Below are 71,659 nucleotides of genomic sequence, written 5' to 3'. Positions count from 1 at the left end.
TCATTTGTTAGTTGTCTTCACTGGGCATCTTCTAGTTAGTCCTGTCTGCAGAAAAACTCTTTTGCAAGACAAACCTGGAGGTTCTGCAGGACAGGACAAATGCAGGTTTGTAAATTTGTGTGAGGCTTGTCTTCAGTGGGCAGAGGAGATGTAAAACACACCTATTAAGGGAATATTTTCAAATTGTTGCTGTTCAGATTAGGATGATATTCATTTGTATGGCTATGAGGAACCAGTGGGAACAATTCTCAAGTGTTCTTTCAGTCCCCTGAGGACTGGCAGAGACATTCTGAAGTATTTTGCTTTGTAGCTGGGGTGCACCAGCCAAGCAGTGCAATGGAGCAGCCAGAGCTTTTATGTGTGTGTGGGTCAGGGCAGGTTAAACCCTCAGTCTGCTTTTGAACTGCATCATTACTTAGAGCACCAAGTGGCACTGAGTGGGGGTGGAATTGCTGCTGGATCTGGGATTAATGGCAGCAGCTAAAGTTGCCAGTTTGTCAGGCAGACGTTAATGGCTTGGTGGGATCATATTTAAAACTGTATTTGTGGATAAAAAAAATGCTGCTCTGCTTGTTATGCAATTTTCCAACAGCCTGGAGGGACTGGACTGTGCTGCTCCCCAAACAGGGGGGAATGACAGGGACAAAACACAAAACTTAAATTGCTTAACCTGCTTAAACTGTAGCTTAGTACATTGTCATTACTTAAATAGGGTATAGTGTGGGGAAAAAATGAGCCTGCATGTATATTTTGCCCTTTGCAGACAAGTAAATAAAATGCCTTCTTGCAAGTATTTTTTGGTTCTCTTAGAATGAAAAAAGGGGTAAAATCAAGTCCAACATCTGCTTGGTTTGCTCAGCCAAGAACTTGCCTTTAAAGCACAATTTCAGGAAAAAGCCCAAGTGCTAAGGTCAGCAAGCAGCAGAGGCATCACTTCCCAGTAGATGTGTAGGTGTGCTGGCATTTTCAGAATATCCCTGCATACATCTCTGTGTGAGGTCTCTTTGCTTCTGTCACATACCAAGATTGTTGAAATGATGAAACTGTTCTGCTTTTCCATTGCAGTAATCATTGGAATCTGTGTTTTCCTTGCCTGGGGGACCTTCTCATGGCAGGGTACCAGGCTGGGGAAGCTCTCCCTGGGCTCAGCTCTCTGTGGGCACTGCTCAGGACGAGGCAGAGGCAAACAGGCTTGGCCATAGGAATGAGGGGCTGTGGAATTCCCCTTTCAATTAAAACTTGGCTGTTCATTGTTCTCCATCAAGGCCAGCCTGTTCTGGTCCACGTGCTGGGTACTGCCTGGTGGATTTCTGGAAAGCCAAACCACCGTGGTTCCTGAAGCTTATTGCTGCACAGGGGTGACAGTGGTGTGAAACCGTGGTACACGGGGACATTTCACCCTCAGAGCCATCCCCTGTGTGCTGATGGAACCCTCTGGGGGCAGTTCAGGTCGTGCCCACATTTGTGTTGGAAGCCCCTCAGGTCCAGTGCGAGCCCACACTGCTGGGGACTGAGCTCCCTTTGCTCCCCAGCAGCTGGGACAGCCCCTGCCAGCTGTGCTGTGTAAGAGCTGACATCAGGGATGTGGGGCTCCAGGGGCTCTCCAAAATGCAGTTTATTCCATCCAAGGTGTTACAGCAGCCCAGGGCTGTGGGTGACAGAGCTGTGCTCACAGCTGTCAGCTCCAGCTGCAGGCAGGCCTGGAGACCCTTTGGTTTTGGTTACAATGCATTATTTACTTTCCTTTGCTGAGCATCTTCATACAGCAGAACCAATCTATCCCTTAACTTTTACCTACAGCCTATCACAACTACTCTAATTCCCATATTCATGTTACCATTCTCCAATCACTCACAGCCAGTACATTGCAGTTTAAGCTAGAAGTTGTTTTTCAGTTTTCTTGCAGTGGAAAATTCTGAGACCTTTTTTCTACTTGCACCATTTGCTGCCTTGTTTGCCTGTGTTCTCTTTCTGCTTGGTAAAAACATCTTCTTGTTTGGGTGGGTTTATCCATTGCTCTGAGCCATAAAACCCCTTCTATCTAACACACCCTTTGCCTCCTTGGTTATCCAGTCAGGCTGGCTCAGCAATTCTTTTCTTCTGTATCAAAACTTGCTTCCATCTCTATTCCTTCTTCAGACTCCACATTCAAAAATCTCTCTGCCAAGCACACACATATCTGTGGGACTTTCTTGTCAAACTTTCATCCTTCCCAGCAGTGCTGCCCCTGGGCAGGGCTGGCCCAGGTCCCCCTGCAGCTGCTGCAGCTGGGGCTGCCCTGGAGCAATCTGCTGTGCACAGCTCCACACCTCCCAGTGCTTGTGGGGGGAAGCTCCTGCCCGGTGCTGCTGATTTTGCTGAATTTTGGCAAAAGGAATCCACCATGGAAGAGGCTCAGAGCTCAGCCTCCCTCTCCGGGCTGATGCCCATGAGCTCAGCCTTGAGGGTATTTCCAGGCAGGGATATCAATAAGAGGCCCCAGGGCTGTGGGGACCTTCCCTCTCTGCTGTGACCTGCCCTGGGGCAGCCTCAGCCTCCTCTGGGCTCAGAAATGCAGTGCAAGCACCACTGTACCTGCAGCCCACCCTTGGAGCTCAGTGCTGCACTCGGTTTAGGGAGGCACTGGTGACAGAGGGAGCACTGAGAAGGAGGGATGGCAGCCCCAGAGTGACCAGGACACCATTTATATCAACAAAATAACTATTAATAGCACATTGCCCCATCAGAATAATTTATGAATTTATTTAGCTTTTCTTAAATTTTAATTTCCCACACAAGAATCTAGATTATACATGTTTAATAAAGGGCTAATGTTGATAAATCATGTAGCTGTATTTATTTTAGGAAGTTGTGAGGACTTGATTTTAAAACAAAACTGTCTCTTCATAAAATACTATCTTGATAACCCATGCAAATATGAGGAAATTCTCATTGGGGAAGAAAACAGACAGGTGGATCTTAGGACTGAAAAAATGCTTTATGAAAATGGCCTGAAATCTGCAATATCATATTTCAAGTGAATTGCAAACTTTGCTTGTGAGAAAAACCTGAGGGTTTTTTAAGTCTGCACCAAAATAATTCATACTGAGCACACACACACAAACACACAAAAAAAACCAGTTCTGGGCACTCAACCCTAGAACTTGCATTTTTCTCCAAATTTTAATAATGATCAAGTTCAAACAGTTTATTTTGCCTAAGTCTTCTAGCTCAAGTCTTTTTAAAAGGCTAAAAAAATTAAACAAAATCTCATAATCAATCCTGTGGGAGACCTTTCTTCACACAGCCCTCCCAGGAGCCTAAAATAGGAAGAAGAGGCCATTAAACATGTTAGCTGATATAAAAAATAGAGGCTGGAAAGGGTAGAGGACGGAGATATTGAGAATAAACTCTAGAAGCTACAAAGAGAGAGGACATTTTTGTACTTTTGGTGACACATTTTGCCTGAACAAACAGGGCCAGCATGGACAGGAGCCAGGCCCTGGGGAGCTGCTGCAGAGCACAGAAACGTGGCCACAAAGGCAGCTTGTGCAGGCCAGGGAGCGTGCTTGGGTGTGCTCTGTGTGTGTGTGTGTGTGTGTTTGGGGGTGTGTGTGTGTGTGCTTGGTGTGAGTGAGTTATGTGTGGTGTGGCTGGGGTGTGTGTTTGTGTGCTGGTGGTGGTGTGTGTTTTGGGGGGGTGTGTGTGTGGTTGTGTGTGTTGGGTGTGTGTGCTGGGTGTGGTGAGTGTGTGTGTTGTTGTGTGTGTTTGGGGGGTGTGTGAGGTGCGTGGGGGGGGGGGGGGGAGGTGTGTGTGTGTTGTCTTGGTGTCCCTGCTTGTTTTGGGGGTGTGTGTGTGTTGTGCTGGGTGTGTGGTGAGTGTGTGTGTGTGATGTGTTTGGAGGGTGTGTTCGTGTTTGTTTGGGTTGTGGTGTGGTTGTGTGCTGGGTGTGTGGTTTTTGTTTGGGGGTGTGTGAGTGGTGTGTGTGTTTGGGGTGTGTGTGTGTGTGTGTGTTTGGGGTTGGTTTGTGTGTGGTTGTGGGTGTGGGTTGTTTGTTTGTTTTGTGTGTGCTTGGTGTGTGTTAGTGTGTGTGTGTGTGTGTTGTTTTGGTTGGGGTGGTGTGTTGTGTGTATGTGTGTGTTGTGTGTTGGTGTGTGTGTGGTTTGGGTGAGTGTTTTTGTTTGTTTGTGGTGTGTGTTCTGTTTGTTTATGTTTGTGTGTCGTGTGTTTGGGGGTGTAGTCGTGTGTGTTTGGGTGTGTGTGTTTTGGGTTGTGTGTTTCTGTGTTGTAATGTGTGTGTGTGTGTTTGGGGTGTGTGTGTCTGTGTGTGTATGTGTGTGTGTGTGTGTGTTTGGGGTGTGTGTGTGTTTGGGTGCTCTCAGTGTGTGGGTGCACCCTGGGTGCTGCCTGGTGCTGTTTTTGGGGTTCATTCCCCAAAGCCCCCCTGAACTCAGCTGCCCATCCCCAGCAATGCCCTGGACACCTGGTTTTCATCTCAGGGGGTGAAATGCCCTGGAACTGCCCTGGAACTGCCCTGGAAGTGCCAGGAGTGGGCTGAGCAGTCAGGAAAGAGCCCTGTTTATCATGCCAGAAGTGGGTAATTCCATCCCTGACTTCCTGCTGCCTCTCCATTTGCTGCAGCCTGTTGGTGCCTAAGTGGTGAACACTTGAGGCAGTACATTAAGACTTGAAAGGAACAATAAATTTTACAATTAGGTTAGCAAACACCAGCAATGGTATTTCTCCCTGTTGATAATTACAAATCAATTATCTCATATATTTTAAAAAATGATAACTCCCATGGTGGTGTTGCACAGCAAATGTTCTCAGAAAGATGTGAGAACTTCAGGGCCGAGTGCTAGAACATGTGCAGTGGTTAGCAACAGAAGGGTTTGAACCCTGAAGCAATCCTTCTCTGAAAAATGTATTAAATTAAGGTCAGCTGGAGCAAACTGCTGCTGAACATGGTTAGTGAAAAAGAAAGAGAATCTTCAAGGAGGGAGATAATGGGACTGAATTTTTATGTCTAATGAACTGAAGATCCAGGCTCTGATGCAATGTTTTACAATCTGTTTATTGTACTGTAGGGGTTTTGTTCAATTCCATGAGCAACATTGCAAGTATGAAATAAAGTCTTTCATAATAAACTAATGACTACACGAGTCTGATTTCAGCAAATCAGTATTTCTGTTACAAGCAATGGTTGAGTTGGTTATTTGTTCTAAAAAGGCTGCAATTATTTACTTTAGCACTATATGTAGGCTGTTAGAATTAACTGACAAATAATCAGAGTAAATCCATGCTCTAATATTGCATATCTAACTGTAATAATGGAGAGATGAGCAAAGATGAATAGTTTTTGAATAATAATTGCATTTTTAAAGAAAAGTTGTATGAAAGGAGTGGAGGGGCTCCTGGCAGTAGGGCAGGGCTGGGTGGGTGTGTGGGGTGGGCTTTGGTCACTGCCCCAGGCCCTGCCTTGCGGTGACCATCAGAGACTTGGATGTGTCCCTGGGAGTTTCCCACTCCTGTTCCATCTCCCCCATGTCTGAGATGGCCTTTGCACCTGCAGCTCTGGGCTGTGGCTCTCTCGCTCTGCATCTCCCTTGTCCTTCCAGGTTGCTGTGGGGGCTCCTGAGGAGGTGACACATGGCTCTGTGCTGGCACTAATCCAGATGTGGGGCTGCCCTGGCAGTTGCAGAGACACAGACGATGTGCCAGAACCCAAACAAACAGCCCCCACACACCAGCTCAATTCCTGTATGCAAATGTTGTGCTTGCAGGTGCAGAGGGGATAATTGTGCATGGAAATAATCACAGCCCATTTGCATGGGTAATTTGTGTACACAGGGATGGCATATGCACATCTACTGGGGCAAAACCTGCTCTAGAATCCAGAGTTACTGTGGCACTGCCTCAGCCCTGGGAGCAGCTTCCCTTTTTCAGCCCCCACGGAGGTTGCAGAGAATAGAACAGTGGATGTGTGATGTCCTTCCATGAACAGAGCAGGGAAAGGTTATGTCATAAAATCATAAAATCTCTTTAATTTTCAGAGAAAGGAATATATATGTGTGTGTGTGTGTGTGTGTGTGTGTGTGTGTGTGTGTGTGTGTGTGTGTGTGTGTGTGTGTGTGTGTGTGTGTGTGTGTGTGTGTGTGTGTGTGTGTGTGTGTGTGTGTCTTTGAGAAAGCACCATTCCCAAATTCCCTCCTGCTTTCCTTGGGAAGTGAAAACAAAGAGGAAGGAAAAAGAAGCTCTGAAATGGAAGAGAAGAGCCCAGGCTGAGAGGAAAAGGGGCTCTCAGTGAAGCTGCATCCCATTTCATGATGTAAGCTGCTGACATTGCAGCTTCATGGCCTTTCCCAACACACCTGACAGGCTTTACAGCAGCTCTAAATTAGAGTGTGGAGGAAAGGACAAGTGGTTAGAAAGTGAGTGCGGCAGGCAATTGCTGCAGGGTTTGTTGTCACTTTTAGTTCTAGTGAAGCCTAAATACTATATTGTCTGTTTTGTTGACAGCACCTGCAAAAGTAAAATGAAAAACAAAAGTCTTTGACACTGAAGGGTTATCTGTGTTAATTTTCCATGTTTTGCTCTGAAGGAGTGACATTTGTACTTTTAGACTTTTGTACTGCAGCTTTCCACTGTGCTCTTATTGTATAGAGTTTGGGATTGAAATGAGTTTAAAAATGTACCAAAGTGCTGCTTTGGCTCCTGCTGTCTGTGTGCAAGAGGACTGTGAGTAATTTCATCATTTCTGCTGATTAATAATTTTAGATGTGTTTTGTGCATGTGTCTGAGAGTTGGCAGCACACATCTTTAGTACCTAATAACATTATGTCTTACACATGAAATATAACAGGATATATTAAGTGGGTCTTATACTAAAGACATTTATTCTCATAAGTTCTGCTGCATGGCAATCCAGGGTTTGTGATTATTTTCTGGTTAGGAATGAAATTCTGGTGTAATTCAGGAGCATTTGCAGCCAACTGTGGTGACCTGACACCCAGCATTTGGATTGAAGGGATCAGCACAGCACCTGCCCCCACCAGCGCTGAGCTGGAACCACCACAAAAGCAGCTGGGGCTTTACACTGGGAGCAGCAGAGGAATTGGTGTCCATAATGCTGGAATAACGAGAGCCTGGGTATAGTTCTCAGAATGCTCTTTAAAACAAGTCCTCCACTGAAGCCAGCCCATTGCTTTTGTTGTTACTTTAAATCAAGAGTTTTACACCCATTTTTAATTGCAGAAAGGGCTCACTTTGGGTCCTGTGCTTCTGGAAGATTATTTGTGATGTCCAGAATCAATAGTTAATCCCTTTAAAGTGTTCTTTTTTTGGCATCTGCCAGTCCTGTGGCATCTTCCATGTGCTGTGGAAAGCAGGAAGAATCTGCCAGAGATCTGAATCTTGGTGGGGAATCCTTTCCCTGTAGAGTCAGACTTGACTTTTTCAAGAGCCTAAAAATATATTTTAGGGCCATGTGTGGTGTGTGCTGCTTTCTTTTAGGGAGTTTTTGAATTTCAGTTGTTTTGGGAGATCTGGGTGTTCCTGGGCATGTTAACACTTTTCTGCTGCTTTGAGTGTGGGCGAGTTCACACTGAGAAAGGTCTCTTTACATAATTTCCTTTATTTATTTCTCTCTATTAATAGGTTGCTGTGCCTACTACAGTTTATTGGCTACATAAAGTACAAAATCTGGTGAACTTTATGGTCCAGCACAGAGTCAGCTGTGTCAGATCCATGAAATGAGTGCAGCTGATTTGTGCAGGGACTCAGAGCACGCAGTGGGGCTGATAACAAACCTGAAAGAACCATTGACCTTCAAACATCTTTCCATCAGAGTATGGGAAAATCTAGAGAGCTTGACCCTCGGAGGGATTTCCTTATGATTCCCTCTTTCTGTGACAGCTGGCTCACAGGCTCCCACCACAGCCCTGCTGTGGCAGCTGAAGTTTCAGTGTGAGGAGCTCAGGCACCTGGAGGGATGAGTGGTGTGAGAAGCCAGGGCTCTTGCAGGTGCAGGTGCTGTGGGGAGGATTTCTGCAGCCTGTGTTCCGTCCACTTGGAATTCTCTCTGGCTGGAGCCAATTTATTAATAGGTTACTCATCATTTATGGGCAAATGTTTGCAGATCCCCAGGAGTTTCCATTCAGGAAGCACAGCAAACATCCAAAATAATCCAGCTGGGCAGCTTTGCTATTCATCTTTTCCTGCATGCCTTCAGCTGAACACAAGTGATGAGTTGTCCACAAAATAAAATGTCAGTTTTTATTAATGTCAGTCTGGGTGGTAAAAAGGCACTTTCAGTGCTAGAACCGACCCCTCATTTTTCAGCCATGAGTCCCTGGGGACTGCAGGCTGAGGAGGGGATGGGCTGGGGTGCAGAGCTCTCCCTGCAGGGCTCCCAGCAGTGCTGGGTGGAGGGAAGCCCTGCCTGGCACCCTGGCACAGGCAAAGCACAAGGAGATCAACGTGGGCAGCTCACACTGATGCCAGGCACAAAGCTGATTATGGGCTCTGCTAATTCTCTGGATTCAGATCAAAATATCATAGAAGCCAGAACTCCTGCTGGGTCTAACAGTATGGATTACACTGCAGATTATTTCCAGCTGTAATATATGTATATATAGAGAGTCAGGACCTGTTCTATGGAAGCTCCCTTGGTCACTCCTGGAGAACTGTTCTTGGGGGTCTCGGGTGCTGAGATGACCCCGAGATCTGTCAGAGAGTCTCTTTTCCCAGCCCAGCAGTCAAAGGAGTCAGGATTCTTCTGTTCTCTTTCTCAAGGTTGTTTGTTTTTCCTTATCTATTCCATTCTCTCTCTGCCCTGCTGAGGTCTGTCCAGCAGGTTGGGTTGTGGCTCAATCCCTGACCTTGGGCTGGTGTTGGCTTTTTATACTAAGAACTACCTGTACTTTATTTACAATAATTTCCCAGTACCTGTCACCTGTGTCAGACAGTCTGTGTCTGCTCTAAACCAATCCAGAGGTGCCACCATCCCAGCAGAAGATGGAGGACAAGAAGAAGGAGAAGAAGGAGGACAGGACACACCCAGATTCCTCCATCTTGCCTCCTGAACCCCCATTCTAAACCCCCAAAATTCTACTTTTTCACCCTGTGATAAATTCACTGTCATTCTACTCAAACTCTTGTGGTTTGTAACTCCTCACACAAAGTTGGGAATTGTTTCCATGGGCTAAAATCAAAGGCACAGGTGTTTCTGACTCTGTGTCAAGGTCTTTGAGCCCCCTGCTGGGGTCTGGAGTCCCCCAGGGCAGCCAGAGGGATGTCCTGGGTCCCAACAAACTCCCAGCTGACTGTGGGAAGGATCCCCTTGTGAACCTGCTCAGCCTGACAGGAGCAGCACTAGCAGGGTGTGTGCTGTGGCTGGCTGGGTGTTTCCTTCCAGCTGCCTGTGAGAGGCACAGAAATCCCCTCCAGGGTGAGCAGGGCAGGGCAGCAGCAGGGGCACAGCCCTGGGCACAGGCACCTGGGGAGGGCTGGAAGGAGTTACCCAAGAGACATGAACAAAGCTGTTCTTGACCAAGAGCTGGGTAATCAGTAGAGTTTGCTGATTTGGCTGGCCAAGGTGGGTTTAAAACTGGAATAGTTTTTGTGGGGAGCAAAAGGGTTCCTGAGAGCTGCTCCTGCAACTTCTCATGAACTCTCCCAAGGCCACTCCTTGCTGTGTTTCTGTGCTCTTCACTGACACCCATTCCTTTGCACTCAGAAAGACCCTTGAAAATACAAGTTAGATGAGCTCTGCTGACTCCCAGCCATATTAAATTGCATGTTTTTTACCAGAGGAATTCATTACCCTTATTGTTAAGATACAATGAATAACTGGCAGCTTTTTGGAATTAGACAGCAGCCTGATGCTCTATCTCAGATGGCACTTTGACCATACTTTATATGCTTTGACATTTTATTTCATTTAATATTGCAGGATGCCCCAAGGTGCTTTAACCTGGAGGCTGCTGTGAAAATAAAGCTGAAATGCATCCCAGGAGCATTTTGGGAAAGCTGGCTGTTGGGTCATTGGTACATGGAGCCAACAGTTAAAATACACAGTAAAAGAGTTCCAATAACCCACTAAAAATGCATCATTTATTCCAGCTTATCCATCCCAGTGTGCAAAGAGAGCTCTGGAAACCATTGCAGCTCCTCTTCCTAAAACTGCACATGGAGCCATTCTGCCTTCCAGAGACACAGAGTGAATTTGTGTGAGGGAAGGTTAAAAGAAGGGAGCTGTGATTCCTCCACAGCCAAAAACTGTCCTCTTTAAACTTTAATTTTCATGCATAAACTGGGGCAAGTAATGAGCTGAAGCAGCAGTAGTGGAGGGATCTGTAGGAAAGCCTAAATGATGCTGTAAATCCTGAGTATCTTTTTCAAGCTGTTTTGCTGAATTTCTCTCTCCCAGCTGCACCCAGAGCAGTTCTCCAGGTGACTTGGGAAGGGCCCATCTCGTCCCCTGTGTTTCTGAAAGATTTGGAGTTGGAGTCTGTACAGAGCCCTGCAGCCCAGGGGTGCCCTTGGACACTCACTGGGAAGGGCACTGGCTTTAACTTTCACCTTCAAGGGAATGTTCCCAGGTAGGGTGAAGGGCAGGTATTCTGGTGAGATAGGTCTTTTAAATAATTTCTGTAACTCTGAATAAAACAGATTATTCTGATTCCTACAGTCATCTGTAAGAAAGAGCATAGTCCAGCCCCACAGACCCCAGCTCTAGAGAGAGACTGAGATTGCTCTATTGTAGTTTTACAATTAAGATAATAGTCTATGATTTCCTCCTTGTTATCTTAAGGAAAAATAAGCATTCATGCAAACCCTGGTTATTAAGAATCCTAACTGCTGTCATTGTTGTATAGCTTTTCATGGCCTCAAAAAAAAAGCTGGGAGATGGAGCACTTGTGAGTGCTTTAATAGCTGGTTGTCACTTGCCAAAGAATGGACACCAAGGATATCAGCAATTCACACACAGAGCCACTCAGAGGCTGAAGAGTGTAGAGTTATTAATTTCACAGTAAAGAGCTGAGTTTAGTGACTGGTAAAGAAACCAGCTTTGTGCTTTGCAGGAATCAGGGGTTTTCTGTGGGATGCAAGGTCTCAGCTCTGGGTAAATCCTCTGAGGCAGAAATACACTCTGGCCTCTTACAAAAAGTCTCTCCTCTGTTCCATGCTGGGTCACGTGGTGGTGCAGGAGGAGATAAAGAATATTTCTTAAACCCAAAGGTTACTTCATTCAAAGAAACTCACTGAGTCACAATACCAACTGACTTCTGGGAAAGGAATTCTAAAATCAATTTGGTAGCATCATCTCAAAAAAAATCACTTATTTCTACACTTTCATTTTTTGCTTATGTATACACAATTCCATATACCTGCACATGTAGAAATAACTATTAGCATTGTGTTATCATCTAATAAAAACCTCCTGAATGCTTAAAAAATTGATATGGCTATTCATGTCTCATGGCAAAGCATTTGTCTCTTGCATACCTGAATGCTGAAAGTTTCATTACCAGTATGTGAATTTGCTCCTTTAGATCCTTCTTTAAAATTAAAAAAAAAAAAAAAAAATCAACAATGTTGAAGTCTCTGGAACAAGCTTTATTTTGTTTTACAGTGTTGCTAGTGTATTGAGAAATATCACATCATATTAACTTATTTTTTTCTGGCTCACTCACTTAAAGGTAACAGGACAAAATGCATTGCAGGCTGAATTTTAAGTGCATTAATTAGTTTAAAATCTTTTCTTCCCCTATGAATAGTAGCTGCCACCAATGACAGTGATGCAGTGATTAATTTGGGATTCTCCAGGGATGGCTGGCAGTGATTGGTGTCCTGCATTCCTATCCCAACATCACAACCTGATTCACAGCTGATTCCATCACAACTGTGCCACGGGCAGAGATCAGTCTGTTTGTGGGGCTGGGGTAGGAGAGCATGGCCAGGATCTGTTTGTGGGGCTGGGATAGGAGAGCATGGCCAGGGTCTGTTTGTGGGGCTGGGGTAGGAGAGCATGGGGAGGGTCTGTTTGTGGGGCTGGGTGGGGAGGATCACAGTCTGGAGCTCACTGTGACCCCTTTATTCAGCTTGCCCTGAGGGAGCTGGTGAAACAAGGGACAGGAACCATGGCTCTGCCCAGAAAATAAAAACTTTAATAACCAAAATAAACGTAGAAACTTCAGAGTACAGGGGCAAGATCCTGAGCCAGGGCTGTGGTGAACATAACAAGGCACGGGGGTATTCTGAGGGCAGGGCTCCAATCACAAACACAAACTTGGAACACGACCTTATTTGTATCAGGTTCTGAACCAGCTGAGAACAAGAACCAGAACCCTGAGCAATACAGGACAGCTCCATTAAGTACTGGCTCCCATGAGCACACCCTTCTCACCATCACCTGCTAGGTGTCACTTTTTCAGCGTCCTGTTTCCCATTGATCCTTAGGTGTTAAGTTCTGTTCTGTTTTGGTGTGCAGCTTTTAGCTTCATATTCAGTGTTACTAGGATCTTTTCACAGGGTGGTGGAGACAGAACAATCCTGTTCTAGCTGGAGACTCAAGGACAATCTCTTCAAACCTTGGGCCCAAAGCACAAACAATGTGAAAAGAGGAGGGTGGGCAAGCAAGCAAGGAGGATGAAACTGCATCATTTGAAGCTGTTACTTGAGCAGTTAACTCCTGTATGCAAATGGACTGAAACTTACAAAAATGTGAGATCTCATGACCAAGGCCTCTTTTGCTCCCATCTTGGAGCCATCCAGGCAGAGCCATGACTGGGAGTGGCCTTTGAAGGCACTTCAGTAAATATCCACTTTGTTCCTCTTAACTCCATCTAGCCCCTGATCCAGCTCCTTGGGGATCACCATGCTCTCAGGCTGATGCCTCCTGGATCTGTTACTGAGGCTAAGCCACCATTTATCACAGCTGGACATGTTTCCATAGGGAAGGGTCTGTTTGTGGGGCAGGGATAGGGCAGTGTGGCAGGATCTGTTTGTGGGGCTGGGATAGGGCAGTGTGGCAGGATCTGTTTGTGGGGCTGGGATAGGGCAGCATGGCCAGGGTCTCTTTGTGGGGCTGGGGTAGGTGAGCATGGCCAGGATCTGTTTGTGGGGCTGGGATAGGGCAGTGTGGCAGGATCTGTTTGTGGGGCTGGGATAGGGCAGTGTGGCAGGATCTGTTTGTGGGGCTGGGATAGGGCAGCATGGCCAGGATCTGTTTGTGGGGCTGGGATAGGGCAGCATGGCCAGGATCTGTTTGTGGGGCTGGGATAGGGCAGCATGGCAGGATCTGTTTGTGGGGCTGGGATAGGGCAGCATGGCCAGGGTCTCTTTGTGGGGCTGGGATAGGTGAGCATGGCCAGGATCTGTTTGTGGGGCTGGGATAGGTGAGCATGGCCAGGATCTGTTTGTGGGGCTGGGATAGGTGAGCATGGCCAGGATCTGTTTGTGGGGCTGGGATAGGGCATGGTGGGGAGGGTCTGTTTGTGGGGCTGGGATAGGGCAGCATGGCCAGGATCTGTTTGTGGGGCTGGGATAGGGCAGCATGGCCAGGATCTGTTTGTGGGGCTGGGATAGGGCAGCATGGCCAGGATCTGTTTGCAGCTGCCTGGCCAGTGATCCAGAAACAGAGCAAGGCCTGGAAAACCCTAAATGGCTCTTGCTGGTTCTTACAACACAGGATCAGATCCAGAGATGTTGGGAATTGCTGGAAAGTACCTGCAAACCCTATCAGGCAGAAATACATGCAATTGATTTCTGCTGTTTTCTGCTCTCACAGTGTGGAGGGGTGTGAGGTTTAATATCTCTATGCAGGGCATTCCCTGATGAGATTTTTGGAGCCCTTACTCTGGAATCTGCAGCCCTGGTTGTACTTTTAGCTACAATATTGATTGAAACTCACCTGCACTGAGCAAAACTGCAGAATTTTGGGGGCAATAGGTGTCAGTCCCTTGGGAGAGCTGGGAAGGATGGAGAATTAGCAGATGCAGTTGCTCATAATCAAGCTCCCACCCTTGAATTCTCCCTGACTTGCACAATGAAGGTGAAATATCATGGGGGAGACTGTCACTGCCAGGTGCTGGGAAAGATGGGAAATGTGCTGCAAAGGAGATGCAGATTTGCACACTGCCCTTGTAATTCCAAGTTTTCCAGGTCTCCTCTCAGTTGCTCTCTCACATTCAACCAGGAAGAACAGGAGTCTCCAAAAGCACCTGGAGACAAAGGAGCCTTGGTGTGAGGATGCAGCACTGAGGGAATATTTTAGAGGGACACTTTGCTGCCTCTTTCTCTGTTCCAGTCAAAGGCTCTGCAGTCTCTCCATATTTATTGCTTGTTTTAATATGCAGTATTTAGAGTTTTCCCTGACCTTCATCCCTGGCTCTGAACCACATTGCTTAATTTTGTGCAGATGGACACAAGCGCTTCCCCTGCAAATGTAAAATTGGCTCTGAGATTTTCTGGGGGTGAGTGCTCAGGTACTGGGGAGGGAAGGGCCCACAGACCTTTCATGTTGCAAAGGCTTTGGAAGGATCTCCCAAAGCTGACCTGGACATCTCCACTCTGCCGCTGGAAGTTCATGGATTAAACACAGATCTGAACAGAGATGTGCCATCACTCATCAAGTGATCAAGAGTATTTCCCTGTTTGAATGTCTGCCCCACCCCAGTTTGGGAAGAAACATTCCCAACCTCCTCTTTTTGGGTTATTCCTCAGCTTTTTGTGTCTGGAGTTCATTAAGTCTGTTCCATGCACCCCATGTGAATCCAGCTGCAGCAGTGTGAGGTAGATGGGGCCCTCAAATCTCAGGAAAATCCCTCTGTCCACTCACCCTGGGCCAGTGCAGCTTTTTATTTTTAATGCAGGGAAAACTGAAGCTTAATGTTTCACCTCCTTGAAGGAAGCATCTGAATTCCTCAAAGGGTGCTGTGTTTGAGGCATTATAGTCTGCAGCTATCATGATTATTTTTTATTTCCCTTTTAAGCTGAAGGTGGGGATTAGGGGTGCTGCAGTCTTTGAGTGGAAGATAGTTGAATTTTGGCTTTCTGCAGTGTGGAACAGAGGAATTCTGTGACAGCCATTTATACAAATGGGCCAAGACATATCAGAGGCTGCTGTAAGTGCTGCCAGTGCCTGAGTCTTGTCAGGTTTGTGCCTCCTGATCTTCACTACAAAGAAACCATGCAAACATGTCACTTTATCACTGTGAGGAGTTAATTTGTCATCTAGGATGGTTTTAATCTCCGAGAGCACAACCATTTCTGAATTGTTTGTTTTATAACTCTGCTCTGAGAGATGTTGCTTGCTTTGATGTGCCTGTTGCTCTTGCCAGAGGCAACGAGAAAACATCAGAGAGCAAAATATTCCCAGTGCAGAGGGTTCTGCTGCCCATGCAGCTGGGGAAGGGCAGGGGCACACAGTGACCAGGGCAGTGACCACAGCCTGCTCAGGACAGCTGTCACTCTGTGACAGAGCAGTGGTCATGCTCTAGCCACAGCAGTGGTCACACTTCAGCCAGGGCAGGGGCACACAGTGACCAGGGCAGTTCTGACCCCTTGGCTGGAGCAGGCAGTGGTCACTCTGTGGCCAGGACAGTGGTCACTCCATGGCTGGAGCAGTCAGTGGTCACTCCATGGCCAGGGCAGTGGTCACTCCATGGCTGGAGCAGTGGTCACTCTGTGCCCAGGACAGTGGTCACTCCATGGCTGGAGCAGTCAGTGGTCACTCCATGGCCAGGGCAGTGGTCACTCCATGGCTGGAGCAGTGGTCACTCTGTGCCCAGGGCAGTGGTCACTCCATGGCTGGAGCAGTGGTCACTCTGTGCCCAGGACAGTGGTCACTCCATGGCTGGAGCAGTGGTCACTCTGTGCCCAGGACAGTGGTCACTCCATGGCCCCTCCCGTGTGTCCCCCCAGCCCCATGTCCCTCAGGGATTCCCAGGCCCTGCCTGGGTTGGGTTCTGAGGTGAAAATGGTGGATTTTGGCTCTTGTGCAGTCCTGCCCCTCCCCAGGTGAGCTCAGAGAGCTCTGACAGCTGAAGCCATTCATTTCTTTTTGATGGAGAGTGTTCTGTGGGTTTTTGGCAGTTCCTGATCTGTGCTCTCCTTGTCCTGCCAGGGAAGGAGGCAGGGACACAGCACTGCTGGGGCTTGGTCTCTGTCACTGTGGGAATTATCACTCACGTCAGTAATTTAGGAATCATTCTCTTCTTCATTTTCTGTCCAAAACTAAATTCCAACTGAAAAATTGCTGTCATTTTTCTCCTCAGAGTGTGAGCACTTATTGCTTAAGGAATTCAAATGCAAAGAGCCTGATGGCTCCATTCTCTTGGCACCAGTTCCATCCAGGTATTCTGTGGATCCTGATTTCACCAGTACCTTGAGCAATTGTTTTTTTAAAAACTTTTTTCCTCTTTTTCTTCTCTTTTTTCCTTTTCTTTCCCTTTCAAAAAAAATTTTAGTTGGTCTGGAGATGCCCAGGAGCCACTGCATATTTAATGTGACAGAAAACTTTAAAAGTAATTTCTGTTTTTAACTCTCTGTATTTTGGTATACATGCATAGAAGTATAAATAGAACACTCCTGTTAACTTATTTATGAGGGATGGAATATTGGGATCATCAATACCAAACTGCAATAGTTAAAGGTTTCATCAAGTTAAAAATTTAAAGGGAAAACCAGCTTTGGACACAGCTTGGTTATTGCAGTAATAAAAGTACTAAATTGCAAGTGATGGAGGTCAGAAGCATAAGTCAGAGAGTGACAAGGAAAAAAGGCAAACATGGCAACATAAGGGTATTTATTCTATGGGCACTGGGAAGAAGGGTGGGTGGGAAGGAGACTGTGAAATATCCATGTTTTAGTACAAAGCCTGTATAGAGGAACCTGGAAGTAGAGGCAGTTTGAAACTGCATTTTACTTGGTTTGCTGGTGAATCATTTGGAACAGCTGGGTGGCATTCCACCCCAGCAGCTGCAGCAGCTGCCCTGAGAGGTGCTGGTGGGCAAAGGGAATTTGCCTGGGAGGAATGAGCTGCCTTGGTTCCCCAGTGAGGCTCAGCAGCTCTGGAAGGTTTCCCAAAGCACAGGACTCCTCCCTTGACATCACCAGGAGACTCTGGAGCTCTTGGGACAGGATGGAACAGCACAGAGCAAAGTTCTTCCTTTGCATCTTTGATTTCTGAAGCTGTGCTGACAGTCTGTCACTGCCTGCCTGTGCTTGCTGCCTGTGCAAACAACCCAGACCACAAACCTCAGACCCAAAGTGCTGAAAGAGAAGGAAACTGCAGCATTTTCTACCTAAGGAACCCTAGGAATAAGTCAAACCCAGTATTTTTCCTACCTGAAATGTGACAGTAGCATATCATGAAATATATATGCGAACACAAACTGTTCATATCTATATGAAAATCAGGCTACAGTGCTCAGCTTGAGAAACAAAGCTCAGGGATGTGGTTTCCAACACTGAGTTCTGGGCATTACTGACTCTTACAGAGCTGGAAGTCTTTGCTTTTTTGTGTGGGGTAATCAGCTGGGCTTTTCTCCCCCTCCCTGCCAGCTGCTGGTGGGGTGTCCTGTCCCCTGGAGCCCCTGAGAGCTCTGTGTGCAGCTCTGTGTGCTGCACCCTGGGCAGGCCAGCACAGGCTGTCCCCTCCCAGGAGAGCTGTTCCCGTGGCTGGGATTTGGGGCAGGATGCCCAGCTGGGCAGCCCTGAGTGGCTCTGAAGCCAATTTTTGGCTGGATTGGCATGGGATCCTGCAGAGTGGCACAGCAGTGAGGAAAGAATGGGTTTGCCTGTGCACAAGTGAAAGCCCTGGGAGCAAAGAGCCAGTTTGTATCTCCATGTCCCTCCAGGAGCACGGACAGCTGGAATTCTGTGGGCAGCTCTCTGCTGGAGCATCCCTGCCCAGGTGGAACCCTGCCACTGGAACTCCCCTGCTGAGGAGGAAGGCACACTGCTTCAGGCCCCTTGTCAGGAGCAGCTATTTGGTGAGGGTCCTTTTGTTATATTCCTGATTGCTGGCTCTGAGAGCTGAGGCTTAATTCCGTGGCTGTGGACATGAAAAAACCTCTCTATGATAACCACTCTGTTTGTCCTGATTGAATTTGTGATGTGCTGTGGTCATCATTCAGTGGAAATCAAGAGCTGGGAGTAGTGGCTTCACATCAATTCAGTCAAATCACTGCTTAAAACTGGAGTTATAATCCTTTAAATTTAATTTTGTGGACAAATTGCATTGCCAGCTCCTCAATTTGACTCGTTCCAAAAACATAAGAAATTGAAAATGCCAGGAGGCTTCAGTCCTGTAAATATATTAGTGCCATCTGGAGTGGAGTGACCTTGGACATCGTGCTTGGCCTCAGTATCTTATTGTTGAAAGTAATTCAGCCATTAATACTTGATTGAGTTTGTGCCTCTGACTACACAGAACTCGATTTTTACCTCTCACTCAAAGAGCAGGTGACATCTAATTAAATAAGGTATTAAATGTGCATTATAATAATTTGTTGGTTTTCTTACAGAAAAAGATCAAGTAAATAAATATAGATTGCTTTGAAATCCTCTGTGTGTGCAGTACAGGAAAGAGAACAAGATTCCTGGGCTTTGTGACAGCCTCAGTGAAGCACAACAATTAATTTCAGAGCTACCTGCCTTTGAGCTATTTTTTACGAGGTTTCAAAAAAAATCTGCTTGTACCTTAAATCATTATCAAGCTTCTGGGAAACAATTTCCAGATTAAAATTACTTCAGGACTGGTGAAATGTCACACTGTTGATACAGGGCCCAGTGAAAATACTGGGAGGAATTCTATTGATTTGAAGTGAGTTAAAATTTCAGGGGCTTCAAGAGGTAATTGACATCAGTGAGGTGAAGGGAAGCCAGCCTGTGGCTCACTGGAGGTTAAGTGTGGCCCAAAGCTCAGTGCACCCCACCTGCAGCTGCTTTAGCCCTGGGTGTTCAGGGAGGGGCTCATTAACATCACTCATGTAATGTGACATCAGGAGGGGCTTGTCAGGGAAAATGAGCAGCTCTCACAGCAGCTGCCTTCTTGCCAACAGAGTTGATCATTTCACTAGCAGCAGTGTTTTACAGAACTCTGCACACAAAGCAGATGGATAGCTGGAAACACAGAAATCTGAAGTAGATTTGTAATGGGCAGAATCGTGGTGTTGGCTGGTCTCTGGCAAGGTCTGAGGTGCCACCAATCTTGGAAAGATTGCTTAATTATGGTTGGAGTCTGTCTCAAGGTGTGTACATTTCATGTGGTTGTTGGGAAAGCCTTTAAAACAAAGAATGTTTCTCCAAAGCAGTGAGATATCCATGAATGTTTCAAATATGAAATGCACGCTCAGAGGGAAGTTAACTGAAGGCTTTGGAGCTCTCTAGGGTTCAGCTCCCATCCAGTCAGCATAAAAGCAACATTTTTTTGGTGTAATATCCTTGCCTGGCCTTGTTGATAAACTGAAATAAGCCTGTTTTGACACGAGGCTAATGTGCAAGTCCTTGGGAAGGTGACAGCCTGGTCTGCTGCCCTGTGCAGCCCAGAGCCTGTGCTGGGCCACTGGGGCCAGAAAATACAACCAGTACCTAAAACCAGCAGAAAGCAAAGAGTGAAATGTGAAGAAACAATTATTTCATAAACATGATTTGCTCCAAGTGTGAAATAACTGAGAAACAGGGTCCTGGCAGATTGCTGCAGCTGAACCATGAACTGCCCTGATGGAAGAAGGGCTGGAGGATGGCCCTGGGTGGGGCAGCCTCTTTTGGGTTGAGGAAGGGTCAGGGGTTCCCCTGAGCTGAGTGGCAGTTCTTCCATCAGACTGTCCCCACAGCCTGAGCTGAATGTCACCTGTCAGAGTTACTTGGGCTCTAACAACATCTCTAATGAATAAACAGACAGGATCTGATTGTTTTGGAGCAAGGGCTAAACTCAAAGCCTTACCTTTCAAAGCCTTACCTCACTATTGCTTATGAAGCATTTCAGTCAAACAAATCCATATGAGCCAAAAATGCAACTAAGGAAATTGTCCATGTCTCAGCAGTGACATTAAAGCTAAATATGACCAAAGGCTGTTGTGCCAGGCTGGTCACTTGAAAAGAGACAGTGCTCACCTGGGGATTCCCAGGGAACCACCAAACTCTTTGTATTGCAGGTTCATGAACCTTAAAAGAGCCAGAGAAGAGAGCAGTTTCTTTAGTGTAACTAATTGTAGTTAATAGAAGTACAGATAAAACTGAATCATTAGGTGGCTTTCTTAAGAAGCATCATGAAAATAGGCAGTAACAGGAATGGCTCTTTCTCCAGTCTCAGCTGGTTCTGAACAGAGGGGATCACACAAGCATAACTTTATTTGTCATTTAGAGGACTGTTAAAGTCCAAAGGATCTGAGACCCAAGCAGATCTGCTAGTGCTTTCTTAAAAGTTTCCCTTAGCCACGTGTTATGTGTCTTGTGTTGGATTAAATCTTCTCTGTAAGGAAAAATGGGTTTCAAACTGAACTTTGAATTATCAGATGATCAAATTTAATTGCAAATTTCCTGTAATTTTGCAAAGAGCTGTTCTAAATCCTGATGTTTCACACACCATATTTTAACAAGTGCTTGCACTTGCATTATCAAAAGCCACAAAAGAAGTATCAGCTACCACACTTTAAGGGGCTTTAAGTTTTCCTGCTTCCCCTCCACTAGGATGTAGAGGAGGAGAATTTTGGCAGAGCTGTGGAATTCTGGGGTCTGTTATCTGGTGAGTCTTGCTGATATTCCTTACAAAATACACATTGAGAGTCATCCATTCTGGGTAAGCAGTGGGAATAACCAGTATGGAAACTGGCAGGGTTTGCATTCAGTTTTCTGCTTTCATCTGGCCCATGGAAACTGAATGCTTGGAACCACAGAGTGATTCCAAAATCATTGGCTTTTTGCATTACTGAGAGAAATATGCATCAAAAAGATATAAAAATGATCTTCCCCTTGCCAGGCCAGCCCTTCCCCTTGTGAGGATTTCTCTCCCAGTGTCCTTGCTGCTTCCATCCCAGTGGGACAAAAGGGTGTCCTTGGCTTGGCAGGGGTGGTGTTTGGCAGCAGGGCTGGGGTGGTGCCTCCCCCACTCCTTGGGGATTTAGAACAGCCCCTGCAGGGGCTTTGGGTCTTGCTCTCCCCCTGGTTCTCTAAGCCAAGCTTAACACGCTGGGGAAGGCTGGACATGAGCTCCAGGGGGATGTGGGCACTGCTGGCACCATGGGGCTGGGGGGTGATGGCCACAGGCACTGCTCAGAGACCCAGTGTTGGAACCCAGGACCTCTCTCTGACTGTCCTGGATGGCTCCAGCTCCTGGCAAGGGGCTCTGAGACCCTGGCATGGAGCCAAAGGCACTTCTGACTTTGATTTTGACCCATGGAAAAAAGTTACTAACCTTATATGAGGAACTACAAGCCACAAAAGTTTAAGAAGAATGATAGTTAGTTTATCACAGAGTGAAAAGAAGAATTTTGGGGTTTTTAGAATGGAGGTTTGGGGTCCCAAAATGGAGGAATTTGGGTGTGCCCTGTCCTTCTTTTTTCTCCCTCCTAGCCTCCATGTTCTGTGTGATGCTGGCACTTTGGGCTTGGTTTAGAGCAGGAACAGACTGTCTAACATAGGTGATAGGTATTGGAAAATAATTGTAAATACAACACACATAATTTTTAGTATAAAATGTTGACACCAGCCCAAGGGTGGGTAGTGTGCCTCAGACTGACCTGCTGAACAGAGCTCAGGAGGCCAGGGAAAGAATGTTCTAGCTAACAAAACAGCAGCTGAAGAATCCTGACTCCTTCTTCGACTGCCAGGCTGGGAAAAGAGACTTTCTAACACATCTCGGGGTCATTCTGACCAGCAGAGATTCCGAGAACTCAGCACCCACAGCTGGGCCACAGCTGGGCCACAGCTGGGACACTGCTCAGTCACAGCTGGGCCACAGGGGAACCACAGGTGATCCACAGGTGATCCACAGCTCAGTCCCAGCTGATCCCCAGGTGATCCACAGCTCAGTCCCAGGTGATCCACAGGTGATCCCCACGTTATCCATAGCTCAGTCCCAGCTGATCCACAGCTGATCCCCAGGTGATCCACAGGTGATCCACAGCTCAGTCCCAGCTGATCCCCAGGTGATCCACAGCTCAGTCCCAGCTGATCCCCAGGTGATCCCCAGGTGATCCATAGCTCAGTCCCAGCTGATCCACAGCTGATCCCCAGGTGATCCCCAGGTGATCCCCAGCTCAGTCCCAGCTGATCCCCAGTTCAGTCCCAGGTGATCCCCAGGTGATCCACAGCTCAGTCCCAGCTGATCCCCAGGTGATCCCCAGGTGATCCCCAGCTCAGTCCCAGCTGATCCCCAGTTCAGTCCCAGGTGATCCCCAGGTGATCCACAGCTCAGTCCCAGCTGAACCACAGGTGATCCAAGCCGATCCACAGCTGGGCCAGGTCCGGCTCCCATGGGGCAGGCATTGCTGAGCTGCCTGCCTTGCCTCCTGTGTTTGTGTTTTCAGAACTGAACTCTGCTGTCCCAGTCTGTGCCTGGATGGGAGAGTTGATGTTTTCACTCTCTAAGTGCTTGCTGAAATGGCACAAATAGTGAGGCACAAAGACTCTCACACTGCTGGAGCTGGGGAACAGCAGCACAAACTTCCACTTGTGAGACACTTCAGAAACGCGAGTCTGGGGCCTCAGATGGAGACAGACAGAAATGGCTGAAAAGTCACTGCCAAACCACAAGCACTCCATTGAAGGAAGAGGAATAGACCTGGCAGACGAAACAAACAATGCCAAGGGGGCTGGAAAGCCCAGCGCTTTGCTTTTCATTTTTTCAACTCAGCTGGAACACCGAGGAGTGATTTTTAGAAAGGCTCTGCAGCTCTCACAGCCATTCCTAAAGCCACCTTTTCCCCCAGCCTGCTTTCTCCAAGTTGTTTTATCTGCTGCTGGTTTTCACTGGGCTGGCACTTTGCAGAAGTGTGGAAGTTCTTTTGGAACATTTTTGGTTAACTCTTTAAGCCCTGTCCATGCAGCAAAGTTGTTTCCCTTGTATACCTCTCCTTCTAGAAAATGTATTCCAGAATAAAAGTGATTCATCCAGACTGGAGTTAATTATCTTGGGGAAAAAAACACTGAAATTCTTTTTGTGTGCTATGTTTATGCTGGGACTTAGAGCAGAGCAGAAGTGGCAGGACAGAGTTCTGAGTGTGGGAAGCTTTCCTGGCCCAGCTGCCAGGTTTACAGAGCACGGTTCCCAGGCACTGCCAAGTCCCACAAACCCCCAAATCCGAGGCTTCCCCGGCCTCAACAGGGATTTTCCTAAAGAAACCATCTCCTCTGCCAGGCTTTCTGCTGAAGAGGCACCTGTGGGGAGCAGGGCAGGGCTGGGCTGGTTTTTGTGTTTTCCAGAGGCATCAGAGTCTGAGTTTTGGCTCCTCAGACTCGGGGAGGAAGAAGTTCTTTTGCAGGATCTCAGGTAAAGAGCAGTGCAGCAGAGCTCGTTACATTGATGGTCCTTTACTCTGACATTTTGATTTAGTTTAAAATTCTGTTTAAACTTTACTTCTAGATAGTAGTGCTTAAATTTTTTATTGGCAGGCTGCTTGGAACTAGTCCATCCAATTTGTTTTCTTTCTGTGGATTGGCTGACAAAAACACAAAAGCAAACAGTAGCTTGGAAATCAGCTCTGAAAGTTTAATGAACCTGGGGACTGACAGAGGATGGGGCTCTCTGGGAGAATTCAGCTTTGGTAGTTCCACACCTCCTTTCTTGCTTGGAAGTGGAGTCAACCAACCAAAACCATGCAGATTAAGTGTCCTGGATTTAGGTAACCTTTTTAGGGTCTGAAAAGTCCAATCAAAATGCTACACTTTGGTAAATGTCTTTTTGCTGGTGGCCTTTTAAAACAACGTCTTACATGTGCACTGTAGCTGAAAATCAAAGTATCTGACAAACTTTGAAGGTGGTTTCAGTAATTCTTGTACTTATCACAAGTTTAGCTGTACTCTGTTGAATATTGAAGACAAGAGTGTTATTTCTGCCTAAGTTAAAGATGTTAGAATTCCACTATTAGGTCAGTTTTGTGCTTGTAAGGAATGGCAGTGGGGTTTAACTTAGTCCTTACTAAATTGCAAAGGATGGACTTTTCTCCTGAGGTATGTGCTGTGTAATCAGATATTCAGGTTGTTTTGTAATTTGTTCAAAACTTTTGAAGCCTAAGAATGGAACCCTCAAATCTGATATAGGGACAATTTCACAAATGCACTCTGAATTGAGGGTTGTTATTGTAGAGAAGAAAGAATTATCTGCTGAAAGAAATTGTACTGATCTTCAGAAGTTTGTGTTTTGTTTATCTGAAGAGTTATTACCTTGAAATTAATTTTGTTAAGTAGTCGTTTTAGTGCTTCACATTTACACTGATAAAAATGCATAATTTTTAAACCTACAAAATGCAAACCTGCTTTAAGCATAAGTCTCTCCTGAGCTGCTCTGTAATCCTATAGGCAGGGAATTTCTAAAACAAATACCTGGGAAGGAGCAGCCCTTTTTGACAGGCATATTTGCAAGGCACCAAGGCAGTTCTTTGAGAAATTTCCTCTGAATTAAGTTCAGCTGTTCTCACTCCAGGGAGATTTCATTATTCATTTAACTCTTTTGGGAACAAAGGTACAGATCTAAAAATCCTTACCCTGAAAGATGCTGAACTGCCTCAACTGTCTTTGCTTATTATGTATTCCTAGATCAGCCCTACAACTTCAACACAGAGGACCAAATCTGTGCCACGTGTGAGCCTTTCAAATTCAGGGAAGCTGAGCTGAGGGTGAGCTTGGCTATCAACAACTCCTCAGATCTAAATATCAGGGTCATTGCTTAGATCCTTTGGTCCTTGATGTAGGTGTCTCACAGCTCATGAAAGGAGCGGGGCTATTTAAATATTCAGGGAACAAGCAGTGCCTGTGAGAGCAGCAAGAGGCTTCTTCCTTTCAATGGTAAAGGGCCCATAAATTCCAAATGTAGGAAAGGGAAAGAGAAGAAAAACCTGCTGTGGAAGAGGTAAAAAATGGCAAAATGCAAAGACAGATATTTCAGGAGGACAAAAAGGAAAAATATCAAAAGTATCTAGTACTTAAAATCTAGAAAATTACTTTTTTTCCTAAGCAGCAAATTGTAAAATGGTGCAGTAATTCAAAGCTTTACCTCATCACCATGGCCCCATTTCTGGTTAGAAGGAGCCAGAACTCATTTTCATACTGTTCAAACCTGGGCTGGTTTTTAGCTTTTTTCCCCTTCCCCTTCTCCTCAAAGAATACTTCAAGTTATGGATTTAGTTTTACTATTTACACTTAGTATGAGAAAAAGAGAGAATCAAGGTCATGTCCTTCCTTTCATTATGAAATGATCATTCCTGTGGCTTTCCACACCTTTGGCTGAGCAGGAGGAGTGTCCTAGCCTGCCCTGGCTGTGCTTCCTGCTAATCCATCCTGCTGTGTGGGAGGGAGCAAGTGGCTGTGACCAAAAGGAATTCCAGCCTGAATACATGGACAAATAAAATGGATTTACAGTTCCCTTCATAAGGATATATTTGAGGAAGGCTTTGTGCTTTTAAGGAGTGAGCATCTCCCTTTGTAGCAAGGCAACTTTAGTCTACTCAAGGAACTTCCTTAATTTTTGTTCTGTTTTGTTCTGTTTTGTTTTGTTTAAAATGCAGCTGTTGAGCCCTAGAGGCTGCAGCATTTAGTTCACGTTCTACCTGTTTCAGAAAGTATGGTAGAGCTGTTTGTCTCCTGGGCAGAGACAAATGGGGGTGGCTCTGGCAATGTCACACTGCAGGACACCTTTGTGGCAGGGCTGGGCACTCAGCTGAGGGATTCTCTGGGTTTGGATCCATTATAAAGCAGGTCTGGGGATTTTTTTGCTCATTTCTTTATGTTAAATATGTAATTTCCTGCCATGAAGGCATTTATGGCATTTTTTATTGAAACATTTAAAGGGAAACTTTTAAAAGTGCATCATTGAAACTGTCAGGCCTGAAGAGCCCCAGGGAGAACTTTTCCTTCAGCAAACACTTCCCTCCTGCTGGGAACTGCTAGGAGGTGTAATCTATTTGTCAGATTACCCTGTTTCCCTCAGGGTTCTCCTGGCAGCAGCCATGGGGCTCCTCAGGACGTGCAGAAAGGCAGTGAAATGTTTGGGAAAGCTCAGCACCAGCTCTGGGTTGGACAGGCAGCTGCACAAATTGTGACCCCATCCATTGGGTGCTCTGAGCTCCTGGATTTGCTCTTCCTCAAAGCTGACATCCTTTGCTTGCCTCAGAGCTGGCAAATGCCACAGAATGTGTGTTTGGAGGCAGCTTACAGGTGCCTGGGAATTGCCTGAGCTTCACTGACCAGTTTGTCATCCTGGTCCTGACTCACCAGGCTGGGCTTTTGGAAAGACTGAATTACTTCCCCTTACAATGCATCTATAAATGCTCTTAGAATTTAAGACTGGAAAGTCATCAAATTGTTCAAGTCCATTTTGGTTACTATTAAATACATTGTTTGCACTCTTTGTAAAAGTCTCCAGAATTGCCTCATCTTTCACAAGGACATTTATGGAGTGCTCTGCTGTATTTGAAAGTGCAGAGCTTTCTGAATTCTGCCAAAGCAACCATCACCCTCTGACCAGACTTAGCACCTACCAGAACCATTGAAATAGAAAGAAAACAGTATTATAATCCTGTAAAACCTGTTGTGAGTATCATAAAGTCCCCAGCAATGACACTGTAAGCAGATGTACAGACAACGACTGTTCTGTGGCCAGCAAGGCCCTCTCTGTGCATTAGGAGGCAGAACACTGAGCTGTGCTCTTGACCTCTGAATAAATCTGCTCCTTCTGCAGACAGCATCCCTTTCCAACCACATCAGGAAAAGTTCCCCAAAGTATTTTCTTCTGAATTCAGTTTCTGCTGACTACAGCTCTGTCACACTTTACACACAAAACACATGTTAGTGCATTCCAGGTTTTAGCCTGGAAACCCTTATGGAGCAGGATTTTAGGCTGTTGGTTTGTTTTATAAAGTCAGCCATCCCTCCAGACAGAAATAGGAATTTTTCCAGCGAGTTGTGTTGGCAGGTGAGCTGTGCAGCCTGTGCAGTTTGTGTTGTCCCATGACAGTCTGCATGCAGCACAATTATGAAACGTGCATATTATGCTGGAAAGTGGAGGGAAAGGAGGATTTTATGTGTGTAAGTTACGGAACATGTAAAGCATGTGGTGCACACAGATCTGCCTGGTGACTAGGCAACAAGCTGCTCCAGATCAGTTTCCCCTGCAGGGAAAGAGCCCAGAGGACTTGGGTGCCCAGATCCTAAGAAATCCAAAGGGGGTAAATTTCCTGCCTTGTTAATGGACTTTCAACAGGCCTAAAGTGTTAAACCAGAACTCTACCAAACTGGGTAAACCAGGCTCTTATGTCAGCAGGAGAAAACCAGGCATTTTTTGTAAGAGGAACTGGATTTCTGACTCCCTAAGCTCCTTCCTCTTGTTGCTTTTATGGAAAAGTCCACCGTGGTCCTGGGGGAAGTTTGTGATCTGTGGAGTTTTTCCAGTGCAATATCTGGATATGAGAGAGAGGAGACTGAACTTGTGCTTTTCTTTAGCCAGGGCTGTGGTGAGAATCAGATGAAAAGTAATTCGTGAGGGCAACCCCAACAGACTGTTTTCTAGAAGGACAAAGCCTGGCTTTCACAGGCATTGCACTTATCTAGTGCTTTAAACATCTAATCTTGTCTATTTTCTTTTCCTTGGTTCTTGAAAATAGAGATGATATTTTGGAGTTGCCTGCTGTACAGCTCATTCAACGTTTTCCTTTCAGTAGGATTGCTTTGGAGAACAAGTAAATACAGAATTTGTCTGGGAGGGGATGAACTCCCCACGTCTGCGCAGGCAGCCTGATGTGGTTGTCCCTGGGACTGACACCAGCAGCCTGGACCTCCTCAAAAAGAGTTTTCCTGCTCTTGGCAGCACTCATCTGATTTCCAGTGGAGAGCACTGAGGAGCATGAAGGGCTCTGTGTCCCTGCTCTGCTTGTGGGCTCTTTTTCTCCTCTGGGCACTCACAGAGGTGGAATGAGCTGGTCTGGCCTGCCCAGCCTTTGCAGCTCAGCTGAGAAAGCCCAGAGTTATTGCTCCTTGGGACAGACTCCTTGGGATGTCAGCACCTGCCCACCACTGCTCTGGGCTGGTTGAACTTTTGCCAGATGGCAGAATTTTCTCTCACTCCGAGCTTCCTTTGAATGTAAATGAACAGTCCAGAGGCTGCAAGCTCATGTCAGAAATATTGGGCCATTTCAAAGGTTGTTTTCTAGCGAGGTATTTTCATATTTCAAATGGCAGTGTCTGCTTCTGGCAGCACAGGCCATCAGGATGCAGCCTAGCACTGCTAGCTGCTATTGTGGGGAAAAATTGCCATCTTCAGCTGGGGATTTAAGGGAAAAGAAACAGGGAGAGAGAGCTGGAAAAATCAGATTTAGCAGGATTAGACTTGCCTGTGTGTACATGCTGAATATCAGGATTTAAACAGTGTACGGTGTTTTACCTTGGAAGCACCAATGAAATGTGAGTTTTGGTAAATAATGAATTGAAAGCAGTGTTTTGTAAAGGCAGTTACCTTTTAACACACTTTAAGCCTACCTAGCACAGGTGGGCATTTCATGAGCTGCTGCTAGAGCCCTGTATCAGAAGCAGTTGGCAGAGACAAGGGCAGTGATACAAACCCCTCTGCTGCTCACTCATCCCTGCAGAGCTCCAGGCCACTTCAGGCAATGCTGTTGAGGAATTCCAGCTGGCTTTGACATTTTCCCTGGACCAGGATGGAGCACTGTCCTTAAGTGTCAGCTGGGGCTATTTAGCCCTTAGGGGGTCTGGGATGGAGCACAGTGTTGGTAGAACTGAACCACCTTCTCTGTACGGCTGCAAACAGAACTCAGGTGAGCCACTGGGCTCCCCTGTGCTGGGCACTGGGAGCAGCACAGGGAAATGCAAACCCAGAGCTTTCAGGAGAGTGTTCCAGACCCTGCTGAATCCATGGTGAGACATTCCCTGCCCACGTGTGGCCTGAAGCAAGCTCGAGGGGTGGCCTGCCAGCCAGGGGAGGGCTGGGCACTGCAGGGCTGGGGGCACCAGGAAATGGGCAGGGCTGGTGTGCCCTAGAAATGGGCAGGGTTGGTGTGCCCCAGAAATGGGCAGAGTTTGTTTGCCATAGAAATGGGCAGGGTTGGTGTGCCTGAGAAATGGGCAGGGTTTGTTTGCCACAGACATGACCTGTGGAAGCTGTGCATGGCAGTTGCTGCAAACTGACTTCTTGGGGGATCTGTATGGGCTGCTTGCACCTCTTCTTTCCACCAAGAGTATGTTTTGGGTGTATTTAAGCTTTCTCCTGCGTTTTAAAGTCAGAGAGATTTTCCATCCACTGATTTCAAAGCGTGTCGCTTTTACACTGCCAAAATGTGGAGCTTGAAGCAGAGTGAGGAAGTCACTTAGAGCAGCCTTTCTGACAGCCTTTAACAGCTTGCAGGTCTCCTAAATCCCAAGCCAAAGCTCTGTCTGCTAGGCTAGTCTGCATTCTGAGATTTTGTACAGATACAGCAGTACATATTAAAAAGCTGCAGCAGAACACAGGATTAAAGGGCGATATGTGAAGTACAATATCCTCCAAGTATTTGAAGGGAGGGAAGCAGTTGGAGGGTGACAGTCTGTTCCCTGGCAACTTCTGACATTTGTGTTAATTCTCTGCTGGAATGAAAAATAAGCCTTCTGAACTCTTGGTGTAAATGGAACTGGTGAAAAACCTGTTTTCAGACTGAAAGCAGAGCGCAGGAGCAGCTGGGTTTGTGGAGGATGGTGCCATTTGTCCTGGATCAGATGGTTGTGCTGGGGCTCTGGAACATGGGTTATTTCATCCAGGCTTCTCCTTGATTTAATTCTCATAAGAAGGGAGTAAGTTCTTTAAGCATTCTCTGGCTGTTCTCCAGCCACAAGCCAGTGTGCAGAGCTGTTACTACAGGGTCAAGGTTTGTTAGGAGGCAGTGCCATTTGTGGGCTTTATGTTTAAGGAGTATTTCCAGCATTCATCTCTCTTTGACATCCTTTTTCCAGCCAAGGAATAAGAAGCTGCATAACCTTTGCTCCTGTTCTTTATACTGCTTGGCAATAAACCTCATCATCCCAGTGACTTGGGCCTTGATCCGGCCAGGCATTTATAACTAAATAGGTATAAATTTCAATTCAAAATTGGGAGGAATTCAGTCTGTTCATAGGCTTAGAGTAAAGGATGAGTTAAGTACCCGGCTGGATTGAAGCTCAGACTGGTTGATTTCATAGGTGAAAGCTGTCATATTGCAGGTCATGTCCCCTGAGAGGAGAATCAGAAGGGCTTTCTTCCCTTTGTTTTTTCCTCCTCCACTCATTTCCAGTGCTCCACAACCTTTCAAAGCCTGCAGGTCCTGCCTGTGTTGCAGCCTCTCTTCCTGGAGGCAGAGCCCGACGAGCCATTGTGTGATGCTGAGATGTCTCAGTTTGTTTTCAAAGAGCACACACCTGGCTGAGGCAGAATAACATGTATTGATTTTTGGGCTGTTTGTAGAAAGTCTCCTTGGTCTGGAGCACATGAAAGCAGCAATGAGGTATTGTGTGGAGTTAAAAGCAGAACGCATTCTTTCCGAAAGCAGGAACTGCTGAGATCTCCGGATGGTGTGCCAGAAAAGTTTTATTAGCCCTCCATAGGCTTTTCACTTTTTCCAGATCCCTGCAAAACGCAGAGGCCTCTCCCTCTGATTTTTATGTCAAGTCCAAATACGAATCTACTCTTTATCCACATTGCACTGGCTTTAACACATTATTTACATTGCCTGGATTCCTTTTGTCTGGCACCTCAGATTTTGTCCGTGTTGAGGTAGAGTCAGGCATAGCTGGAGAAGGACATTTGTTAAAACTTGCATTTTAGGAATTAATTCTTTCAGGAACAGCAGGTAGGAGGATCTGATCCTGTTACATGACATCTGTGGACAAAAAAAAAAACCAAACCCAAAACAAAAACAAAAAAAACAAAAAAAAAAAAAAAAAAAAAAAACAAAAAAAAAAACAAAAAAGAGAAAAGTAAAAATGCTTCTTCCTTAATTTGATCAGTTTAAGTGCTATTTTGGATCATTTGATCACCACTTCTTGTGCCAGGTGACAGCTGTCTTAAGAGAACAACTCAATTTTCTTGTTTATTATGTACAGGTCCTTTCCCAAGGGTGAGTTTTTAACCATTGGAGAAAAGATAATGGATAGCAAGTTGAAAGAGGTTATATGACAGTAATTGAAGCAATATGTTGGCATGGTTTATTTAACTGTGAGATTTTAGCTGCATATTGATTTAAAAGAAACTTGAGAGAAGGAGTAGAAATTGAAGTTGTTTATCGATTTAATTCTTCTTTTCCTTAAGTCTAAGGACTAGAGCATTAATGGAAGAAGGGATATTATTTCTGGTATTTGCATCTCAAAAGATGACATTTTGCAAGAGAGTCTTTAGAATATGCTGGTGGTTTCAATTCCCTTTGCCACATGTGAAATGAGAGGGTTGTGCCGAGCTGCCTCATGAACTATTCAGGGAGCAGTAATTTCTCCAATGGGCCTGTAAAATGTTGTGTTTGCTCAGGACCCAGCAGCCATTGCCAGGTTGAAGGTGTGCTGATCTCCAAGGCTGGGAGCACTGGAGTTTTGCTTTTAACTTTTAACACTCTTCCCATAGCTTGAAAATTGTAGATAAATGAAAAGTCATCTCTCCCCAGCTCCTGAAGGAGCCCACTGGAGCTGAAGCAGGGCCTTTCTTATCACTGTTGCTTTCAACTCTGTTGGGGTTTTTTATCCCATAAAATATTTAGGATTCATTTTAGTATAGCAAGAGAAAAAGTGGTTTACCCCCAATTCACTATAAAAATCAGTATATATCCTTGAGATTTCTTCTGACTTGCATACAATGTGAATCTTTGAATCTGTCAATTTAAACATTGCAGGGAAAAGCTGATATAAAACCTTAGAGATGTGAATCCAAGAAAGCTGCAAAAATTCTCTTAATTGATTTTCATTTTTCTGTGCCCATTTTGGAAAACGAGACTGTAAATTTATCCTCACTTCCTGAGCCATAAAAACCTCAAACTGTTTCAGACAGAAATGAACAAATGACTTTGGTTTTAGCATCTTGTACAATGCAGCTTTTCCCAAGCCCAAGTGAAGTTCCATACTGTTCTTTTTTTATTAATATTTAGAAGGATGTAAAGGGCCTCTGTCATGCTGTGTACTGTAGAGACTCAGAATAAAGAAATAGCCTGGCTTTTTGAAACCAGTGGTTGAAGCATTGCTGCCAAATCACTTGGAGAAGAAAGGCAGGACACGATCCAGTGAATGGCACAGAGAAAAAAAAATCCCTGGAAAAGGGAAAAAAGGAAATCTTTTCAAAGGGATGGAGGTGGAATATTTATGCTTGCCATAGCAATAGCAGCAGGCCATTGCTCTGTGTGACATTGAGGTGACACAGAGTGCCTCAATGGGCTGAGGTGTGGCAGCCCTGTGTCAGGCAGATGTGTGGGATTATTCCTCCTCCTCCTCCTCCCCAGGACTGCTGGATCCCACACGTGCCCAGCCTGTGCTCCTTGAACACCTTGAGCAGGCACTGAAGGCTCTGTGCTGAGCTGCCTGTGCCATTTCCAGGCAGGAGATGTCCCTGCAGGGGCTGTGGTGTCCCCTGAGCACAGCACAGCAGTGCTGGGAGCTGGGGGCTCCCACACTCTCCACACTGGAAGCTCCTGAGTTACACAACCAGACAATGATTCCTGCTCTAAGCAAAGGAAACAGACTCTGTTCTCAACTAAAAAAATCACCAGAACCTTACATAATTAGCAAAGTAGGAGAAGGTAATCCTTTCAGGGGAGTGACTGTCTCCAAAAATACAGGGCTGCTTCCATGTGGAAAGGAAATGCCTGCAAACCACCCCTCCTTTGTTCTCTTCCCATCCTGAAGAACATTAAGTATGTCCTTGCAGCACTTGTGCTTCCTCTTTCAGCTCTCCAGCATCATCTTGCAAAGACAATGATTTCTCCTGGTCCATCCCAGTCCCACTCAGCTCTGGGGTGTTGCTCTCCTCTCCCTGAAGAGCAGTTCCAGGATTTTCTTGTTTGCTGATTGAGATGCAGAAATTCACTGTGCAGGCAGAGCTAATTACCCCTCATTATACATTCCTGGAAAGCCAAACAACTCCCCCTAAATTAACTATGTTTCTCCTCCATGCATTTTTTCCCCCCTGCCTCTCCCTCCTTCTCTCCAGTTACATCCATCCCTCCTTTGGCATCCGTTCCCTGATTTTTGATGTGCCCTTGGCCCAGCTCACTTTCAACATCCCACAAGCCTTGTTTTCCCTGCCCTGCCTCCAGCTCCTTCTCAAACTGAGGAATAGGTTCCCAGAGGTGACCTTCAGCATCAGCACTTTGATCTCCAGGGAGCTGCCCAAGCCCAGGTCTGACCCTTTCATCTCTGACAGCACCGGAGGCGAGGGAAGGAGCAGGAGGCTGAGCCAAGTGCAGCAGTGCATTAAACAGCTCCCTGGCAGTGGCAGGATGAGCTCCTTTTGTTCTGCTGGAAGATAAACAGCTGTCTTGGTGTAATTAATAACCCTCATGGTTTGTTCCAAAAAATGGAATAATCATAGGATTGAGTAATCAAAACTATTGATTAATGTAGAAGGCCCCTGGAAAAGATTTAGCACAAAATGTTTCATCCTTCTGGGCATGTTTCCATTCGAGGGTGTAGTGATGATTGAACAATAGGATTATTGTACAAAGTCATTGTTTCCAGAATGGAAAAAAAAATTAGTGCCTTTTTTTTTCTTCCTTTAGCAATTCATTCATCAAATAAAATATGCATTTGTGAACAGTGGCATTTCAGCCACCATTCTTTTTTTTCAGCTGGGCTCAGGACTCACACACAAATCCCATTGGCATCACTGGTGTTTCCGTGGTGCCAATTAAAGGAAAATTGTGCTCTTAAAAGTAAAATCCTGGAGTCTTCATTTGTTTTATATGCAAAGAAAAGTGCTGATGATTTCAGGAGAAGTCCTTACTACCCCCACCACTTTTGTGCTTGAATACTTTTTCTTTGCTTTGCAAAATGGAAATCTTGGAGCAGGAGGTGTGAAGGGAGGGAATAATTTCCTTGGAATTTAAAACAATTCTAATAAAAATTCTGTAACATGTAACTCCTAGTCCTAATAGTCTCTACAACAAATAATACTTTAGGGAACACTAAATTGTGTAATGATAGTTCTGCTCATATTGGCTAAATCATTATGTATTGCAAAATGTCAGCCACTGAAGAAATCGTAACTAAGCATGCTGTGAGCCTGCAATCTTGTAAAAGCCTGAGATCATAAAAGGAAAAGTGGGACTAAAAATATTTCAAAGATGCCAGAATGAAAAGGCTAACAACTGTCTTTTTCACATTTTAAAATTTACCTGTTTTCCCCAGGAGAGCAGGAAGACATAATCAATCAAAGTGGGGCTTTTGTAGCTCCTCCTGTGATTAATCTAATTATTTTGGAGAGATCAGATGAATTGCAGTTGATATAAACAGCAGTTTGATTGAAGTATCAAAGGTAGATCAATAGGCCCAGAATGTGGATCAAAACATCCTAAGCTAGGGAGCTTAGAATCAATATTTTCATGAGGAGCGTCAACAACTGGGACTGCTGTGCTTCAGCTCATGGAATAAATGTACTATTTTCAGAAGTCACTTGTCACCAAACCTGCACTGCTGTGTCTGAGGCATTTGCTGCACATGAGCCTCTCACAACACCCAAGGAAACTTTCTAAAGCCAGAGAGTGGCAGTGGAGCCCTGCAGGGCTGAGGTTTGGGGATTGCTCCTGGCACTGGAAAGCTGGCAAGGGCTGCCCAAAGGGTGGCAAGGGCAGGGGGAAAAGCTCTGAGAGCTCAGCGGAGCACTCGTGGGGCTGGGGCAGGCTCCCACCACCTCCTGCAGACATCCCTGACCTGGGTACAGCAGGAATATCTTGGCTTGGAGGTAGGAAAGCAGCTCAGGGAGCAGGGCCTGATTGCAGGGGAATGAGAAGTTTCCTTCCCAAAGCTCCCAGAGACTGAAGGGAGGAGATGATCAGGGCCCATTTTCTGTAATTCTGCTTTTATTCTGCCCCAGTTTAGGCTCCAATGCCTGCATTGGTCTCCCCTCAGCACACACAGTTAAAAGGATTTTGGGCAAGGATGCCATAGAGAGGTTGTCCATGGGAAAAGATTCCTCTCAAACTTCCCTGGAGCTGGAGACCTGAGCCCTCTCTCTCCCTTCTCCTCCATTAGTGTGAGTTGTCCTGATGAAAGATGCAGTGTTTGGCTGCAGCTCTTTCCAGAGGGAAAGGTGAGCAGGGAATGCTGACAGGAGGCACTCCTGGTCATAAATCCTGTGCTGACCCTGTGTGTGGCCCTGAAACTGATACAGATGATATGGCAAGAGAAAAATCTTCCCATAAGCCAGACCCAAATTCAGCAAAAAGCACTTCTACACTTCTTTTTCAGAGTTCAACTTAAAAACCGTAACACTTGTAGCAATTTTCTTTTGATTTTCGAGGAGATTGCGAAGAACTTATTGCTTTAAAAAATAGTTTTAACCTCTCTGACACTTCAGTTTTTAAAAATCTTAGAAAGAGATTGAGAACACAAACAAGAACTCGCCAGCTCTGTAGGTGAACAGTGTCAGCTTTTGGCCTCTGTGCACAGAATAATTTCTTTTCCAGGTTCTTTGTGGATGCAAACATGTACAAATGACTCAGAGTAAGGAATACATCTCAAGAAGGTCATTGAAACATAATCTGTGTTTCTTTCAGAAACTTTACAGTAGCTTTCTAGTATTTTTTTTTTTAATTTTATCTCCCTCAGCAGGTTTCAGGGTTGCATTCCAAGGTGCAAGGATCCTCCACATGCACTGACAGCACAGGTGAGCACACCAAGTGCTGTTAAGGTTTTCTTACTGTTCTGTAGCATAAAAACTCTTTGGAGATAATCAGGTTGCTAAACTTTCTCAGGGCTCCTTTTGTTCACAGGGTGGTGCGGTCCATAAAAGCCAGATTTTTGGGGTGCAGGTAGGACTAGGGGTGCCTGGGGAAGTTAAGGAGTGTTCCACCTTGGCACTTTGGTGTTGAGATGTTGGAAAAAGCCCTCAATGCCTGTCTGCAGCACAGAGCATGGAAATACCAGGAATCTGCCTCAGTTCCAAAATAAAAGGTGATAATTTTAGCTGCTTTTCACCTTGCATTTTAAATGTGTGCCTTGAACTCTTTCTCCACCAGACATGCAGCAGAATTCTGGCTGGGTCTAGCAGCACTTTTGCTGTGGTCTGACCTTTCCCATGATGTGCATAGTTTGAAGTTCATTAGTATTTTATCTAACTTGTGCTGGTTGGGAAACAGCACCAAATCTTAAGCAAAATCAGTTTGAAAATCAGTTTGTGAACTGCTACCTGATAGCAGCCATGTATTTCTGAAAGCAGAGCAAGAAGCAGTTTTGTATATTGGACTAGGTCACTGATTAGTTTTCACCTGAGGGCAGCACAGCTCCTGGCAGGGACATCTCTGTGCCACTCCAAGGGGTTCCACAGACCTCAGTGAAGCCTGGTTGTCATTACCCTGTGCAGGGACCTTCACTCAGGGCATTCTGAGAGCAAGGGATCACTTTGGTCTGGGGAAATGCCATGGCAACCACGGTAGCTTATCTCCATGACACTCGCTGTGGGGTTTTATCCAACCTCACTGTGAACTGGGGCTGGCACGAACCAACTCAAGCTTATGATTGGAATTTTCCATATGAAAGGATGCTCAGGAGTTAAATCTGGAAATCAGGCAGCGCCTTTTAGTTTGGATTTCCCTTAAGCCCCAGAAGCAGAGAGTTGATGGGAGCTGCTTGCCTTTACAGGGAAGGAGGGATAAAACCCCAGAGGTCCATTAGGCACCACCTCACAATCTGTCTGAACTGTGAGGAAAAGTGCAGGGTTTGAGTTTGGAGAGAGAAAGGGGCTTAATCACTTGTTACTGCTCTGGTTCTACACTTAGGGAACAACTCCAGCAACAGCTCTGAATCTTCTTTACCTGAATGCAGACATGTGGGGATTCCTCCATGCTGTGAGCCAGGGACTTAGAGCTCCTCTTTGTTAGAACAGCACTGGAAAACACTAAAGCAAAGCTGAATTTATTTGTAAACACACACAGTTCGACACAAACACCATCTGGTTCTCACCACTGGTTTCTGTTCAGCAGTCCCATCTCTTGACAGGGGTGAGCTCCCATTTTGGGGGGAGCCACTGTTCTGTTCTGAGGTTTCCTGGTGGCATTCCTCAGCAGATGCTGCAGGGCACACACAGGTAGGAGTGAGGTGTTGGGAGTGGCTTTGTGTTAGGCTTCAAATAATAAAAAATATTTTCCCAGGAGTTCAGCAAAGCCAACATCAAGAACCCCTCCTCACCTACTTAGAACACTCCTTTCCTTGTGTTCCCCATAAAATTCAGTAAATCATTGCTATGATGTGTAAACTTCTCATTTCAAGCACTGTTAGATACTGGTTCCAACTGTAGTTACTGGTTCTAATCTAAAGCATGAATTTTTTTTGTGCTGAAGAAAAAAAAAATCATGGTATGTTCTCAGTGCTTTCAGCACTGAATGGTTGGAAATTTTGGCAGGAACTAAAACCTTCCTAGCCTTTTCTTGTTCCCTTGCCCCAGTGAGTGTTTCTTGTCCAACTTAGCCCAGGTAAATTCTTGAAAATGTCTCCTTTGAACATTTATTCAACAGCCAAAAAAATAAGAGAAACAGTATACATTTAATATGGTAAATGCACTTGCTGAAACACCCAAATTTCCAGAGTAGACAGTTAACCAGAGTTTTACATGACTTCCTCTTGACTTCAGTGAGCTGTGGATCACACCCACAAATATGCTACTCAGGGAAACTTTGTAATTCCATTTAGCAGATGCTTTCAAACACAATGGGAGGTTTTCAGAAATATCTTTGTCTGGAAGTGTTCATCTGCAGACAGAAAAACAGCCTTGATAACATTAGAGGGAAGATAACAATGTCTATCTCTGTAATGCTATCACCTTATCTTTAATTAATGTAGAGTACTGTAAGATGTTTTTCTGAGATATGAACCTCTTACTTGGGTAAGATTCTTCCTGAAACAAAGTGTTTGAGCCAGTGTAGCTGTTCTAAACAAAGGTTTAATGGAACTTGTTCACCAGTTTTGGAGGCAGCCAGAGCAGCTCTGGTTGTTTCCTTTAAGGCAGGAAAAATAATAAGGAAAAATAATAAGGCTTCTGACAGAAACATGAAGCTATCTATTGCTAATATTGCAGTGATTTGATTAGAAACTGCCTTAGTCCATGGAATCATGTGACCTCAGCTGTGTGTTTTAACTGGAAATGAGCCTAAATAAATCCTCTGGATCTGAGCTTGGAGTAGTTTCAAATTTGCTGTCAAAATTCAGATACCTCAGACAGCTCTTACATCTGTAATCACCCCACATCAACAATAATTATGTCACAAAGGTCTTACAAGTTTGTATGAGGTCCCATCCTCAAAATATAGGAAGTACCAGCAATGGAGTTTCCTGCAGAGTCTGAACCCCTCCTTTAACCAAACAATCTGATTTGCAGTTAAGGAATGCTCAGCATTTATTTCTTCCATTTCCAGTGGGGCCTCCAGTTTTGTTTTGCTTCCATCTTTTGATTGCTGGTCTGAGCAGCAGTGAGAGTCTTACATGTCCAGCATGCTCTCCTCCTCTTTGTTCCCTCGTCTCCTTCCTACAGCATTTTCCTCATCCTGGCTGCCTGAGTTCCCATTCCAGAGGAGGTCCTGGGCAGACCAGGATTGCTCACCCAGCTCTTGACCACGTATCCACGGTCCACAGAGCAATTGGGAAGTTTAGTTGTCTCTAATATGTTTTATATGTGTAATTTCTTGTGGAACTAATCAATCAAACATCACAGCTGTTAAGAGTTCTCCACACTTCTAAAAATTCACCCACTTGGCTAAATGTTTATGGCTGATAGAGATTTTTGAGTACCAAAGAACAGCCAGTTCTTGCTGGAAGAAGGTACAGTTGTGAGATTGCCACTGAAATGCTGAGGATGGAGAAGCACAGACCCAAAGCCAGGACATTCCTAAATATTCTTCCCCAGAAAGTAATCTGCAATATCAGGGTTGATTCTCTGCCTCTTCGAGGTAGTCCTGGCTCCCAGTGCTGGACTTGTTCTGTTTTGTGCATCCTGTGCTGCTGCAGAACTGTTTCTAGACCTAGTGAACAGTGCTGCAAACAGGCTCCAGGGTACTTTGGAGTGAAGGGCTCTGGGTGTGATCATTCCACTCTCCCTGAGCTGGAGAAGTAGATGTTGGGAGGTGCTGGGCAATATCTTTCCAGTCTGTAACATACTGTACTCTCTGTCATGCAAATACAGAATGACTTTCTTCTACCTGAAATGATCTCTGCTTCAGACAACCAGATTGCCATGAAAGTAAGAGGGGAAAAAAAAAAACAACCCACTGTTCTCTCTGCTTAAACAACAGATTTGTCTCTGAGTTGCCAAAATTGTGAGTGTCAGGGTAGCTGAGCACACTTTTGTGTGTACAATTGTCTGTGCATATGTCTGGTACTCCTTGTTTTGGAAGGGCTGTAGAAGGTTTGTATGGAGCCAGTCCATCTGTTCAGTGATTCAGTAATCTGAAAACAGTCAAACTTGTCACTCTGCCCCCCTTGCTGTCATCCTTTCAGACTCTGTCACCAACCTCAGATTTTAATGCCATTTTTTAAATATTGGCATCCTGCTGCATCCTGTGTTTGACCAGTCCTGTCCATGCAGGCTCAGTGCCACACCAGAGCTCCCTGCCCAGAGAAATGAGTTCTGTTTGCAGAAGGGAAAGTTTCTCTGCCCTTTCCATGTGCATGTAAAACTCTCTCCTCCAGAGATGAGCACAGATTTGTATCAAAGAAACTGCTTCTATCAGAGACTGAGAAATGGAAGGAATTAAAGGCAGCTCCACCCCTCTGAAGGGGAGGGGCATTTGCTGCCAGTGCTTTCTGTTGGTGAGGATTTGCAGTGTTTAGGGATGAGGGCTTTCTGGGGTGCTGTGCACAGGCAACGTGGAGCTGCAAAGTGATCACAATGTCATGTTCAGATGAGCCAGTTTGTTCCAGGAGAGTAAACTGCCAGGGAATGCAGTGCTGTGGAGAGTGTGCCTGGTGGGTCAGGGCATGCTGGGGCTGTGTGAATACTCAACAATACTGTGACAGGCTGTGGTGTGCTGATTTCTTCCAGAAGTAAGAGGCTGGCTGAAAAATCCAGGCCGGGCTTCAGATATGGAAAATACCCAAACTAAATCTGCCCTGGATTTTGCAATGCTGCCTACTGGAAATGCCACCTGCAGCTTCAGGTGAGCATGGAGTGTCTTGCCCTGGTGCTGCTGTGACCTCTGAGCTGCTGGTGCTTCCAACACAGGGGACATTTCTTCCATGGGTGGGATTTGGGCACAACTGCAGAGTCCATGTAGAGTTTTGGGAGGCATTTGCATGAGAGGGACACATTACAGTAAAAATTGCAGGTGTAAATGCAAAGTGATCCCACACAGGATCCACGGGCCAAGGGAACTGGGAACAGTGGTACCTGTTCACACAGCTCTCTGCCAGAAAGATTTATCCCCTGCCTTTATCAAGGACCTGATGCAGAAGGAGGATTGTAGATTCTCTGTGATTTATCCTTGCCCATATTTGCCCCTCCATCAGGCACATCTCCATTTCATGGACAGCTTTATGCTCATTTTCTGTGAAATGCAGAAAATGCTACAGAGTGCAGGGTCTCTAACACTTCCTGGGAAACAGAAGCTGCAGTGAGGACACCAGCATGGTACAAGTCTTAACAGCCAGAGACTGAAGAATCTCCTCCCTGAGGATCTAGAATTAAAATAAAGGACTGAGCACGGCATGGGAAGAAAAAGGACCAAACTTGTCTATCCAAAGGCATATCACAGGTGAGTGGCAAACCCATGAATAGACAGGTGCTCCCTGAGTCCCTCTCTGGTACCCTGCCCTGGCTGGATCTCTCCTGTTGTGAAATTGGGCAGTGAGATGTTCAGAGGGGAGAGACTCCAAAGGCTTTCACAGAAGTATCTCCTCAGGACACTGCTGTTTTGTGCACACACATGCTCTCATATATAAATGTGGGGGGAGAGAAGGGAGAACATCCTGTGGGATTTCTTTTGCCATCTGCCGAGTGCTGAATGCCATCTGCAAAGTAAAAGCATTTATGTTGTTTAGCCTTTGTTCAAAATGTATTTTTTGTCACAGTGGCTTTTGGCATTATCATGCACGATTAGAAGAAATATTCAACAGTTTGGAGCAAGCAGAACAAAACACTGACAGCTCAGAACTCTGAAACATCCAGTTTGCAGCGTAATTGGACTGAAGGGTTTGACACTGTGCCCACTGTACTCTCCACTCAGGAGCTGAGATGTGACCTTTCAGGTTCACAGGACACAGACAGCAGCTTGTGTGGAGAGGAGAGGCTTATCCAGCAGAACATGGGGGAGCTCCAGGCAAGGAGAATCACAATCACCCACGCCATTACTCTGCTCCTCAGAAGTGCCTTGGTTAGAGGGCTCCAAGCAGCCAGGACAACAGGAAATTCCTCTGGCTGCCCTGGAGGGCTCGAGCCCCTGCCTGGGGGGCTCAGAGACCTCGGCACAGAGCCCAAGACCCCTGTGCCTTTGATCTTGACCCATGGAAAAACAATTACTAACCTTTATATGAAGAATTACCAGTCAAAAGAGTTTAAGTAGAATAATAGTTAGTTTGTCACAGAGTGAAAAACAGAGTGAAAAACAGATTTTTGAGGTTTTTAGAATGGGGGCTTGGGGTCCCAAGATGGAGGAGTTTGGGCATGTCCTGTCCTTTTTCCTTCTTCTTCCTAGCCTCCATCTTCTGGGTGATGGCATTTTTAGATTGGTTTAGAGTAGAAACTCACTGTCTAACATAGGTGATAGGTATTGGGAAGTTATGGTAAATAATGTACACGTAATTTTTAGTATAAAAAGATAACACCACCCTGGGGGTGGCCAGAGTGCCTCTGACTGTCCCGCTGAGCTGAAGGGCTCTGACTCCTTCTTCGACTGCCAGGCTGGGAAAAGAGACTCTCTAAGGTATCTGGAGGTCACTCTGAGCAGCGGAGATGGTGAGAGACAAGGAGATCTGGGAGGTGGTGCTCCACCCCTGCCCCTCTGCACAGCCCCTGGCATGCCCTGGGCTCACTGCTGCCCTGGGGCCGGGCAGTAACAGCGCTGAGCACCGCCTGTGCCACGGGGAGCAGCCAAACACAGGCAGCACAAAGAGGGGAAAATCAGAGCCCCATTCCCTCTTTTGGCATTTGTAGCACAGATGTGGCTGCTTGCCAGCTGGAGCCGTGAGTCTGCACTTAGATTTGTTTGTGGCCAAAAAAATAGTCGGTTTAAGAAAGAACAAAGAGAACTCTGTAATGGCCCATCATGATCTAGGAAGATAAGAAGAGGAAGAGAAGCTGTCCTTTACCTAACATAGGATCATGTTACAGGAATCTTGATGGTTTGGGTGACTTTTGCAGATGGAATTTATGTGAGGAGGCTCATCCAGCTGCTGGAATACAAATTGTTTTCAGCTTCACAGCCATATTATGAAGGACAATCCTATTATGTGCCATAAATTAAAAGAAAAAAATATGGGAGTTTGTAATTTTTATGTTTCCAAATGCAGCCTGATTTCCTGAAGCACATGTATGAAGAAAAAATTGATGCTGCAAGTTGTGTTCCAGAGACATTTCTAACTCAGAGAGAGCTATCATGTAGACTTGTAAGCAGGATTATTTCAAATTATTTGAAGTACCTTGAAATTTATGGCTTTGCTTTATGTTACCTGTTCCTGGAGCCCCACTGATTGTTGAATCCTATTGCTTTCTCAGAGAGTTGGAGGATGAACATTCAATGGACTGGAAGTTAGATGGGAGTTACAATTAATCTTTAAAAGTATCGGAGGTGTGTGAGCTCAATTTACTGCTGTATTCTGTGGGTTTGTGGAGCTGGAACCAGGATTAATATGACCTAATGGTTTCTTTGCTCTCTCAGTGAGGGGATGAGACCTGTGGGGAGTTTTTCATAGTTGGGGTGAGATGTGGGGCTGGGGAATACACTCCCCATGGACCAAGTTACTGCTAATTCCTGCTGGCTCTGCAGGCTCGGAGAGCTGACAGATGTGGGCACAGTGCTGTTTATTGTTTTATTTTAAATACATCAATTGTCCAAGAGGAGCTGAATTTGGCATTGGATTTAAGTTTAATGTTTGGCAATCCTACGGTTTACCTGCACCTTGGTTTGGTTTTCTGTGGGGATCCTTTCCACACTGTGAACAGGGCCCTTTGTGGGATAGGGCAAAAGTTGAGGATGAACCCCACACAGTTATCACAGCATTTTTGGATCCAAGTCCTTCCCCAGACAGGTGGGAGTAGCTGAAAAAGCTTTGCCTCTGTCTGACCAAGGTAATTCATCAGCAGGCTCCATCCTGAGTCCTTCCTTCCTGGCACGTGGCCTGACAGCATATCAGGGAAATAAAGCTCTTGGAAGCTTTAGCCTAACTGCCTTCTTTATGGTGAGAACACTGCACTAGAAGAGCTAAAATTATGGTTATTGTTACTATTATTGTTATGTCTCATGGATACAGGCCTGGGCTCATTGTTCTAGCCTTGAGGGCTGCCTCAGCCAAGTGCACAATGAGTTGGGTCAGACCACCCCAGAGCAGGACATGGGCCAGTTCCATGGGTCTGGCTGGAATATCCATGTTCTTCCCTGGTTCTTCCCTAAGACAGCCCAAACACAGCATCTGAGGGCTTCAGCTGCACTGGGAATCCTACAGGATTAAGACATGAAAACAAAGAGCCCCAATCTCTACTGCTCCCTTGGCAGGGATCACCTGAGGAAGGGGGGTCAGGCTCCCCTCAGCTGGGATTTATGGGTGTCAGGGGCCAGCTGGGCCACAAGAGCAGCCCAGGGGACTGAGCCTGCTCCCTCAACCAGGATGAAAAATAACAGCAGAGAGAAAAAAGCCTGTAAAATAGTCAAGGAGTCAGAGAAATTATCACCCAATAAAAGTGCAGTAGAACGGAAATATGAAAAATCTTGAATGAATAAAGGAGGATACGTCTTAAACCGTGCTGTCAAACAGTGGATTCTGGCACTGTCTGAGCCAAGAAACCTGGGTTCAAGGTATGGTTATTTCTCTATGAACAACAAGGTTTGTGCATGATGGGACACTAATAAAATCACACTGGAGAAGAGGAAAGTCTGCATGTCTTAGTGATTAAGCAGAGTGACCTTTTGTGGGCTGAATTACATTTGTGTATTACGTATTTCTATATTTCTTTCCACATGAACATCTGGTGCTGGCTCATCCTGGAGACAGGTTTCTGGACTGGGCTGGCTGTGGGTCCAATCCAGGCAGGCAGTTCCCGTGCAGCAATTTCTCCTTTGATGCAAATTTTCTCCAAAATTACCGTTAGCAGATTAACCAGAAATCTTGTGTTCTGAGGAGCTGCATTTGCTGCAGGAACAGCTGTGAAATTTGATAAAATCACCATGGTGTGTTTAAATGGTTTTATAGCAGTAGCCCTTCGGTTAACCCTGGATCATTTAACAGCTGGATAAGTCTTTCAAGAGTAATTAAAATGATGTTCTCAGAGAATTTAATATTTTATACATGGCTTTTTCAAAGAGGAGCAGTGAAGACAGAGATGCCAAAACTGAAAGCCTGGCACTGGACACTCAGTTTTGCTCCCTGGTGCATAAATTTGCATACATATTTGGAAAGGAGCAATGCCTGCCTTAAAAAAGCAGTTTCCTTCTAACCCCACCTCCTTGATGATGAACCTTGGAAATAATAAAATGTACAGACTATGGAAACTATTGACTAGTTTTAACAGTCAATTAAAACTTCTCCAGTTACTGTGCTACAAATGCACTATGAAAAATTGCAGAAAAACATGTCACTCTAACTCAAGTCCATCTGACTCTGGAATAATTTACCTCCCCAAAGCCTATTCCCTTAAACAGGTTCACAGTTTGGCTATCTACCTTTTTCTGCTGTTAGAACACATTGTTATTATAATTCATTAAGCCTGTTTATATGATTGCCAATACTTTTAAGTATGGATAATTGTGAGTGTTTGAATAACTGACATTATGTACATCAGCTATAGAATTAATTGCCATTACCTGATGTATTATACATCCCATTTCTTTCAACACCTTACATGGTATTTTGTCATTTTATTATTTTTATTATTATTATATGCTGTATCTCTTCTTTTGACAAGTTAATAATAAAAAGGCAAAACAAAGCATTATGTGTTGTTGAAGTAAATGCATCTTCATTATACAACAAATAAATTCTTCAACAAAACCTGCCAGGTGCCAGGAAGAGATTGAAATTGCAGTGGACACATAAGTCAGTGTAAGTGGGCATTCAGAGGGGACACAGGTCCAGCCCTGCTCCCCTCTGTCTCCCAAAGGAATGAGCTCCTTGTTATCCAGTCCATGGCAGTGCAACCACTCCTCTAGCTGGAGCTGCAGCCTTGGCTTCACCCTCCTGTCCATCTCCTTTCAGTCCCTATTCCACTGAGGCTGAAAGGACTTGGTTCCCAACACTCTGTGCTCCCGTCACTATTCAGGACTCAGCCAAGATCTAAGCAAGGGCCAGTAGAATCTTATAATTTTGTCAAATACAACAGGTGAAAACCTCACTTTCAGAGTTTTCAGCCCAATAAAAAGAGCATCAGACAGCAGTGTTCTTGAAATAAAAAAAATTAAAAAAAAAAAAAAAGAAAGCTGGAAGCATTAATAGCAAAATCGGATTGTTCACATTCTTTGTGTGCTAAAAAAAAAAAAAATGAACCAAAAACCCCCCAAGCCTGGGGCCATGTCAATAATACTGTTCAGAGGTTAACGCATATTTTCTGTAGCTCTGACCATATATATTGGCCAAGTGTGTATCAACATGTCTCATAGTGTAATATCTAATCATAAAATTTGGTATTGAGAGAAGAAATAAAAACATTATTTTATTTTCCTATCTGCAACTCTGATTTGGTAAAGACTAATAAAATAAAATGTAATAAAAATTCCCTGTTAAATGCCTGGTTTGTGATCCTTATAGTCCTTCCAGAAATCACAATCCTCACGTTTCCACAGCATAAATAATATCTCGTAAACAGAATTATGGTTTCATTCGGTGTTGTCCCATCATGCTGTAGTTTACAACAAGTGCAATTGTATTTCTTTTGGAACAGATTAAGAGCAGTGTGGAAGGCGCATTCCCTGAGGGCACTGGAGTAGTGGATAATAAACTCCATGTCCATTATGTGCCAATGAGACTACAGAAATGAAATCTCTGCATTCAGAGCAACAGGATATTTATTTTAGAAGTGCTCTGTTAAGAGATTTGTTTGGGGATATGTTTAAAGAAGACATTTTATGCACTGAATAGACATAAGTACCCAATGGCTTGACTGTGTCATCATAAACTGTGAGCATAACTCAGGTGTTTATAGCACGGCAGACCAAAAGAATCATTGCAGCCTTTCAAAGTTCATTGTTTGTGCTTAAATATAAGGGCTTGGTTGCTTTTGTCTGTCTTTGGTTTGTTTTGGGTTGGGGTTTTTCCTCTCCTCCCCCATTCTCAAAAATTGCAAGTGGATTTCTTGGGATCTGGGGTCAGCACAGCTGGACAAAGGCCAAGAGGTCATTTTCTTTCTGACTACTATGAGATGTTCTGGTAGGTAAGCAGGGTGTGTAACCCATATTTATTATTTCTTTTAAAAAGACCAGTGAATCGAAATGATCATATTTTTTATGCAACAACTGAAAACAGGCAAATCCTCAAAGGTTGCCTTCCCCACCCTTGGCCCCTTACCTAATGCTGCTGCAACCCGTGTTCCACCTTTCACCTCCCACAAATGCCTCAGTCCCTCTGCAGTATCTGCTAGATTTACTTGGGTTTCTTTTCCTGAGGTGCTCCTTTTACTGCTTCTCTCATTTTTATTCTCCAGATGTGTGGACATCTCTCCATGTAGACATGGCTGAGAGAGCCAGTATTTACAGTGGGCGTGGGGAAGGGCCTTTGCCAACTTCAGCACAGCCTGGGTGTGTAATTCCCTTCAGGTCCATCACAAAATCCAACCTGGATTTTGTTGTTTCTTTGTAAAACATTGATGTGGAAAGGTTTGCTATTGTAAATATCTTTGTGAATGCAGAAGGAACAATCACCTTACCCTTGTTGTAATGATCATTGCAGTGTGCTCTCATGTCTTTGTTACACAGCAGTGAAGTAACCTCATCCTCTTGCAGGATTTCCAGCTGAGAAATTACCTTTTTGTCCATCATGGGGCAAGGGATCTACAAAAAATAAATAGCACACATTCAAAATACTGTGCCAATGGAGAGCAGTTGGATCTTTGTCATGGTTGCAGGGTATTTATGAGGCCCAGATCAGACCTGAAGTGGTTCACAGCCTGGAAACCAGCAAGCCCTGACTCACCTCCACCCACTTGAGAAAAGTAAAGAGAGAATCTGCAAATTGCATGTGTGCAAAATGGTATCACAGCCTCTGGTGGTGGCTGCAGTGGGGAACCTCCAATTGCCAGGTGAAATGCAGATTTCAGCACTGGGAAGGTTGCACAGGTCAGAGAAAATGGCAGGGGGATGGACCTGAAGTTTGTTTAAAAGGCAGAGAGGGCAGAATTTTAAACTATGTGCTCTGAAAGAGCTGTACTTTTCCCACTCTTCATCTCCACAGGCACCTGTCAGGGAGATCCCCTGATTACCTGTGCAGGGTCAAACATCTGCACAGATGCTGGGAGTTTTGACTATTTGTTTGTTCTGCCTGTTACTGACAGCACACAGAGAGAGAAGAAGCTTTGGACTGGGGAATGATGTGCAGAGAAACCACTGCAGAAACAAGAGAACGGAGCCCAGCCCTGGTCCTTGATGGTCTTTGCAGTTTGCTCAGCCTGTTTTTGCTCTTGTCAGGAAATGCAGAATGCTCAGAGCAGCAAAGACTTTTCAGTCTCCTTGAAGCTGGCCCTGCTTGGAAGGCTGAGTTTGATAAAGTCAAAAGATTCCTTGCATCAAGAAAGGTGTAAATAGTGGCACAGTCTTACAGGGCTACAGGTGCCAGGCCTTGCCTTTCCTAACTTGCCATTCCTATAGCAGAGGGTGTCCTCTATTTTAAGCTAATTTTAGCTGAAATTTTACTAAACTTTGTTTGAATCCAGCCCACCTAGAGCTGTAGGTGTTTGCTGATAATATGACAATAATTTCTGGGTTTTGGCACTAATTCTGCCTGGGAGTGCTCTGAACTACCAGAACTTTTGGAGTGGAGAAGAGTGCATGCACTTTTGCTTGTTTTAAGCATTCCAAGAGGAAACTCAGTGAGAATTTTCTGATGGTGAAAATTGTGAAACCTCTACAGCAGTGGAAGGAGGAGCTACTGTGGGATTATTGGGATGAGCTTGTACTGCAGTGTAATGGACATGGCTCTTGGTCTCTTTTAAGGTTGAAAAACCTCTGTCTGATAATAGCACAGTTCTTTTAGGCTGCATAAAGACTGGGACTGAGGGGTTGTTTGGGCATCAGTGACCATGGCTAATTTAACTCAGCATTATGAACAATAAAATACATTCTCAGGCATCAGATCTGAACTCAGGAATAGTTTTTTTGTTTCTTACTATTGAGATTATAGATGTAAACCCATAAAGATTGTGAAAGTAATTTTCTGGAATTTGATTTTACGATGTTTTATTATTAAAACAAGAAATATGGTTTCCTATCTTAGGAAGAAGTAGAAACAACATAAATAAGCGTCAGAGTTTTTGAGAAGAATGAGCCTATTCCTTCAAAGCTGCAAGTTCCTGCTGCTTTGGAAAGTGATAAATCCCAAAGAAATCTCACCTTGGACATTTTACATGCTGAGTAAATTCAGAAAACAGTTATTTTTTTAAAAAGAGATATTATGATATAGCAATCTATCATTCAGAAAAATGTTTTGTTTTTAGTAGCTCATTCAGAAGCATTTGTCTATGTAAAAACTGCAGTCAATGCAAAAAGCAACATTTTGAAAAGCTGAATTTGGGGCAATTGACCTTTCAAAATTCAGGCTGATTAGAAGGCCAGACATGTCACTTCAGTAACATGTAATAAACAAAAGGCATTCTTAGCACCTAATTGTAAGTTGAAACTTACTTATACAACACAATTCTTCAAGGATCACAAATAATGAACAAATTAATGAAATTTATAGCCTGTTTGCAAATCACTTGTTGACAGAAAGTGTTCTCCTTGTCAGCTCACATTACTCATTGCCAGTTCTTTCAGTGACTGACTTCAAAGCTAGATTCCTCAGTGATGGTTTTTGGATAAACTCTCCTACTCCAGCTGGTGTGCAGACATTCCTGCCTGTGATTTCAATAATTGATATGATTAATTACTTGCTAACGTCGCTCCTTGCCCCTTTTGCTGAGTGCATCCAGACAGGGCAATGCAAACACTGGCAGTGCAAGAGAACAGCTCCCTCTAAGGCTCCCCACAATCCTGGTGCAGAGGAGTTTGGCAGGATGGAAAGCTGGAGATAAAGGCCAGCCCATGGGGAAGCCTCTTCTCTCCAAGAGCAAGGTGGGAGTGCCTGCCAGGTCCTTGTGCAGAACATTCACTGCTGTGAAATATGAGGAGTCACGCGTCTGGACTCCCACCTGCCGAGCCACGGGTTACACACTGATTATACAGCTCTGCCACTGGGTTTTAGACCAAGATTTTAAAATGTAACATTCCTAAAATCCTTTGTTTTATTCCTCTTGGTGAGAGTGGTGACTTTCAGCTGGGAGCATGGAGGTGATGTCAGGATGTGAACATGTCAATAGGTATTTATTGCTCCTGAAAATCAGGGCATTTTCAAGGCATGTGCACAGACTCAGCCCTTTAGCCTTACCTTGTCCTTTGGTGCCTTTGAAATCCAGCCTGTCTCTTTCTGATCTACTGCTGCTATCTCTTCTAATTCTCTTTCTTGAATTCTCTAATATTCTCTGTTCTAGAGCAGAATCTTCAACTTTTTCTACTGTTTTGTTTGTCCCATGCTTCCAACAAGCGTTATAGTTTGTGTGGTAAATTCTGATTGGTTATGTAATCAGCTGGACGTGGAGATAAACTGTGGCCCAAGTGTTTTCTCTAGAACATTTTGTAATTACCTAGAAATTTTGATCACTACCGCCCTAAGTCATTGTAACCAGTAGAAACATGCAGTTTTGAACTCTAGGAAACAGCATTGCAAGCAAAAGTCCATTTACACAGAATTTTTATTTGCAATACTCTAAGACTTACTTCAAATTTCTCCCTTTCCTATGTGTACACCTCAGCACTGACAGTGCTCCTCTTCATCTTAATTTTGGGAATTTCTTGGTGTATTTGCAGAGGTATTGGTACAAAAACGCAAAAGAGAAAGCTGAGACTTGGTTGCAGAAGAACATTGAATAGTTTCAGTGAATAGAAAACTTTTCAAAACATCCCAAAGTGAAGAAATTAAAACAGGCTGTAATGGAGAATAACTGGCTGAATTCTAATTTAATTGTAAATTTTGAAACAGCATAATTTATTTGTCAAAAGATATAAAATCTAGTAAATCATTTTTTCCCAACAGAGGAGTTTTCAGATACAGTTTTGTTCTTTTGGTGGAGTAGGAGGGAGTTTTGATATATTTCCTCCAGCACAGTCTATTTTCTAGCTGAGAAAGAGAAGGAAAGGCTGGAGAACTGGAAGTACTTTGCTCATTCTGGTCTGAAAAAAACACCCAAAATGCACTCGATGATCTCCTCACGGAAACACAAAAGGATGATGGAAGAAGCAAAGAGGGAGAGAGGGACAGGTTTTAGGGTCCTGGGGGATATTTGGAGCCCTGGGGCAGGTTTGGAGCCCTGGGGAAGGTTTGGAGCCCAGGGGTAGATTCGGAGCCCTGGGGAAGATTTGGAGCCCTGGCACAGATTTGGAGCCCTGGGGCAGGTTTGGAGCCCTGGCACAGATGTCACCCAGCAGAAATGGTGTGTGGGTGAAGATGTGGCACATTGGTGCTTCCACATCCTGTTCTCGGGGGAGCACTGGGGATTCCAGTCCCCAGGGGTGACAGGAGGGAGGATGCAGAGTGGCAGCCACAGCAGGGATTCCCTGCCCTTCCTGCCCAAGGGGGCCTGGCACAGCCCTTTCCACACTGCCCCTCACAGGGTGCACTTCCCTGCACGATCAGTAAATGCAGCAAAAAGGATGAATTGACTTAATGAGTTATTTTGATCTCTTCTGAAGTGATAAAAAGAAAGCTGTAAAACTCAGTGCATACAAGTTCCAACTTGAAGACATCTAATAGTATCTAATATAGTAATTTGATTAATGTTCTCTGCTCCTTCTGTAGGTTTCTCTAATGCACCCTGCTGAGCTTTTGGAAGTGCTCACAATGTACACAGGAAATTAAATGACAAAGAATATGCTGTGAACTGTTCATACCAAGCAAACTAGAATGAAATACAGTATTTGTTGGGAGAATAATAAGCATCCACATGCAATGCTGCATGCTGGCTAACAATTTACCCAGTGCTTGAAAAAAGAGATTAACTGTATTATGTGCCTCTCTCGTCTGTAACTGCCAACTCATTACATAGCAAGATAGGTTCCATTTCAGCCAGCCTGAGACCTCTAAAATCAATATAACTCTTTAAATGCAACTTAGAAACTCCTAGACTATGAGCTCAAACCACAGCATTGGTGCTTGCCTATTTAAGTGATAATCTAGAGGTAAAACTTTTAAAAGAAGTCTGTCTGTGAAAGTAAAAAGCATGATACAGGTCTCATTATTGGAAAGCAAAGGTCTTTCCTTTCTTCTCAAACTCAGGTGGATAAAAATCAATCTTCAGCAGGACTGGTTGTGCAGCACTGAGGGCCAGCTGTGAGGATCTAATAGAACCTCTGGGCTGAGGGAAGACAAGAAGATGTACTCCTCCATCAAAAGGGAGATAAAATCTTCCCAGCTGCTTGTTTCAGTCTGCCATGAATACCATGGTGCTGCCTGGATTTAGTACAAGACAACTAGCAGTAAGCTGGGTACAGTCTGGATCTGGTCCTACCTTGTACATACAATTTCAGCCAGTCAAAAATGTGGGGTTTTCAGAATTTAGTGGCCCTAGTGAAAACACCCTTAAGTGGCTGCATCCATTTCAGCACAGGACAACTGACAGATTCAGCAGCAATATTTCATGGTGTCATAGGAGAACTGGGCGTTCCCTTCTGTCACTCCCAGGTATCCCTGACTCAGATTTCCCTCACCCTGGGATTTTGGGTCAGGTGTGAACATGTGAGAGGCACTGCAGTAGTGCTCCAAGCAACACTTGTTTTTTGGTAACAGAAAAAGATGGGAGCACACACTGATTCTTCTTTATCCAGATTTGGGCATGGCTGCTAAGCAGAATTCTCCTTTATATCTGGATTTTTAGTATGCTGATAGCAGGGGTCTTTAGGGGTCTTTTATTGAAATTCCCTATTAAAGTGCTTCAGATAATAAAATCAGAAAAGCATTCTGATTTCAACATTCAAATTGAAGATTCACACACCATGTATTTCAATCCATCTTTGTTCCTTTTTTTCTTGTTATTGTCACAACTCCCACATTTCTAAGTACTTTTAGATGACCCACAGCTACTCTTGTTTCAGCAAGAAGCCACTCATGCATCTCATGAGCATCACAGATTCTCACTGTGTGTGTTTATCAGTGTGTTTTCAGTGTCTCTCGATCCTTTTGACTGTCCAAATGTTTGTTTGGAATTATTCATAACATTAGGAAGTCAATCTGCTTTATTCCAGTTCTAGGACAAAAAATTGCTCTGGTCAAGACCCCTTCAAGACTGGGAGCTGCTGGACTGGGGGCTGCATTCAGACTGGAGTTCACCAAAGCACAGGGATGCACTAAAGTTTCTTTGCTCCACTCGTCCTCTAGTGTAGGGAAATTGTTAAATTGGAATGAGAATTGTTATCAAATAAAAGAGACTACTAGTGATGAAACCCAGAAGGGTTTCTTTAAATGCATTTCTAGCAAACTGATAATTCAAGCTTCTAATTGTTAGCAAAACAATAGGAAGTCTATAAGCTGGATATTTGCCAGCAGGGGCCACTTCTGGAAACTCTTTGCTTTTCTCCCTTCATCTGCTGCATTGAGATGAGGGAGAGAGTTATGTCAACACTTGGAGATAATCTTTTTATATGGGTTTACATAAGAGAATAAGGAAAAGGCTGAGAAAATTGTTCCCTTTTGTAGGTGTTGTACTGAAGAAAAGCAAAAATATGGAGAGTTAATATCTGAGAATAATAAAACAAATAAAGGAAATAGACCTAAAATGAAGGGCACAGAACGTGGAAAGGCATTGCCCACACAGGGGCAGTTTATGCTGTGCCACTCTTGTATGAATGCACAGGTGTGTGGAGTGTTTCTCTTCAGGCTTCTGTGGGAGAAACATCAGCAACCAATCTCAAAAGGAGCAGACTTAATGAACATTATTAAACTTGAATAGCAAGGAGCACCAGGGCAGAGTTTAATCACTTCTGTATTTCTAATAAACAGGGGTGCACTTGATTGCTTTGGAGGTGGGTCTGAGCTGCAGAGTGAGTCCCCAGAGAGAGGAGGAACTGCCCTGTGCCTGTGGGGCTGTGTCTGTGGGGCTGAGTCCGTGTGTGCAGGACAGGGAGGGCAGCAGTCCCGGCTACCCTTCTGCTCCAGGTGCCTCAGGAGCAGAATTTGGCACAAGAGGAGTTCCCTGTGTGCTCAGTGAGGCACTGCTGGTGGCAGGGCTGCAGCAAGGGCTGGGATGGTGCCCAGGAGAGCTGGGAGGGCACATCTGAGGCTGCTGGGCTGTGACACCAACACACCCACCCGAGGTCCCAGCTCATGAGGCCTGCCCCACACAGGTCACTGCCACACTGATCTTGGATTACTTTGCAATCTCTTGGGGTTTTTTCCTGGTTTTATAATAAAAAGAGTTATTTTAACTCACTATTTCCCCAGTCATGACTCGGTGTTCTCTCTTGGCATTCCCTATTTGCATTTTACAGTTCTTATTCTGATTACAGCTTGATCCTGGCAGAAGTGCTTTAAGCAGTCGGTTTTACTCAGGCTGAGGTATTTTGGAGTGCTGCAGACATTCAGATACCCTCTGCTGACTTTAGCAAACGTCCTGTGTGGTTTTCCTTGCCTAAAAACAGAATAGAATCATTGCTCTCTTTCTTTGCCTTCCCCTCCCTCAAAGCTCTAGCAGATGATGGTTAAATTATTGCAAACCTTTCCGTGTGGTAGCCCAAGGCACTGGACAGCAAATGAAAAGGCCAAGAAAGTATCTGTGAATAGATTTTCTTGTTTAAATTTTCAACCAAGTGCTGCAGTGAATGTTTGAAACTATTTTAAATATTGTAGAGTCCTGTCATATTTTTGCCATCCTGACATTGTAAAGTGATGTATTTTGTTGGCCTGACACAACAATAAATAATACCATTCAGTTTTATTTAATGATTTCTGGTTTCAGCGGTAGAGAAGCTTTGCCAATTTTAAATTAGGTCTCGGAGTAAATTTAAAATTAATGAAATTTAAAGCTGTGATTTGTTTAAGGATCCAGAACATTCACTCTTTCATCTATTCATCAAGCTCTTTAATTACCTAGTATGCATGAAACCTGTATTATGTCTTATTATTGAGAGATTAATTTTATGAAAACCTCAGAGTGATACATCATTAGAGTGACTCTTGGATAATGTATAGTCTAACCTTTTCTGCTAATCCCACCACAGAAGAAGAGAGGGAAGCTGACAACTCTTCTGCGGTGTTTTATTCCTCCTGTTCCCCCGCAGTATTATCAGCGGCTGGCAGAGTTTGTCTCTGGTTCCCCGTTCATTTCCAGCCTCGCTGGTTGTCAGTCCCACTCAGCCCGGGCTCGGGGATGTGCCAGGGCACGTCCAGGAGCAATCCTGGTGCACGTTGTGCACCACTCAGGGACGGGCAAGGCTGGGGGGCACTGCCCCAGGGATTGGGGAGCCTCCCGGGGCTGGGGCACTGCGGAGATGGACTCGCCTGTGCCGTGGCGAGGGAGGAATTGCCCGCACTCAGGAGTCCTGCCGGGAGCTCCGGGAGCCAGCAGGCAGCTCCCACAGGCCGGAGGCGGGAGATGGCTCTCGGAGCTCAGAACCCGCACCCCGTGCCCCCTCTCTGGTGCAAAGAATTCCTGCTGGCAGCTGCAGTTGTCCGAGTGCAGGTGTGAGAGAGCCATAGAATCCACAGAGGGAGCAGCAAGCCCAGGGGGACCGGAGAACCTGCCGTGCCGTGCCTCGGCTCGGGCCCGGTGCCTCAGCCCCGGGAGGGTGGGCCCTGGCCGGCAGCTGCCCCGCGGCCAGCGGGCAGCGGCTGGAGCTGGGGGACCTGTGCTGGGGACAGGGACAGGGACAGTCACCAGTGCAGGGCTGCGCTCACCCTGCAGCCCCTCCACGGCCCCAGCCTAGCCCTGCCCTGGCTGGGCTCTGAGGGCACTGCCAGCCCTGCCTGGGCTGTGTGGGCACTGCCCTAGCTCTATGGGTACTGCCCAGGCTCTATGGGCACTGCCCTGGCTGTGTGGGCACTGCCAGCCCTGGCTGTGTGGGCACTGCCAGCCATGGCTGTGTCGACATTGCCTGGTCTATTTCTGTGGGCACTGCCCTGACTTGTATGGGCACTGCCAGCTCTGGTTCTGTGGGCACTGCCAGCCCTGGCTGTGTGGGCACTGCCAGCCCTGGCTGTGTCGGCATTGCCTGGTCTAGTTCTATGGGCACTGCCCTGACTTGTATGGGCACTGCCAGCTCTGGCTGTGTGGGCACTGCCAGCCCTGGCCTGGCTGGGGCTCCTCAGGAGCTCCGGAGGGGCAGGGCTGTGTGGGCACAAGAAGGATGTTCTGCTGTTGCAAGAAATTATCATCAAATTGTGTCCAATAATTTGTATTCCTCAGGTATGTTTTACCTTCTCATGCTGTGTGTGACCTCTTTTCATTGCTGCCAAAAAGAAATTATTTTTCCATTTTTTCCCCCAGTGATTCCATGCCAGGCTAATTCTCTGTTCTCTTGAAAGCTAATATATCTACTTTTTGTGTTAATATTTGTGAGAGTAATATTAGGAATGTTTTATTTCATTATCTCACAGCTGAGAACTGTAGTCACACTGGGTTATAAAGCAGCTAATTACAGAGTTAGTGACTTTACAGTGTGCCATGCCTGCAGTGCAGCTTGTCAGTTTCTGAGAATTTCTAAAAAGAAAGTAGTTTGCAGGCTACTTTGTAAATCTAGTCTGAGAAATGTTGCATATGCAGCATCTTTGCAATGCTCTGCATCTCCTAATCAAAACTCTTTCACCTCTAAGGGCATTTGCATTTCATGGAAAACTTGATAAATTCAGATTATTTGACATATGTACTTTTCCCTGTCTGTGCTTGTTAAGTCAAAAATATTTAGGATACTGCAGAGTAACAGAATATTTGAGTGCAGTGATCCCTTCTGCTACTCCTCTCTGGGTTTGCAGTCATCACTACCTCAGTAATTGTGGAGTTGCAAAGCTATAATGAAAGCTTCAGATGAGGAACAATTAATAAAAGGGACACCTCTTTCCCCTATTCAGCCTTCATTAAAGTAATTGTCATTAATGAGAAAGGAGAAAAGGGGGAAATGCCCAATTTCTGCCCAAAAGCAGATGTGCAGCCTTTTAACTGTAATGTTTTCCAAAACCTGGTCTCTGCTTAGGAGGACTGGTTTGGCATTTACAGAAAGCTCCCTCTGGGCAGTGTGGCATTGCATGGAGCATGCTTTCCATTGCAGACAAAAATCTATATTTTAGAGAGCACAGGTGGCAATGGATTCACTTACCTGGATTAACCAACCCTGCAGAGGTTTGGAGCCCACTTATGTGGGAGAACTTGGAGAGTTTTAGCACTTTGATGAAACTCTCTATGGCCACTTAAGCAGGATACACACTGGAAGCAGCTCAGAGTATTTCCCTGCACTCAGGAAGTCCTGCTGACAACTTCAGCAGCCACCAGGCAGCTCTCACAGGCCTGTGCTTGGAAATGCTTTTCTTGGAGTTCAGAAGCTCCACTCTGCATCCTCTCCTGTGGAAGGAATTCCTGATCCCTCCTGGCTTTGTCCTGGAGGTTATGGCTGCAAAGCACTCAATGTGCATAAGACCAAACTCCCTTTCTGTCCAGCACAGAAGTTCCCAACGTGTGCTGTGCCACTGTGTTTCCCTGCTGGAGCTCTGTTTCAGTGGTGGAAATGGATTCACCTCCCCTGTGTCCCTCACCTGAGTGGGCTCCCTGCAGTTCTGGAGCTTGGAGGATCCCTCAGAGAGTGGGAGTTTCCAGCAGTCCCTCCCCTCCCCTCCTGCAGTTTCCCATCCCAAAGGTCAGGGCAGGAGGCACAGGAGGGAAGTGATTTCCCTTTGGTCATTCAGCAGCTCAGGTTAGAATAAAATCCACATTTTTCCAGTCCCCATCCCTTATCTTGCCTGCAGACCTTCCCTGAGGTTCATGATCTGAGCTTGTATGTCACAATTGTCTGTTCTTTACCATTAATGGATGTACTCTTTAAGGGATCAGGAAACAAACAGTTCTAGTGAAGATTTAATGAACAGCAACAGATGTTTCTTGCACACACACACACACACACACACACACACATATATTTTGATATCTCATATCCTTTTAAATGACACAAACTTTACTTTTCATTCAAGAAAAAAAAGTCTTTTAGCATTAATAGGAAAAGAATTTTTTTTTCTCCAGTGATTACAGGAGATGGCTGAGCCTGAAGTGATTCTGTTTTATTGAATCTTCCCAATACCTGACAGCAGTGGAAATGCCTGATTTAATAATTCAGAACTGGCTCCTGGAGAAATATTTGCATTGTGCATGTTTGAAAAATACCAGAGCCAGAAGTAACTTTAAAAATCTGTACTTTGTGCTGGTTATAACTTGTGAGTGAGGAGATGTGTCCAGGCACCTTGACATCATGAGAAGGGCAGGGTTTGTGAATACAGGGTTTGTATTCTAGCACATTCCATGTTATTAAACAAAACTGTACTTTCTGTCTACCCAGAAATGCCTCCCAGGAGATGCTCTAGAGAAAATCTGTAATTCAAAGTGACTGTTTTATGTTATTCTCTTTCAGCACTTTTTCTCCCTATAAATTGTCAGCAACCAATATATACCTTTTATTTTTCTCTGAATCATGTAAACTAACAAATCTTAATCTACATCTGCAAATTAAAGGCAGAAGAAGTCAATTACAAGTGCTTGGTTTACCTAAATTGAATTGAGCGAAGCCTTTTTCTTGAACTTATAAAGTTGTGTGGTTGGTGTTCCAAGACCATAAAACTTTTAAGATGACTTCCATCATTAATATCTGGTGTTTCTGAATTATGAATTCTTTTTTTCTTTTTTTTTTTTTTTTTTTGCAAATGCACCAATATTTAATCAAAATTTGCAGTTTCTGTAGACATTTTGTTGGCGGATTTGTTTCTTAGAGCATTCATGAGATGTAAGTGCAGGAGAGGTGAGCACAGACTGCCAAACACAATTCAGGCTTCAAAGAAATACCACCAGGCTCTCTTCCCCCTTCTTCCTCCATAGTTTGCTGTTTGGACAGGTGCTTCAGCTGACGTGTGTGCTGCTCACATCTGCCAGACCTGGGTCATCCTGCCCCTGCCTCTGCCCTGAGCTGATGGATGTCACACTGCTGGTGTGGCATGCTGATGGCTCAGCTCTGTACCTGCAGTGTTTGCAGTGCTCACAGGTCACAAATTGAGACTCTGATTGTTGATTTGCAGGAAGCCATTCCAGTATTTGCTTTCCTCAGTGCCCGAGGCCCACGGCACAGCCCAGCTGGCCAGCAGCACTGTGGGCTCTTTTGGGAGCTCCCCTCCCTGCTCTGCTTTTGTCTGTGCTGCCTACTTGCGTACCTTCACTTTAATCCAGACTGATCTGGAAGATACCTTTATGTGGATGAACAAAATGAGAAAGGAAAGGATTGCACTACCTAAGGGTTTGCTGCAGTCAGTAAGACAGCTCCTAAATACCCTGAAGTCTGAGGGAGGATGGTATAAAACAATTTAACATTAGAGGATTTTCAGAGATAGTTCAGCTAAAGCACTCTGAAGGTACAATTGTAAAGGGAGATGATGCAGTGCTAAATATACAAAATGCAACGTTCTATTTTTGTTATAATTAATTGTAACTAGTTCTTATTTAAATCAGCCTGCCAGTCATAATTAGTCTGTACTTTAAATGTTTTGCTTGATGCTGTGGAGCAGAAACAGTTTTTATATTGAAATAGTAATGGAAGTTCTGCAGGAAAGTAGACCACAGCATTACAGTCCTCATCTGTGTGCCCTGGGCAGGATTCCCTGTTCCAGACAGGTGTTTTGTAACAAAGGGATGAGATCCAGGTTGGATTTGTGCCAAGGGAGCACTGAGGCTGCTCTCTGCAGACACAGTGACATTTGTTTTACACCTCCAGTTCTCCTGTGAGAGGAGCCAGGACCACCTTCCTGCAGCAGGCAAAGAGCACTTCCATGTACTCCAAATTGTTATTTCCCACTGTAAGATCACACACGAGCTTTCTGGTTGCCTCACTTTGTAACCCTTGCTGGGTACAGTTATTTTAGGGGCACAGCATCTAATTTGGCTGTGTTCTTTTTATTCTCAGAACTCTGATATTTGTGGAAGGTGCAAGGGGTGTTGGAGATTTGTGTTAGTGCTGTGCAGGAAGGAAGTTTGATGATGAGCTATATTATGTATGGCTCACTAGGTAGTAGTAAACATTCCTCTTTGTTGCTGTGCTTGGGGATTATCAAAGGGTGTTGTGTTCCTAGTTAGAATTTTTCTGGATTAATGAAACAGATCACAGATCACTGCATAGCAACGTGCCTGAAGTCTGTGAAATGTTTTCTGAATAAGGATTTGGTCTGGCCCATTGAGAATATAAAGTGCTGGAAAGAACACAGTATGATTTTACAGACCCTGCATTCGGTTGTTTTCTCGCAGTGGCCTCACAGCCTCTCTAATTAGAAACTTGAGGTTTGTCTAGTCTGCTCTGTGTCTTTCCTCCTCTCTAACAACACACCAGCACCATCCAAATCCTCATTGTTACTCAGGCACTCCTGGCTGTCCCTGACAGGGGCAGCTTTGTTTGAATATGGACTGGTTCAGATGAAATTAGGAATACTTAAAGTTTCAGAGCTTCTTGTAGAGATTTATGGTCTTTGCATGTCCATGCTGTGATTGCACATCAGTCTTTGGGGCTCAAGAGCAGGATGCCAGGTAGAGGCTGCCTCATGTTGAGCCAAGGACTGCCACCCATCCCTGCAATTTAAGTGCCAGCAGCCAAGGCAATATTTTGGAGTTTCAAATGTCTACCAAACCCCCAGGAGGTTCTGTAGCTTAATAGGTAATTTTAGTTTTGTTCACAACTTCTATAAAAATGGCACAAAAATGTGCATCTCATGGCCAAGTATAAGCAGCCAGAGAACGAGTCTCCATCGTGAGTCAGATCCCTTCCACAGTTCAGAATTCAGAGATAAAAATACTTGCAAAAGCCTGGGGGTCTCTGTTCTTGTCTCTTCCCAATCAAGGGAATAGAAGCTGGGGCCAGGAGCCTGCTTGTAAGCTCTGGAAATCTCTAACCTTGCTGCCCGTGGCAAGTATTATGAATCTGTCAATAAAGTTATTTTAATGCCTGACAAATGATTGTTGCATAAAGTTCTTTGCAGTCCCATTTCTTTGTCTGGCAGCTTTACTTTTCCTCTGGTTTTGGGGCACAATAAATCTAAAATCAGATCTCTGAGATGAGCCTACACAAAAAGCTGTTATAAATGCATTATTTGGCCTTTTATTCTCAGAGAGTGTTAATATCTGATTCTGGTTGAACTCAGAATATCTTGAATTGTTACAGTTCCCAATTGCTGAGAAATCCCAGATCCTGTTGCATACAACCCTTTAGATTTTTCATTTCTCAAATTATGAGGGTTATTGCTTCTTATACTTGATCCTGAGAAAGTCCAAGTCTCTTAAAAATGTTCTCTTGCATATAAGACATGAGGAACAAATGTGGGGGGTTTTATGGGAGGTGCCTTGGAATCCTTTTGTGGGGGAAAGGCTCAAAGGAATACAAGTGCCACTTCTGTTCCTTTGTTAAAATGCTGACTGAGTTGAAGTGCCTTAGTCATGGAGATTTTGGACTGAGTCAGATGGTGAGAGATCCTCCTGCAGGCCCAACACAAACATGAATTCACCTTGTACCCTCTGTTGTCTGTGCTGCCTGGTGAAGCAGCTTTGCTGTTGAGATGAGGAGGTTTGAAGTGTGTGATTCACCAGAGTGTTGCAATTGATGAGATGCTGAAGCTGTGCACAGGTCACACAATTATATTTCGACTCACAGGATGGAAATCCAGATGGTTATTCAAGAGCCTCACATTTTTGCATCAGGGTAAAGGTGAAACAACTTCATTAAAATTATTCTTCCTCTTGCCTCTTCTATTACCTTTTTTTTTTTTTTTTTTAAGTGTTTCTGGGCTACATAACCATATCCAGGGTATTATCCTCCTTCAGGGATGAAGGATAATGGGATATTAAAGGAAGCCCGGGTTCTCCAAACATCTTAGTTTTGCTGATAAATGTTTGCTATATTTTATGTGCTATTACAGCAAGAAACATGAGCTGCTGTAGGGAATGTGTTTGTCTCTGTGGTCCTAACAAGTGCATTCTTTTCCTGAGTGTAGCAGAAAGAAACAGTGAAATTTGTATCTGTGACAGTCCAGGCCAGTTACAAGGGGCTCTATAGCCTAGAACATTTCCAGAGCTTTGAAGGGAATGGGTCAGAACTGTGTTAATGCAGAACTGACTTTGCACACAAACCAAAAATATACAGATGATAGCAGATTTAGTATTCTATTTTATTTCATTGATAATTTACTACTTATATCTCCTTGTTTTGTTTTGGTTTTTTTGCTAGTTTGTTTTTAGTTTGTTGTTGGTTTTTTTCTTTCAATGAAATGAGTTTGCTGACTGCATTTGACAGGATGGATGAAAATCCAGGGCTATATCATCACTTGGATCTGGTCAGTTGGCATAGCTGCATTTTGTACCAGCTGGGGTTCTGCCTTTCAATTTGGAACAGGTTTTATACCCTGGTCCTCCTTTTTCTATTTGGACACAAACCAGTAAAACTGGCACAGAGTTTCCCTCCCTTTTCTATTTCTGTTTTGCCTAGTTCCTAAACTTTCTGGAAGAGACAACATCCTTTTTCTTTCCAGTATGAACTTGGCAAATAATTTATAAATAAACAAAGAAATCGCAATAATGGACTAGAAGGAAAGGAATGCTATCCATTATTTATGTACATAATTAAATGAATCCCTGGTTATTTGAAAGCACAAAGACAAAAGTTCACCATGGGTGTATTATGTACATAAATGCTGAAGCACTTAATGGTGGTCTTGTATGAGAATGCTGCTTCCATTTTCTCTTCAGAAATTACTTTTTGTTCCATCAGGCAGCTCTCAGGTTGCAGCTATTGCTGCACACACTGCAGTTCCTGCTCAGGTTTGTCAGGAATTGAGCAATTAATGGTCAGGAGGTTGCTTTTTGTTTTTTTCTTCAATATGTCATTGTCCTGTACATCCAAACCCAGATTTGGTGGCAGTAGTGCCCTGCAGGCAAGTGGGGTGGCTCCAACTCTGGCACACATCACCTCTCTGAGGAGCACGTGAGAGGCTTTGCTGCCTTGGACCTCCCTGTTTATTTTATGGGATGGAGAAACTTAAGCATGAGCCATGCTTGCTCAGTTAAGTTATTGAGCCACTGCCTGAATTACTCCTCCATTATGTTGTTTAATCCTCCCAGTGAGGGTAAAAGCTGCTAATTCACACACCAAGAGAATATTTTTGTTTGTTTCAGTTTTGGCATTGATATACAATGTGTTACATTGTTTTTCTGTAGTTCTAATTTTCTCTGTAATCCATATTTTTATGTTGTGCCATGTTGCCCAGAATAATAAGAGAACCATTTCATACATAGGGAAGACTGGAAAAAACAAAACAAAAAAAAATTGAATTGTCCTGACTGGACAAGGAGATGCTTAGAATTGAAACATAAGGAGCTGAGACATTGGAGCTCTTAATGTGGTCTGAAAAATTAAGCTGTGCTCCTGAGTGAATAGGTGAGTAAGTTTTATGAACAATTATTTTTGCTTCACCAGACTATTTTCTGTCAAATTCAGCAATCCAGCTCTCCACAGGATAATGCAGTATGAAGCACATGGAAAATAATTTTGTTTTTAGGTGCCATTCAGTTTACCTAATTCCCATGGAGCTCTTGCCAACTGGTCTGGAGCTGTTAAATCCTTGCAAAAGTGTGGCTCTAGTCCTGAAGGGAGGCTGAGTCCCAAAGTGTGCCCTGGCTTTGGGGCCAGGCACTGGCATGGAGGGGAGCCTTCAGGGCACTGCCTCAGCCCAGCATGGAAAATGCCCAGCAAAACCCTCAGCCAGGTCCTGGTAATGGGCTGGGAGTGGTGATGTGCCAGAGCATTCCAGAGAAATCCCAGCTGTCCCAGCTGCTCCTCTCTGTTCTAGGAGAGGTCCCCCTTTCTAGATATCTGCCAGTATATACCTAAACTTCTTCCCAGTTTACTGTAGGTGATGGGAAAATACTACACAGTAGGTTAGAATTTTGAAATCTGTAGTTAAATACTTGAAATATAAAAAGACACTTCAGACAAGTTCAGTGACAATTTTGACTTTCTGAGTTCATTGCATTCTGCTTAGCATTACCAGTTATAAGAAAAAAATAAAATACTTTTTCTACCAAGGAAATATATGTAATCAATATTTGTGTTGTACAGCAATCATCAAAATCCATGGGTGTTGCCAGAAATACACCTCAGAATTTAATGAGATCTGTCAGGGAAATGAAATTCAGCAAGGAGTTGCCCAAAGGAAACCACGGCCTACCACCAGGTTTTATGTGTGATTTCCTGAGCTTTGGAGCAGAGACATAACAGGGTCTGTCACTGTTAGGCTGGACGTGACGTACACACGTGATCAGGGTCCAAGAGGAAAAAAGTTCTTTATCCTGTGTGTTCTCCAGTTTATATACCCTTAACAAAGCGTGATCTTAAGTCATTCACTACATCACAATAACTTATTATATTCATTGGTGCAAAGCAATTAACATCAATATAATTGGCAAAAGTTTTTCAGAAATTTATTAAAGCATGTATACGCATCTACTTAGGCCCTCCATAAAGGTCTGTATTTCCCTCTTGTGTTTTGCATGTTTTTCTTGTGTCCAGGGCAGCTTTCCCAGGCACTGGCAGGGACACAGGGCCCTGTTATGAGTGCTGGCTGGTCACCCATGCCCTGGTCCCAATGCCCTGGCTCCCTCCTGTCAGCTGCTCTCAGAGCAGACTCCAAAGGCTGCACTTGCCTCGTGGGGCTGCAGGCTTGGGGTGAGGAAATCCCACGTTGCCCTGGTGTGCTGGGCACACCTGTGGGTCCCAGAGGGAGCAAACCAAGCAGATCCCAGAAAGCTCTGGGCATGGGCTGTGTGTGAGGGCTAGATCAGGGTTTCTGCACTGACCTTTATCCCCCTCAGGGGATCGTGAAAGGACACTAAATGTTCCTGGTAATTATAAAGGTTCCAGTTATTCCCCTGGCTGAGGTGTGGAACATCAAAACATGAGCAAACAGCTCAAATCATCTTTTCTAATCCAGTCAGGATTTCTGGGTGGAAAGGAGCAGTATGCCCACTCATCTATGGCTGTGATGGTATTATTCCAGGAGACAATCTATCCTAAAGCCAGAAGGAATGACAGCAGCTAAGCAGGGCAGAGGAAAATGTTTGTTTGTTGGAGGGGAGAGGGAATGGCTGGAGGAAGCAAAGCAAGCATGGAATTCTAATGCTAGATTTTATCAATTTATAAGGTTTAATTACTTATGCTTGTGGTACCTCTGAAGAGAAAGGGAATCCAGGTTAATCTTCACAAGATATGCAATAGAAATTATTTATTAAAATAAGGCCCATTACTGTGATTATCAGATACATTTTTAATTAAATTTAAAGTTGTGTCAGTAGAAATTTTTACTTCTATGATCTCAAAATGTTTGGGCTTGTTCATCTTTCTAAGCTTTACTTCTCTTCCATAAAGATCATGAACTCGGCTTAATTAGAAGGAGTAGTTGTAATGTCAGAGCAAATTAATTTCAGTCAACCAAAGGGGCCCTTTGAGGATGCTGCTCCCCACCTGTAGCTGGGAAGTCCCAGCTCTGGTGCTGAGCGAGCTCTCATTAGCTGGGAAGGAGATTTCCATGGGGTTGGTGCAGGGACTGTGACCCCATGGCAGGGCAGCACACAGGGCTCATTCCCTGCGCCTTTGCCAGCCTCCCCAAAGCTTCTGGGCTTTAAAGAGGGGTCTGAAGCTCTTGAAGCAGGTTTGTATGCAAGGCCTCTCCCAGGGAGTTGGACTGTTGTCTCTCAGGGATGCCTCTGTAATATGTTCAGTTTGCAAGTAGGAAAGATTTCAGTTTTTCAGCTACTCTTTTTAGCTTTTCAGGGACTCTTTTTTAGATGCTCTTCCAACAGAGCCAGGCCAAAATTCTCAGTTGTGTAAGCAGATCAGTTGATGTGAGTATTCATTTTTACATCAGAGTCTCTTTTAGGTCCCAAGCACAAGACACTATTTTTTTCCCATGGATTTCACTCACTGTTAGCTGTAAATGTCTGCCTTTATTTTTTTTTGAGTCCCTTTCTTTTTTGATGCTACTACACTAACTTTGTATGTAAAATAGCAGAGCAATTTCACACCCTAGAAGGAATTTATTTGCATAAAAATGAACACAGTAACTTTTTTTAGGTGTTAAAACATAAAGTAAAACTATCAGTTAATAGTAAATCATTGCTTAAAAAAGCATCTTGTCCCAAATTTCTGGGCTACTCAATGTTCTTAAGAGGTTGTAATGAGCTGAATTCGTTGGTTAAATTAAAATGCTTTTTCTCATATTCAGTAAATGCAGTGTGTGTGCAATTGAACAAAAATAAAATTGAAATTTACATTTTCATCAAATGAATAACCACATGCTGAGGATTGCTTGACTGCAATTTATGATTATGCAAATGAAACAGGTTTTGCAACTAGGATATGTACAATAAATGGGAGTTCCATTATTATGTATCAAAAAGCCATTAACCTTGAAAATTATATACAATTGACATGAAGATTTCTAAAATACATCCAAAACCTGCTAATGTACCCCTCTCCTCCCCTATGTATAGGGCCTGTACATTAGATTTAGCAAAAGAATTCAGAGAGAATAATTTATTAAATGAGCTCTGCCACTTTTTTGTTGGTGAGCTCTCTGTGACAACTTGCTGGGTCCTTTATTCATTATTTAAATCAGGAAATGCTGCTGATTAATTCCTCATCCACTGACAAGAACACGTGTTCCAAAAGCTGTTCATAACCACAATTTGCTGTTTCAAACTCCTGGTGAGGCAGTGGGGAGGGGGTACTGAGGCTTTTGGCAGCTTCCCAGGTGACAGGTTTCCTTGTTGGGAGCCCTCCCCTGGCTGCTGTCTGGGAACTGCTGGTGTTTGATGGTTCTAAATCAGATTTTCCTCTTCCTCAGGGACAAAAGCAGCAGAAGTGGAAAGAGAACACAACAGGACCGGCCCAGAACACGCCGTGGGTTCTGGCTCTGCCTTGGCATGGTCAAGGCCAGGCAAACAGCCCAGAGCTTAAAGCCTTGAGACAATTTTCCATGTATTTCCTAAAAGATGGTCCCTTCCTGAGTGGAGTTTTGGCCTGTGGAGAGGAGCCCCCTCTGAGGCACAGGCAGAGTGGGGATGCTGGAGGTGCAGCCCCTGTCATGGGGAAGGTTTGGCAGCTGCTGGGGGTTGCAGTGCTCAGATCCTGCACGCTCCGGCTGCTGCAGTCCTCAGAAACACTACCAGGAAATCTCTAAGGCTCCCAGGGCCCTGCTGTGGATTGCCAAAACTCTGAAAAGAAAAATGCAATTCACCCAGTGGTCAAAGAATATAGTATTTCCATAGGCTGATACCTCAAAGCTAGTCTGTTCTTTCAATGACTATTTCATGGCTTTGTGGAAGTGTTTGAGCTGTATCTCTGTGTCACTTATGCAGAAGGGTTTGATATCCTGGGGTTTTCTTGCCATAGGAGGAGTTCACAGGATGGTACACAACATGCAAGGTACCAAGATTTGTTGGTAGGAGATCACCTTTTGTCTGTTATCCACAATGGTGAATTTGCCAGAATTTCTGAGGTTCCTTTTTCTCACGTGCCCAGAGTTATCACAGGAGAATGCCTATAATCTTTTATTGAAAATAAATCAAAATAATGTTTAACATGGCCCTCATCATCCTAAACCCAGGACCCTTTTGGCTGCTCTTTTCTTCCTTTGTCTCTGTAAGAAAGTGAATGTGTTTCCTTGCCCAGGTCTTACTTTTAGAGTGGACTTTACATCTAAACCACTGCCAAAAAGATGCTAGCATAGAGCACTATAATGAAATAAAATACAGATTAGAGTAGATGGAAGTATCATAGCTGAGAAGGAGGACAGGAGGAGCTGGAAATCTCTGTGTGTTCAGTTCAATGTAAGGGTAAATGCTGGTGTTTTGAGGCTTCCAAGTAGAAAATTGAGAGTACAAGCGATTCCATTGGCAAAGCAGAAAAGTTTTGTTACAGTCTTGGAAAAACCTGCAGCAAAAGAGACATATGGATATTTAATTGTAATTTTTCAATATTACTTTTGACCACAGGAAATAGTCTTGTGACTTCTACTGAAGAGGCTGCAGCAGCTCAACTCCCAAGAGCTGCTTTTGGCTGTACCCTTAAATAATTGTCTTAATTCAAATAGAAAAGGGGGATCTTGTGTTACTTTTGAACTAGAAAATGATAGCCACAGTTAATAAATATTGCAGTGGAATCTACTTAAAATGCAGTTACCCAAATTTTCCCCAAAACTGGTGGGATGTGTTTGAACTGTAAAGTTTGACCTGATGGGGGATGTAAGGGCATCCTGTAGGGTTAGCAAAGCTTTTGCTTTTTTACCTTAAGGTGGTTTAATGTTTTTATTCTATATGAAGGGTTGAATTAGAGGACCCTTTAAAACCAATTTAAAGGGTTTTTCCCCCCCAACATTGTATTTGCTGTTTATTGCAGTGCTGCAAGGCCATTCAGTATCTCCCTGGGGTGAGCTCTTGGGCATCATCAGCCTTCCCAGGTGGAATGGCCCATGGAAACCCTTCTCCTCACATTGCTTCTTCCACCACAAGGATGCAGCTGAGAGCTCCTGGGTGCCACTGTTTACTAGGAAGCACAAAAGAAAGTGGCTGTTTGCTCACACTGGCTCTTGCTTTCATCACAATCTACTGAGACATCTTGGAAAAACAAGCATTTTTTTTTTGTACTTTTTAACTCCTGAAAAAATCTGTCACAGAATGGATCATGACTGAGCATTTCATGTGCAGCTCCCGCTAAGTTTGTCAGGGAACAACAGAAAGCCAGATCTGTGTGTTATTTTTCATAACTCTCTGTAAACAGCCCCGGAATTAATCTCAGGAAATACCAGAAATGCTAATATCTACTCTTTGTGTGTGCTCACAGAACAGACTTAGGACACTCCTTGGAAGGATGTATATAAAACCAGCATTTGCCATAAGTTGAAAGCCTCCTTCTTGACATCTCTGGAACACATTTCTCAAAGTACTGAGGAGTGATTGAACTTGTCATTCCACCACCATGTCTGGATGGGTTCAAATGGAGTGGTGCAGAACCCCACAGCCTCCAGCTCAGCCTGCATGCCCAGGTGCTGTGCCAGGGTTTGTGTGAGCACATGGGGACACCCTCCCAAAACTGCCCTAACAGCTCCCAAACTCCTGTCAAATAGGATCTTTCTGACACGACCTGCCTGCTGTGGTGCTCATCCTCTCCTGAGTGTAGCAGTCAGCAGTGACTTCAGCACCAATTCCTTGGTTTTGGGTATCACAAGTTGGTGGGGCTGATACCCTACTGGGAATAAGCTCATTTTGCTCTGCTGACGAATACCACTCAAGAGTTTATTCAGGGCTCCTGACTCCTGTGAATTAGGAGTAAGAAACTTTTTTTTAACAAGAAAACATTGAGGCTGAAGCAGAAAATGCCAGCTGTAAAATAGCTTTGCTTGGTGCTTTCCTCATCAAACAAGGAGCCTTATTACCCCCCTCCATTAGGTACAGGTCCGTGAAGAGTTTTTATTATCTGTAACTCTTCAGCCACTAGATGGTGAGAAAGTTGCAATTGAGAGGACTCAGGGACCTGATCTGCCCTCCCAGGGTTAACCCACAGCAGGCAGGAGTGAACACAGCACTCCTTAAATCGTCGTGAAATTTCCCCTGAGGTGGCATCTGGATTGTGGCATTGCTGTGTACATCTCTATCCAAATCAGCTTTGTGCTGCAGAGCCTTGTCTGTGTTACCAGGGCAGCTGGCATGAAAAGAATCCCTTTAGTGGCCAATTTCAGTGAAGAAACAGAAACAAATTATCAAGAGTCAAGTTCATGCTAAAATTCAAAAGTACCGCAGCCACAGTGCTGGCAGTGCCTGTTCTAAAGCTGACTGGTGTGCTGCATGCCTGCAACCCCTGTGCCATTAAATAACTGAGAGAACCCCTAGAACACTTTAATACAGAGTGCACTGAGTAATTTTCCTCTCAGTTGCTTCCATGGCTGACAGCATGAGGAGGAGGTATGCAGTATTCCCAAAAATATTGTGTGCACAGGGCTGAGCCTTTTTTCCACAGTGCTCTGGAATTTGCTGAGCTGGTTTTTGTGTGGACATTTGGGGAGGAAATAGTTTGATTTGAAAATGTCTTTACCAGGTTTATGACTCCCTGCTCTGCTCTGAAGGACAGCTCCATAAATACTCCTGGCTCTGGGATCCCTTGCCAGGATCTCTGCTGGAGTGGCAGATTCATCACCTCCCTTTTTGATCTCGGAAATGAATTGAAGTCCCATCTTCCAATGCAAATGGCTGTGATAGCAGCCCTTAATGATTGAGGTAACTCCAGAGCAGGCTTTGGGAGCATCAGATGATGGCAATGCCTTTGATTTATGTGCCACCTTTCATTCCCAGCCATCTCAAAGCACCAATAACTTCTGGCAAACCTGTGCTGAGTTAATGGGTTATTTCAGAGTCTATTCAGCAATAACTGTTAAGTGCTCAGAAAGAAGACTGATTGATGGGTGAGATGGCACAGAACTTTAATTATCTTAATGAACAATTTTTGAACTTAACAGAAATTCTAGCACTAACACAAGTGGAGCCATGAACTTTAATTCCACCACTCATTCCATTAAACCCTGAGCTCGGTGGTAATTTAAAGCCTTCTCTCTTCCTCTGTGTGTGTTTTTCAGAGGAGTCCACTGAGGCATTGCTGACAGAGAACCACTTCTGCTCTGGAACATCCCACACCTGCAGAGAGCTCCAGGACTCAGTGACAAACAGCTCCTGACCATGAGGAAGCTGCTAAAAAAATTTTATAAGCAATGACTCAAGTGTAGCAGGAAGAAAGAAATATTTAAAGTACTCAGAATAGTTCTCGGAGGATTATTAGCAAGCATATATTAAAGACTCTGGTTTGACACCTGTTCTGCTGTTTTGTCTAGGATAGGAAACAGAAGTGGTAAATAGCTGAACCAGGGCAACAGGCAGCAGGAAAGCAGCATGAAAGGCAAAAGGATTGCTGTTGAGAAGATGGTTTTGGGATGATCTTAGTGTGAAAGTTCTTTTGAAATTAGTAATTGTGATCACACATACATTGTGTCATCTATACCTCCTTGTACTCTTCTTATGCCTCTCTGTTATTGTGCTTTTAAACCTTAATCATTTTTGCACAGAAATGAAATTGTTATTAGCATCTGTTGTGTCTGCATAATTACTGTGCCTGTTAAAAGGCTTATTTCTATTATTTCCAGATCCTTTCCACAAATCCTTACATTGGTAATTAGGATATCTTGCAAATACTGATGCTATGAAAAGGATCAGAACTTTTCAGGCTGAACTAACAATTTCCTTCTGATAACTCATACTATAGGGGTACCATAAAAATATTAATAATATTAGAAAAAAGCAATAATTCCAAGCTGTGTTTTACTCTATGTGTTGCCAAGGAGATCCAGCTCTGTGGGTGACTTTAGGACCTGGACTCCTTGTACCAACTACAGCAGAAATGTCAAGAAAGTGATAATTATTTAGGCTAGAAAGAATTTCAATATAGCTTGTTCCACCTGTATTTTCATCCTGGAGATTGAGGAGGGGTCAGAGAAGGCACCTGAGGGTGGGGGCTTGTGCCAGAAGCCTTTATAGGCAATAGGGAGAGGTTGTGGAGGG

At 44.5% G+C, this 71,659-nt stretch overlaps 1 long non-coding RNA gene across 1 annotated transcript; it reads left to right on the top strand.

The window, feature by feature from the left end:
• Positions 1-40,163: 40,163 nt before the first annotated feature.
• Positions 40,164-41,522, top strand: LOC127060030 (uncharacterized). Its single transcript, XR_007778552.1, has 3 exons — positions 40,164-40,502; positions 40,852-41,096; positions 41,413-41,522. It is a non-coding gene; the product is annotated as an uncharacterized LOC127060030 (long non-coding RNA).
• The last annotated feature ends 30,137 nt before the right edge of the window (positions 41,523-71,659 follow it).

This window comes from Serinus canaria, chromosome 11 (assembly GCF_022539315.1).
Source record: "Serinus canaria isolate serCan28SL12 chromosome 11, serCan2020, whole genome shotgun sequence".
NCBI classification, from domain to species: domain Eukaryota; kingdom Metazoa; phylum Chordata; class Aves; order Passeriformes; family Fringillidae; genus Serinus; species Serinus canaria.
The sequence above is the reverse complement of the archived record's forward strand: the minus strand, read 5'-3'. Positions and strand labels throughout refer to the sequence as shown.